Source organism: Hipposideros armiger, unplaced genomic scaffold (genome assembly GCF_001890085.2).
Source record: "Hipposideros armiger isolate ML-2016 unplaced genomic scaffold, ASM189008v1 scaffold_646, whole genome shotgun sequence".
In the NCBI taxonomy this organism is placed as follows: Eukaryota; Metazoa; Chordata; class Mammalia; order Chiroptera; family Hipposideridae; genus Hipposideros; species Hipposideros armiger.
The window spans coordinates 283,532-341,564 of record NW_017731996.1 but is presented as its reverse complement, the minus strand read 5'-3'; the positions used below and the strand labels follow the sequence as shown (position 1 = coordinate 341,564).

Genomic DNA, 58,033 nt, shown 5'->3' with positions numbered 1-58,033 from the left:
TATAGTTCAAGAGTGCAAGCTCTGAGCAACAGCAGTTCGATTCCTGGCTTGAGCTGAGCTGCTGCTGAGATGCCAACAGGTGGCAGGATGGCTCACTAAAAAAAAAAAAAAAAAGAAAAAAAAATTGGTAGACTAGATTAAGAAACTGTAGTACATTTATACAACGGAGTATTACTCCGCTATAAAGAATGAAATCGTACCATTTGCAATGATATGGATGGACCCAGAGACTATTATATTAAGTGAAATAAGTCAGTCGGAGAAAGACAAATACCATATGACCTCACTTATATGTGAAATCTAAAAACTGAATGAACGAGCAAAGTAAACAGAAATAGTCTGAGATATAGAGGAAAAACTGATGGTTGCTAGTTGGGAGGGAGGTGGGGATGAGGGAGAAGGGCAAGGGATTAGACAGCATAAATATGTAACTACAATATTGCCACAGGGATATGAAAGACAGTTCATATAATTAATAATGTTGTAAATATTTTGTAGGGTGTCAGATGGTCACATTTCTTGTTAGGGAGACCACTGCATGGATAGGGTAGAGGCTGGATCACTGCACTGTACACCTGAAGCTGATGTTGTATATTGTATGTCAATTATAAGTGTATATATATCATGGGACGTGGAGTATAGTGTGGGAATGGAGTCGAGGGAATTGTATTAGATATGCATGATACGGGGTGGGGGAGTGGGGTGGCAGATTGGGGGATGGGGATTGTCACTTTGAGGGGCAAAAAGTGTTAACTATTGCACTGTTATACAGTTGAAACTAATTAAAAATGTTTATTTCACACACACAAAAAAGTAGAATTATAATCCCTGCCCCACTGGACTGTTTGAGAGTTAAATACCTCTTTACAGTAGTAAGTATTCAGTAAATTAGTTATGATCATGAGTAGACTGTTAGGCACTATGCTAGATGTTGGAGATAAAAGATGTATGACATGCCATGTGCCATCAAGGTGCTCATGCTCTAGGTGGGAAAAGTATTAAAAAATCAAATAACTCTAATATTGTACTATTGTAAAAATATGTGCACAGGAATGGACGCTTGAAACAAAATAGTATGTGTGTGGGGTTTTTTTTTTTTTTATTGTGACAGCTCTTTATTCACTGGTATTGCATCTCAAATAGCTTTTGGAAAAATTATGTCAAAAGTAGTGAAATGACTGCTTCTTTACCATGTATCTTGTGTATTTTGTGGGCCTTAGCAAGACAACTAGATGCACCTCCCTGGCCCTACCAAGTCTCGGGACTGTGAGAGGAGGAAGGACACGTTGGGATCTAGGCTCAGAGGGACACTGTCTACTGGCCAGCACAGGTTAACCAAGCTACTATTGGGTCTTTGTTGCAGGGATCATGTACTGCAAGTCGTATGCATAGGCAGTGGCCTGCCTCATCACCTTGGTTGGGTATGACATGCTCAGATGTGAAATTTAGATAGTTTGGCTCCTGTGTAGAGGAAGGATTGGAGAGAGTAAATCATAAGCAAGACCAATAAGGAGGCTATGATAATCTAGGCAAACTCTACATGGCAGAGCAATGCAGGTAGAACTGGAGTGCGGCAGTGTAGAATGGAGCATTGTTGTGCCTAGAACCATGAGCTCCTTTTTGCCATGGTTTGGAAGATTACACACTTGAATCATCTTTTATCTTCATCTTAATCATTTAGGGGATTCTAAGGAACCCTACTTGACTCAGGCACCATTTTACAGAGGAGAAAAAAGACTCAAGGAGCAAGGCCATTACTGCACTATTACAGGGGCACTGGTCACATTGTAGTCTATGAAAATGGCACCCCCTGGACCACAAGTATGAATGGTAGTCCCTGGAATTGTGCATTGCAGCAACCCTGCTGTAAACAGAGATTACAACCCTGCTGTAATCTCCATTACATGCAGATCAGGTAATGGAACTCATCTCTATCTAAAAACCTGTGCTTTTTCTACTATACCATCCTGTGTCTTAGGACATTTTACTTATGGATATATAGCATACTTAGGGGTAAACACTGAATTAAAACAAAGAAACCAATCAAACATATCCCAATATGGGTTTTCACAAGAACCTGGTAAGCTTATTAGAATTAATTTAATGGAATCCCATAAACACTACTTACTTAAATCAAGGTGCTTGATGTATTCTTAAACCATTACTTAGTAAGGAAAATAAGGATAAAAAAATAAGGTCCCAGCTATTTACTTTGGGCTTTGCCAAAACAGATAAAAATAAGAATCTTTACAAAAAGTACAACTACTAACCACAAAAATTAAGACCATTTCGTTTTAAAGGATCAATTTTTTGCAGACATTTCTTGAATTATCCCCAAAACTTAAGGTGAATTTCCCCAGAAAATGCTTCTATAGTTATCTTGGCAATAAATACCTAACCTTAGTAAAAAGTACTTATTTAGTAACTACCTCATATATTTTTAAAAAGCTATATAATTCATATTTACGCCAAGAACACTACAATTTACCAGTTTCACCCATACTCTTACCTATGCCTACTCACTCTGAAGGCAGGAACATTTCTTTGGGTTCAATCAAGATCTCAATATGCTCTGTCCATGAAAGTGGAAGGATGAAAATACTTAAAAAAAAAAAAATATTGACTTATTGCACATAAGAGAGGCCAGCCATTAAGAGTTGGAGCAACAGGATAAAAGGAAATACTGACCAGAGCTCCTCTGGGTACAAGTAGTTAAAATGTGATCAAAAGGAGAAAAGAGGAAGAAGCATATACCACAAAAAAGCTTTATGGGTGTTGATAAAAACTGACATCTCTGAAAAGATGATAAAATCACCTCCTTGAGAATTTTCAGAAATGAGATTTATAGAACTACAGGAGCAGGAGAAATAAGATTTAGAAACATCTCATTTGACTAATGATGAATTTCAGAGTAATTAGGTGACCTGCCCAGGATCACAATTAGCAATTGCCAGAGTCTGGACTAGTACTACAGTCTCCTGTCTTCCAGATATGTGCTCTTTTTCTCATTTGCTATATTACCTATCTCTTGTATGTCCTTAACCACTTGATGCCCCCTAACCCTCTCTGCCCCACAAGGTGCCCCTTGGGGACAATCAGAGGAACTTAATTCTGGACTATATAGACCATTTAAATCTACTATCTAACAGTGGATGAAACAGTAATTCAAATGAGCAGGCAAAATTCATTTGGGGGTGGGGAGTAGAGGGGAAATACAAAAGGAAATTCTGTAGACAACAATAAGAGAAGCACAAGAGGAAATATCCTCTTTTGTTATTTTATTACTGTTATTTTATTTTGTAGTTAAGTCCATATATTATATAAAACATAACAGGATAATGAACAAATTTATAAAATAAATTGAGGTGTCTGGATGAAAAAAAACACAAGAGCTTTGCCTTTGTGTCTGTAGATCCCTTGATATGTTGTTGGTCTTGCACTTTAGATATCATATAAAGATACCTAGCTTGAAAAAAAAGTTCATATGCTGCAAGGTTAAGCCATAGTTAATGATGGGCCAGGAAACGCTAGATTTTCTAAATCTTATCCTTAAATATTGGCTATAACAAATGCTGATATAGCAAAATGCAAGCTTTTATCATCAGACAGCAAGAGGGAAACTTGAATGAATGAATACAACTTACCTCCAAGTCCTCTGAGAGGAGGTAAAAAATAAATACTGTGTTTTACCAGTGTTCCGCCCAAAGCATTATTCTAAGCATGCAGGAGGATGCTGTGAGCAGTTATAATAGCAAGATCCAATCTAGAGGTAGGTTCAAGGCCAAGAATAGGAGAGTGTTTGAAGAAATCCTCCTGGGGCCAATAACATGTCATAGAATGCCCATTTGTGCTGGGGGATAAGTCTGTGGTCTATTTTTTTCTGATTCAAAAAGGATATTCCCAATTTCAACCTTGCTGAAAAAGAGGCATTTTTGCACCTGCTATTAAGAACAGCTAGGATACAGGATAAGGCTGGCATAAAATTATTTAGTAAGCACATGCTAGCTATTCCAGTTTGAAATCTACCAAACTGTAAAATCAAGGGGGAAATAAAAAGTTGAAGATGGAGTTGTTATTCCTCAGGATGAGGGAACAAAGTCTTACAAAAAGACGGATTAGGCACTCACTTAACTCTATATGGAGAGCATCGTTCTGAGGCTAGGGGGAAGGTGAGGAGGAGCATTACCAAAAGCTGACCAAGCCAACCGGAAACCAAAAGGAGAGGAAAAATGGCATTTAGGAAGAAAGCTAGTAGAAGAAATTCTTCTGGGTCTGACTAGGTAAGTGAATCTAAGGCAACTGCACCAAAGATATGCTACCCATTTACGCCAGCATGAAGCTGGTGAAAATATCTCAAAAAGACATTTTAAACCCAGAGCATTGTATGAAAAATACATTAGCCAAGCAAATTAAAACAAAATGAGGATAAACTCTCAGATTTGAAATCCCAGATAGTCACTTTTCATTAATTCTGTGCATTCTTAGAAAAAAATAAAAAGTAACAAATGTAAAGATTTGTTTTATTTCTATTGGGGGAAGGAGGAGGATAAATAGAACTGTTTTCCAATTTGCTCTCCACTGTATACACACATACCCACACACATACATAAACATACACACACCAAAAATACCCCAAACAAAAAAACAAAAGAAAAAGTCAAGAATCAAAAATCAAAACACCCTCAAACTGCACCAATACTTCGTATTTTGACCAAAAGAATAGATCCGGGGAGGAAGTGCAAAATGCAAAATCAAATGACCAAAAAATGCTGAACAAACAGCATTATTAATATACAAAATATTTATATTACTGAACTAGTAACAGTTGATGTTCTCCGTGTCTGTAAAACTTTGGAACCACATAGCTGATCTGTTAAATCTAGTCCATGCCAGCTTCCAAAAACCAGAAGAGATTTTAGTTAGCTTCATTTTTTGATGCCTCATCAAAATTTTCTACGAGATCTGAAAAAAAGGTACATGAGTTAAAGATATACATGAAGTAAATAAATCCTTGTATTTTATTTTAACCCCAATAAAACCAAAATTATTGCTACTAGAATTAGCCTCAAAATATATAGGACAAGGGGCAGAAAAGAATTGGTGGTGTTTCATTACTAATGCTTCATTTATCTGCTTAAAACAGTAATCCTAAGGAAAAGTTAAATTTTTTGGTCTATGCAAACTACTGAGTGAACAGCATTTTCATATGTCAATAAAAATTCCCACAGATATGTCATAACAATAGCTAAAATCATAACAAATTTATAATCACAGTGATTCCAAGTTAATACATGCAGGCAGCAGAGCTTTGTGTGACTATTTTTAATTCTACATTCTAAATGGGAGGGCTTTTATTCTTTTTTGTTAGACCATAGCCACATCATTCGAATCAACTGAAATTCACAAGCTCATTATCAACCTAAAACTGTAAGTCATTATGCAACAAATTAAATGAGATAAGCAGAATGCTAAAAATCGTAAAACAAAAGAAATGTCACTTACCTGGAACATCATCATCTTCCTCATCAATATCTTCTGGTTTTGGTGCTTTGCTGTCCAATACTACAAAAAGTTTGTTTTAAATTAGTCATTGAGAACAAAGACATCTACAGACACTTATACTGTTTATCCTTTTCTCCTGTCTAAATCTTATATAGTTGTTCAGAAAAGGCTAAGTATTGTCTAATCTAATGCCATAAAATCACTTAAACTTTAACTTCATTAGATATATACTAAATACAGCTGGCAATTTCAATGGGCAGTGATGGTAAAATTTATATGCAAAATGGAGTAATTCAGATTAGTCTGAATAAAAAGACATTACAGTTAATTTATTCTCCAAATTCCATATTCTCCAAATTAGAAAATCAATATTCAAGATTTTTTCCATCTCTTTTGGTGTAAGAGAGTATCTATCTATGTAGTATGAGCACTGAAATAATAGGCTCTTTGATTTTTAGGGGTGACAAGACACACTGGAAACCAGAACTATCTTGGAAATTCAGAACATATGGTTGCTGCATCTATAGTACAATCAACAATGTTAAACAAAAATATAGTTCTGTGATAACACTGTGTTCTTGTCATTAATCAGGAGTATCAAATTGATTGTTTATAAAATGTGGCCTGCAGATCCTGGCACTTTCCTTTTAGGTAATTACTCTCAACGTTCTATATTACCAAAATGTACCCAACTATTCCTATGCCATATTGCATAATTATTAAAGAAACAAACCCCAAAATTGATGAAGCACATAAGTAACATTATAAAAATAAAATATATATACAGGCAAATCCTCCCAATATAAAAGAGGACATGTTTTAAATGATGAGTTTCTTTAAAGTGGGGAGAAAAGAGGTACTAAATTGAAATACCTACCTTGCCGAGGGAACTGTTCAGCTAACTTCCTAAGACTTGTTAAGCTGTCCGCACCAAGTTGACTTAATATTCCAGGAAGCATCTCTGTGATTGGTTTGGCTTCTGCATGACCAGTAATTGCAAAGGTGTTAGCAGAAAGGGAAGCTTGGACTTTGGGATTGTTGAAATGAATAACTGTCCCATCATCTTTAATCATGTTTACCTGTATGATCATGAAAGAAAAATGTACTTCACATATTAGGTACAACTAAAAGTATCTTTTAAAAAAACAATTTAGCCAATTATGCTTTTTTACTTGGTAATTATGTAATCCCAAGGTAGTATCTAAGCAGTGCATATGAATGGATAAAAACCCTAGCAACAAAGTTAACATAGTGTAAATGGCACAAATTACTAGGATGGTCAAAGAATCTAGATTTTAAATTCAAAGACTTCTATGAAAAAGAAGTTCATGTCCACATTTAAAAATACTATAACAATCAGCCAACAACTGGCTTCTTAATGAAATACCCATTATCTTACTCAATTTACACTATTAAACTAAACTGATACAGATACCATTTGGTGGGACAGCCTCTCACTTAGGGGACAGGTTGTAACGGCAAAAATAACCACTGAAAATCCATAAAGAACACTCAGAAATTTAATCAATCAGGTGTTATACTACTTTGTACATTTAGTAAATTTACAAAAATTTCATGTTCTCATCATGTCATTTTTTGTAGAGGATTTTGTGAGTTCCTCTAATTCTTATGTATTGCTTCTCAACAACCTTCAGTAACCCTTGTAAATGTCAAAGAAGTTCTCCCACCCACTTGCCTGGCCACTTGAGCAAGCTTTATTAATTACTGGGAAACCATTAAAACCATCCTCATATTCCTTCTCTAGCTTTCACCAATATGAATTGACTGTTTCAGATTTGATTTAATCCATTGTCTGAGACTTACTGAAAAGAAAGGTTGAACATGAGCTATTTAAAAGTTATTTTTCTCTCACTTTCTTTCTGTGTTTTAGTAGAGCTGAATTTGCATAACTTAAATGTGTAAATAATATAATTCCACTATGTAGTTGACTCTACTGGGTAAGTTACCTTGGTGGTAACATGCTTATTGTATAAAAAGGTTAGGAGATTTAACACTTGGCTACTTTAGAAGCATTTCATGATCCATCCAAAAACTGCCCTTGTCACAATCAAGCAGAGATGCTGAGTGTTCTCCATAGTCAGTGGAAGTGGGCTTTTCTTCCTCAGAGGTGATCACCACCACTGACAGCACCAGAAAGGAAGGGGAAGAAAGGGGCTTCTAAATTTCAGGCAAGACCTGGAACACAGAGAAAATAAAGGCAAATCCCCTAGAAAACTGTAACTAAACCCCACAAATAATTTCCCAATTTTTTTTCTGACTAAAATCAGTATTTCAATTCTATACTCTTCCCTATTGTACTTACAGTTCCATTATGTATATTAGACATATACATAGTAAGCATTCCATGCAGCTGTTCTGAGCAAAGACCGTGAGTTAAAAATACTTTAATACTTTATATTAACTTTAAAAAAAGAAATTATATAGCTCTGAAGATAATTATAGCTTAGTTAGAAAAGTTTAATATTAAAGTGGCTAAAAATCTGGGAGAGGAATGGCTTGAAAAGGAGGTGGCATAATGGAGATGAAATGGAATGTTGCTCTGGATCTAAACTAGAATCACATACTTTAGTTTGGGAAAAGAATAAACATATGATAGGATTATATTTTCTAAATCAATACCAAATCATTTAATTTATTAATAAAGGGTTTTTATAATACTTCCAGGTATGAAAGAGTCTCAAATATTGGAGTTTTTAAAATTTACAGCCTAAAATCACAGATTTGAAATCAATATTGTTCTAAAACAGGCCATACATTTGTTGGACTTAAAGGTCTTCTAGTTCAAATCTGTTGTTAAAGAAATAAATACTAAAGATCAGCTCTTGGTTAAGCAACATACCAAAGGCCAAGTATGTGCAAACCCAGCACTTGAACCTGGGTTTCCCAACATTCTGTTTGGTTTCCTTCCTGCGATGTCATTTGCATTCTTAAAACATTTATTTGTCTATAAAAATTCAATTCTGTGGCCCCACAAAAGCTTGCAAGAGAATTATTTATCTCAGAATATAGGCTAAATTGAGAATGCAAAAGGAAACAGCACAGATATATGGATAATATATATCTTCCTGGCTACAGAATAAATAAGAGGCTAACATGGGGCCAAAAAGAATAAACAAATTTTATCAATTTTCCTTCTGTTCAAGCTTCTTTTCTAATAGCTATATTTACATCCTGATGTAGGTCTTTGTAGTTTAAAATGTGTTGTTTGAGTTTAGTGTGAAAAGCAAGATGAATTCCATCTCAGACTGTGAAACAGAAATAAATTTATTAATGGTTGTTTTAAATGGGGTTGTATAAAAGATTTAGCTTCATGAATAAAAAGGTCCAGAAAGGGGTGGAGAGTTTAATTTTAGAATAGGGAGAATGAAATACTAGAAGTTCAAAAGGCCAGAATATTTTATTTCTAACATTCCTTTCTCTCTACTGAGCAATGACATGGTTATATAAGGCTTCAAGACACAAGCTATTAGAAACTATCAAAGGAGGAATTGTTGGGCTGATCAGTTAAGACGCTTCCCTTTTAGAGGCAAAAGAAGGCATAAGGAAATTGTTAAATTCACAAAGTAAATTGTATGCATTTCATATGGAGAATTCACTTCTTCCAGTGATTTTACTGATGTTTGGTTTAAATAAGACATATAATCTATATATGGTATAAAAACAAGGAGCAGACAAGTAAACAAAGACTACTAAACTAGCTACTATACCAGCACTCAGGTCCCTTTTTCAATCAAACAGCTAGCTCCTTTATGTCAAATGTTTTTTCCACTTAACAGGTACTTAAAAGTAAAGTATGCTACTTGAGCAGTGGAGGGGACATTTTTGAGACCCCAATCCAAAATACCAGATGCCCTTGCTCTTATTTTTTCCTCTAAAAATACTGATATGTCTTATAATTACCAGAAAGTATTTTGTCCTTTCATGCCTAGTGCATTTACATATGCAGTTTGTTCTATTTAGAAGAACCTTTTCCTGCTTCCCCACCTTGCAAATTCCCATTTATCCAACCAAGTCCTGATCAGATGCTTGTTCTCTGTGAAAATTTAAGGTGGTTTACGCAATTTCTGCACTTCATGGGTATTACAATTAAATTAAATTGAATTGTTGTAGTGTAATTGTGTTTTCAAGTCTGATCTTACTAGAAGGTGAGCTTGAGATCGGAAACAATGCCTTACCAGACACAGTAAGCTCCCAAGTGTCCATAATAGTCGCTCAAATTTGCTGAATGAATGGACACCTCCTATACAATTCATTCTAAAATCATGGATACTGTCAGACCTCAGCTCCCAAATGCAAGGTTTAGAAATAGCATCAGTAATATTGCCAATGAAGATGCCCAGAATCTTCTGGGCTATGTCTTTCGCCTGACTTTTCCTATTGTTCAGATGTTTCAGAATCAGCCTGACTGTCCTACAGAATTTAGAGCCATTTTAAGTCATTCCTGGCAACGGCTGGGTGACATCATTATGCTGCTATCAAAACTTTAAAAATCCCTGCCTTCGCTGGCCTCTGAGTAGGGCACACATAAATCACAGCAGCCTTCTATCTCATAAATCTGATGCTTGTTTTATTCCTACACAGCAGTAAGTTTTTATGGCTCTAGGAGGCTCACAAAGTTATACTTGACTCCATAGCTTTTGCTGATAACTGCCCTCTAAGTTCAGAGAAGAGGTTTAAATTTTTCTGCAATGTGATTTCTTGTATCTATTTTAAGTCTCCACTAGGCCAGGTAGCTGCTGTTCTGAGAATTGAGAGTTGTCTTAAAATCAAGTTTTATTGCCACTCCTTCCGACATATAGTGGCACTTAAATATTTATCAGAAAATTCATTTTTATTGCCATCCTCCTATATATTAATAGGGTGAAATATTAGACATTTAAAATATAAGGCACATAAGTATCTGGGATTTTGTGAGGCTAAGGGATGTCGTCATATTTTGAGGATTATGGGTTTTGTACACACTCCCATAAGTCAGTACCTTTCTCATTCAATCCTTCTAAGCTCAGTACCTGCTTATTTCTAAAGGCTAGTATGAAGTATAACCTATTATTGTTGATATAAGCTAAAGCTAACAGCTGTCATAACACTATATGATATGCTGGCATCATTTTCTCTTATGCTCTGGTGGCAAGAGTCTAATGAAATGAATTCTCTACAACTGTGCTGTAGATAGTGTAAAATGGCATACCCTTTTTGAAAAGCAATTTAGCAATATGAAGAGTTCTAAAAATGTTCATGCATGCTCTTTCAGCCAATAATTGTATTTCCAAAAATCTATCTGAAGGAAATCAGAGATGAAGGTTAACTATTTATATACATGAAAGTCCAATATGTATTCTTTTATTATCAAAGCATTACAATGTATAATAAAGTAATGTTAAATTATGGTATATCCAGATATTGGAACATATGTAGACATCTAGACTGATGATTAAGAAGAGTATTTTAATGATATGAAACAATTTTTACAATATAATGCTATCTGGAAAAAAAAGATTCCAAGTTGTACATCTAACTAGTCTCAGATATGTATGTATAAAAATATATGTATACAAAAATGGGAAATACAAGAGTAAGAGTTATTTCTGTGTAATGGAATAATGATTGAATGTTAATATTCTTATTTTCTATATACCTGTAATTTTCTACAATGACAACATACATTTATATTGGGGAGGAAGCTATTTTAAAAACAAACGATGTTCATCAACAGATGAATGGATTAAATGTGGTACTATCCATACAATGGAATATTATTCACCTATAAAAGGAGTAAAGTTCTGACACATGCTATAACATGGATGAACCTTGAAAACATTATGCTAAGTATAGGAAGCAGACACCAAAGGGCAAATATTGTATTCCAGTTTTATGAAATATCTACAGTAAGCAAATCCACAGAGACAGAAAGTAGGTCAGACGTTATCAGGGGCTGCGGGAGAGGGAAACAGGGTGTTATTGCTTAATGGGTATGGAGTTTCTGTTTGGGATAATGAAAAATTCTGGAAATAGGTAATAGGTACAACATTGTGATTGTAATTAATGCCGCTGAATTGTACACTTAAAATGGTTAAAATTGAAAATTTTATGTTATATATATTTTTCCACAATAAAAATATAATTAAAAAATTAAACAAAAAAGCAGGAAATTCAAAGACAAAGTGAGGCTGCTTTGGAATGATAAGGTGAGTGGGCCATGGTGTTTCCCTTTTACTCCCCTGCACTCAGAGGTGTGTCTATCCATCGGCACTTGAGGCTCTAGCTGGAGGAAGAAGGAATGAGGTAAGGGTCAACCAGTAACTTTAGGTCCTCCTTCTGTACAAGTGGTTCAGGCAAAATTAAGAACAAGGAAGAGGAAAACATAAACAGTAAAACTTATGTATACAATTAGAAAATTTACATTCCCAGTCCTAAGCTCTCTCCTGAGCTCCAGCTCCCCATGGCTAATTTGTTGCAGAATAATCGCTCCTAGAGTAATCAGTATCTCAAACAATAGGCCCAAGACATCTCATCATGGGAGTCTGCAAGCTATAAACAAACAAAAAAAAAAACATGGTTCCTGCTGTCAAGATTCATTATCATCTACTGAAAACAGACTATTTGGTTAATAAGTAGCCATTATACCTCACAATATGAAGTAATAATAAACATATAGAAGAGCAATTTAACCTAAGGGCAGCGGGAAGGAAGTACAGAGAAAGGGTTGATTAATTATGACTGGAAAGATAGGCAAGATTTCAGAGGCAAAATTACACCCTAGTTAAGATAGAATCTGTCCTCTGAATGTAATAGTACAACTCTATGAAGCAACTAGGCCATCTGAACCAGAGATTCAGATTTTTGGTGACATTTTTTATCAAATTAAATCTTATAAAATCAATTGTTTCTGAAAAATGGAACAGCTCCTATTGTTGATAGATTCATGTTGTCAGGGGAAGAAGGGTGACAGCAGTCACTATATCCAACTAGATTACCAAATAAGTACATCCAAATATCTTCAAATGTCACAGAACATAAGACATTTCCAGAAGTTTAGTTCTGGGTTATATTCTTGAAGTTCACCTGGGAATTCCTTTCTAAAACTTGATTTTATATGAAATAGTCTCTGACACTCCCCTGCCCCTTACTTTTTTTCAGCTTTGGATTTATCTGTCTTTGGGAACATGTAAAAGAAATCTATACATGATTATAACTATTGCAGCAAATCAACAAATGAATACATGCAAGACCGGAGAAGTTTGTCTCAGTGGAAACAGTCCTTTGGTTTTTTAAGTTTCTGAAAAGGACATAAATTAAGCTTTGGAAGGGGGAAAAAAAACCCATCAAGACTGACAGCCTAGAAAGTAAGATTTAGAACTTTACTTGGCAAAGTGCATTCAACATGATTTGAAACCCACCACTGATCTTCCTGCTCCTCACCCACCAAACTGAGGACTTTCTACTTTTTTGATGTTTTGAAGGTCTTAAGTACAGAAAACATAGTAATATTACTTTTGACAATAGTGTCTTCTTTTCAAAAAATTTTTACCTGCTCTTCTTAAACTGTCAAAAAACAAAAAGACAGTATATTCTTCAGAGTTCAGCACTGTGAAACAAGTTTAAAACATCCCAAATAAAAAATAAAAAAATTGTAATTAATGTTTTGTCTATTCTAAAACATACATATTTTTTCATACCTTAGTGTTTCTGAAAACTGTATGTTTTCACGTATACATTTAATGCAATAACTCCTTTTCCCCTCCTAATAGCTGTTTTTAAACCAAGTGTGTGTCATCATTTTCTTCAGAAAAAAATTGAAAAACAATTTATTTTAAATATAGTAACAGACAACATAATGTTTGAGGCAAGCCGATTATATACACCATGTCAGATATTCGTAAACAAAATTATTTCAGATCTGCAAAGCATTATACAAAGTATATATATCTTGGTTCTCAAAAATCCATTTTAGAACAGGAAAGAAGGAAAAAGTAAAAATCCTCCCATCTTAAGTTCAAATATTAGAAATTTAATAGCTGTTACCTTGCATTGTTAATTATCTTTATACATATTTTCTCTGTACAACTATTGGGTTGTCGGAAAAGTCATGATGCATTTTTGCAACGAAAAACATAGAAAAATACGTCATGACTTTTCCGACAACCCAACAGTTTGTGGGGGCTGGAAGACAGCATAGCATATACATGGGGCTCACAATGACAGTGTGTACATATCTATTATGTACCAGTAACTTTCTGTGTGATGTTTTGGAGCTATGACTCCTCACAAAGTTAGACTTGTACTGGCAATACCAACAAAAAGGAATTCACGATTCAGTTTAATAAATGTTATAATAAAAGTAAATGCAGGGCATTATGAGGCACATAGGAAAGGCACCTAACCTTTCTTTGTACAAATGCGTATGTGTGCTACCACAAAGGCTTCTGAGAGGAAATACCACCCGCATTAACATCTGAAAACAGAAAAACAGCAATGTCCTTGGAAACACTAATGGGGATTTCTTTTATCTATAATGGTGTATATAATGAATTCTGCATGATAGGTGCTCACTAATACAGGATATAAGGCAGGTACTTTCCCTTTCTTTGGTGAGGTGTACCACAGATAGTAATGATGTAATTAAATCTAACTTATGGCAGTGAAAATGTAAACATTGATAACTATCAGAAATGAAATCATTAGGTAGAAGTGGATCTAGATGGTTAACAGATCACAAATAGTTGATGTAATTTTTCTTGAGTGTATTTTGAAATAACATCAATCTTTGACTTCATATTTGAGGAAAGTTGTATCATCAAAATATAATAAAATGATTAAAAAAATTTAACCAAAAATTTTGGAAAGAGGACTAGTAAGAAAGCTAATCCATGGAAAGCTATTGCTAGAACTTCTTGGCTGAGGCAGAAATTAGAGACTTTGTAGAGCAGAATGGTGCCCTTATGGGAAAAAAAGTCCACCTTATTTGATGAAAGCATGGGGTTTTTTTTACTCCTATATCAGAAAAAATATCTTACATTAAAATTCAAGATGAGTTCCATCATTTTGCCATATATGCAAATACTTTGAGTCTGAAAAGTATGATGAATTCCTTAACTGTCTACTAAAATTATCTTTTGGACAATCATCCAATTTTATACAATGAGCAAATTTAACAGCTGCAGTCCATCACAGACATCTGAGTGACAATACCAGATTACGTTAAATTGATATTTTACATTTGAAAAGTGTGGATAATGATTTGTGAATGTGCTATTTGTCCACATAATTTAACAATTTACAAAGTGATCATACCTCTTCAATACCAGCTATATTATTCACAGCCAGTTTTTTTAGAGAACTCTGAAGTTTTTTGTCATCAGCTGTAGCTGTTCTGTGTACCACCTTCTTCTTTCTGCGAGCTGTACCCTGAAAAATAACCAAACAGAAGGGTTAGCATGCCTTGCATCTGGCAACTGCAATCACATGTCTTCCAATCCACAGCACCCGAACTAAAACCCACATAAGAAATTGCTGACTTAATAGTAATGATTAATAATACTGCTCAGAGTTGTGTCTGTCAGCCTAATCCAGATTTTTGAAGGTCAGTTCTAGCCAGTTCTTATTCTTTCCAATATCCAGCCTTTATCATTTCAACACATTATATTTCAAAATTTTTCTAATAAAAAATAATTTATAACTTCAAGACAATTTAGTTTATAACAACTTTCAAACATTATAAGGAATGCTTTTTTTAACAGTACCTACTATCCCCTGACAATAAAGTCTAAAGATATTCTGAGACTGTAGATTATGACATAATTAAGAATCAAAAGCCTACTATATGAGTGTTCTAGAGTCCTAGAATCCAGGAATGAGAAAGATCAAGTTCTTACTTTAAGAAGCATACATTATAGTGGGAGAGAAAAGCCAATAAATATATAAATAAGATCATTTCAAATGGGATAAGGGTATTAAGAAAAAAATAATACACTGGTAAGAGTGTTGGGTGGGAGCTAAGCACTACTTTATTAGAATGTTCAAGGGAAGGCCCCTCTGAAGAGGTGACATATGAACTGAGACCCATGAGAAGATCTAGGGAAGAGTGATCCAAACAGAATGAAACAAGAGTGAACCTGTTGTGTCTAGAGAAAGAATGCAGGCCAGCATGGCTAGAGAAGAATGAGTGAACAATGGGAAAGGAGGAAGAAAATGAAATCAGAAAGATAAGCAAGAGCTAGGTCATGTAGCCCAGAATGCCATAGGCAGGAGTTGGACTTTATTCCAATTGCAATATTGGAAGATTTTAAACATAGAGATGACTTGATCTGATTTATGATTTTAAAATATGACTGAGGTTGCTGTGGAAAATCAACTTTTGGGTTGTCAGAAAAGTCATGATGCATTTTTGCAAAGAAAAACAGAAAAAAATACGTCATGACTTTTCCAACAACCCAATATAATGACATCAATCAATCAGGAAGCTACTATAGCAGTTCTGATAAAAGATGAGGGTTGTGGCAGTGGAGATGGGGAGAGCTCAATATGTCAGAAGAACTAATAGGACTTGCTGTTGGATTAGATGTAGAAAAAGAGAATCTATATAGAATGATGCTTAGCACTTTGGCCTGAGCAAATAGGTTGAATACTGTACTATACACTGAGATAGAAAAAGCTCATTTCTAAATGGATACTTCGAAACTCTAAATAAATTTTTCCCATTGAAAAACTATTTAAAAGAATGGATAAAATTCCTGGGCCAGTGTACAAAAATGAAACCTAAAGCAGAGCTGCAACACTAACAAAAGCAGCCCAAGTCATGAGGGCTAACGCTTTTTGAGATCCAGCAGGAGTAAGGGAAAAGGAATGGAGGTTTCAATCTCTGGGTGGCTCCTGCAGTAGCATTCAGCCTTACTGAAGGTAGACAGGGGCTTCAGTCTCAGCAACTCTGGTGGGAGTGGAAGAGAGCTCTATGAGTAGCAGCGGAGGTTGTGATGAAACCCAGTTGCTGAAGATGGACTAGAATTACATAGATGCTCATTTATTTGTGAAGCGTTCCTGATTCAGGATAGCTCAATTGCTTACTGGACACCTCAACTCAAATGATCCTCAGACACTTTAAATTCAACATGGCCTAAAAACTTATCAGTCTGCCAAACTACTCTTCTTATATTTCCTATGTTTTATAGCTGATGGTACCACCATATATCCAGTCTCTAAAGCCAGAAATATGGGGGTCATCCCAGACTCTTGCATCTTCCCTTCAACCCCCATATTCTATCAGCCATATCAATTCTAACCCCTAAATTTTACATATTACAGCAGTAGCCTCTCAATTGTTCTTTTATGCAAATTTCTATTTCATTCCATTTCCACATTGTCAGCAGTTACCTTTCTAAAATGACTGTTATTTCCTTCTTAAAATCCTTCAATAGTTGTCCCTTGACTATAGGATAAAATCCTAAACTCCTAGAATGGTATCTAAGGCTATGTATGATTCAACCTCAAATTACCTGGTAGTTTCATTTCCAACCATTCTTTATCCATTATATAGTCAACTTTAACTGGTTCTTTTTTTTTTTTTTTTTAGCTGAGCCATCCTGCCACCTGTTGGCAGCTCAGCAGCAGCGTAGCTCGGGCCAGGCATCAAACCACTGTTGCTCAGAGCTCGCACTCTTGAGTGAGCTCTTAACTAATTGAGCCACTTGGCTGGCCCCTCAACTCTAGCTATACCAAACGAAAGCAAGCCATTCCATTAAAGCACCATGTTATCATAGCATCCTTTGTGTTTTTGCATGTCTGAGAATGACAATCCCTTTTCAGCCTACCCACTTACCCTCTCACATGTCTACTTCGTGATAAATTCTTATTCTTCAAATCTTAGCTCAGTGAGGACTTCCTTGTCTCTCCTAGGCAAGAGCACCTTGTACTTTATTTTAGCATTTATTCTTCTATAGTGTAATTGTGAGCATGTCTTTCTCCAAGTTATGTCAAGAGCAGGAAACCTTATCTTCTGTGTGCTTGGCACATAGTAGGTGCTCAATAAACTAGTTAAATGAATGAATGTGCTAACTGCCTAGAGATATATATATGATGTTCTGCATCAAGCTCTTCCAGGTGTATTCCATGGTCCCTAGTTTTTACATTGGTATATTACACTATACTTGATTTGGTCACATGAATGTGTTAATATGACTCTAAAGTCATAAAACAGTATCACTATGAAAGGAGAAAGCACTAGTCACTATTTCCCTTTACCCTCTCCTGTCCCCATCACTAGGAGCTGTGGTTATCAACGAAGTAAAGGACACAGTGGGGCTTATACATAGTATCTGTCCTACCTACTCCTGCCCACGTCTGAGGTAAGCACTGTTCTTGCTTTTCCTTTTACAAAGGAAAAGATTGTACTGGGCAGAGATAAAGGGAGAATATTCTCCTTGAATCTGGGGCCAGAGCTAAAGGGAATCAAAGATTTTTGATGCTCAAAACTAGCTTTTCCTTAGGCTTCAAAGAGTACATGGAATAAGAATGCTTATGTTCATATAGGCAGGAATTTGGGAGGAAAACCTAGCAATAAACAAAACCTATCATCAGCTTGAGCCTCTCCAGTTAAGCCACTTAGAAACCTAACTGTAGCAGTAAGTGTATCCTGTCAAGATTTGGTAACCTTAATATCTGGGATGCCCCACACGTGAGACTAACTAACATAATAATAGTTATCATTTATTAAGTAGCTACTCTGTGCCAGAGACCATGTTAGGTGTTTTATAAATATTACTCTAATCTATAGAAGCATCTTATGTACTAGTATTTCTATTTTGCAGATGTGAAAATGGAAGCTTTACAAGGCTAGGTAGCTTGTTCATGTCATATAACTACCAGGTGTTCAGAGGATTCAAACAAAGGTGGCTATTTCTACTTCACCATCAGAGAGAGTATTCTAGTTATCTATTTTAGACTTAGACAGTTATTTTCAAATTGGAATGTGGTTTGATCTTGATTATTGAAAAGATTTTAGATTTTCAATGACCACAAATCCAAAATAATAATCTCTAGTAATAATACATTCTCCTATCAGTTTGTTTTTATGCCACACTCACCTTGCCCCCTATCCGGACCTGAGCCTGAAGTTTGGCTAACTTTTCTTGATTCATGCTGTTGGTAAATCTAGGGGGGGAAAAATAGATTTGTTAAAGTCACTGTTTTACCAAAATAAAATAACTGTTTATGCAACAGTACCTTCTGGTTCACTGAGCTTACAATATTCATCACCACCATGACCATATTAATACATCTACATTCTTAATAAATATTAAACTTTTTTTAGCTTCATAAACCAGATATTAAAAGAACTGAAATTAAACAATACCACGAGGGAGTGGAATATAAAAATAGAAAACAGAATGAGATTCAAAGTTACCTATCTGAAGATCCCTCCTTAAAGGCATGATTTGGTACTTTGGCGTTCAGTAAAACCTAACCAATTATAAAATCTCTGTAGGCAAGCCAGTTTTTCCCTCAAAGATTTTAACAGCAGAGAGCTGTTACCAAATGTTATTAGCACAACCTTTAAGTAGACTTTTTTCTCCCAAACACATTCTGTATTCCTTGTAAAACATAAATAGAAGACAAAAAAAAGAAGCTGGACAAAGAAGAAATTCAACAATAGGCTGTCTAGCTATCAAGATATGAGGTAGTGGTGTCCTCTATTCAAGGTCAGATGGTATGTTAATAATAGGGAAAGAGAACCCGATTTTCAGATGTTCAGTGCTCTTGCAACACGTTCCAGAGTTCATTCAATACCTTGCACTGATGTAGTATGTCATACTTGTCAAGATATTCTTGCATACAGGGTAAAATGCCTACATGCACATTTGGACAAAAACACATCTCTGACACATTAGTACAAAATTTTGGGGGGAGGAGGGGATGAGGAGACTTAAATATAAGCTTTTTAAGGCTAATGTTGATTTTGAAAGTTCTAAGAACATTATATAGTCGTGAATCCTAGTCTGGTCAGTGATATTCGTACTAAGGAAAGAAGTTCCTAAGTTTATAATGGATCATAACATTCCACATTATATAAACACATAAAAGCCAATGTTAAAGTCTTGTTTTACCTGTTCTGTGGCTCAAAAGATCATTACTGAGATGTGAGAGATGGAATGAAGGACAAGGCTGTTATCAGATATTTTTTGGCCAATTCTCTAACCTCTTTATAATCATCCAGATGAAAAAGTTTTCTTCATTTGAGAGATGAAAGAGAATCAAAGATTATATAACTACACATTCTGTAGTCTGACATTGTACTTAGGCACTAACCTGTATATGACTCTGCTTTAAGGCCAAATAAAGTCCAGTTCTCAAATAACACTTAGAATTTATGATTCCTTAACCTTTGCTCAGCATTGTATCACAATGCTCTGAAGCAGCTAAAACACTCTTTTATAGGAGAAAGTGTGACTAAGAGTACAAAACCAGAAGTCTTAGGTGTGTACCTATGTCAATTTGCATAGACTTAAAATTTGCTGATGTAAATCCCAATCTCTATACTCAATATCCACAGAAAAGGACCAATATTCATTTTTCTCAAAGGAATTGACCATGAAAGTGTAGTGAACTAACAAAGAGCTTAAGGAATGTTTTACAAAAAGGGGGCTAACTGAAAATATTAGAACTAGACACAAGGTAAACTTTTGGAACTCTTCTGCACTTCGAAGTGACAATCCCCTAGAAGAGATAGAAGAGAGAAGTCAAGATAAAGACTCCTGACTTGTTTGAAACAAAAGCAACAAAACTAACTCATTATTATGAATGCGTAGATAAAAGAACAGATTCCATTCGAGGTCATCAGGACAACAGAGAACTTGTTCCCAAGGAGTAATCTCAGAGAAAAAGCATTTTAGCAAGGTTGGAAGCTCAAGGGGATAGGGGAGAAAAAGCATGGTTCATTGTCTACTAGCAGGTTGTGATGAGTGGAATTCAAGTAGGAAAGAGGATTGGACTCTGTGAGAAGACAGGTCAAGCTCAGAATCTGGACTGAACCTTGAAGACACCCGGTGTAATTACCTATTCCTCAATCAACCTGTACTTTATTGTGTTGTATGTGAGGCCATCTCAAATACCTGCAGGGTATTAATACAGCAGCAAGGTATAAATTAATAAACACAATTCACCTCCCTCCCAATTTAATAGATTTGCCAACGAGGGCCCAGAGGAAGTCACTTCCTAGGCCCAAAAGGGAGAAGTAACCTCCTAAGGCCATATGACTTGGGGATCCTAGACTCTTTTAGCCCTTTCCTCAAGGACTCCAGAGAAAGGGTGTAAATAATGAGGTTATAATTAGTATTGATTGTGTGCCTAAGTTCCGAGCATTATGGTAGGCACTTATTACATGCATGTTTACACAGAGATAAAATAATTTCAATTTTTAGGCCCTCCTTTTTTATTATGTGGGGTTTCTCTAAGAGAGGCATAGGCTTTAGAATCAGAAGGATCAAGCTTCTACCACTTAGGGTTTCCGGAAAAGTATTTTACTTCTCTAAGCTTGTGTTGCTTCTGCATTAGAAAAGGTGTAACATCACACACCACATAGGGTTGTTTTAAGGGTTAAAGGTTAAGTTATCAAACACAGGGTACGGCTCACAGTAGACACTCAAAAACTGGTAACTATTGTTACCACTCCAAAGGGGACATCTATGGTCGAGTGAGAGAAGCTGAAACCACCGTTCACTAGCTGTGGAACATTGTTCCTGTCGGTCAATCATCAATTTCCTAACAGCCTACTAAGCATCAAGCAGTGTGATGGGGCTATACGGATGGGCAAGGCAAAGTCTGAGCGGGAGGCCAACTTGTAAACAAATACTGCCATTACCAGGTGAAGAGCGCTGCAACGTAATTCGGTCCCGAGCACGAGGGGGCCAGGGGCTGCTAACCTCAGTTTCCCTATCTGTAGGGAAGGATCCAATGAGATGACAACAGAGAGGCTGTATAAAGCTTCAACGCTCACAGCACTGTTGTTGTGAATAATGAAGAGTATCAGAACAGAGGCAGGGGACCACCCGCCTCCTGGGACTGGATCTGGGTGGCAACAGCTTGGGCCCGCTCGCCCCCACAAGGGGCGGTGGTGCTGGGGACCTTCCCTCAGGTGCCGACCCCCAGCTGCGCCGCCGGTAACCCAGAGGCCAGGCTAGCCGCCTCCGCCCCCACTTGGCACTCCGCGGCGGAAGTGGCAGCCCGAGCGGTTGGCGGGTGTCGGAAGAAGAGGGCGGGGGGGGATACCGTGCGCAGCGGCCTGTGGCCGTGGAGTGGCGGGACCGCCGGGGGTCTCACCTGAAGCAGGGAGGGTCCTCCGACACCAGCACGCGGCAAGAGCAAGATGGCTGCCTCAGTCAAGACAGAGAAAGACGACGGCGGCGGCGGGAGCGGGGTCCACGTGACACAGTCGGGCCTCAGCAGAGCAGCCTATCCCGGGAGAGCATTGGCGAACTACAAATCCCAGTGTGCTCTGTGCCTCCCAATAGAAAGGCGGCAGGTGCAGGTGGCCGCGTGGCATTCTGGAGCTTGCAGTCTCCGAAGGGTTCAATTGTGTCTGAGCCTACAACACGTAGGGAGCCTAATAAAAGGGCAGTGTGTATTTTTGTTTGGGCGTGTACTTTGTCAGACGTCTTTCCCTAGGCATTAAGTAAACACTATCGGACTCCACTAGGGCGACACAATTAGTCTCCACTCAGGGAGAGAGATAAGAAATTTTGACCTGTTATGCATTAGAGAGGAAAACTCAGGAGAAACACTCAACCGACAAAGTTTAATAACTAAAACAAATAGATTCAACCGGAAGAAGCTTTGCGCTTGAAATGCCCGCAGTGACTTAATGTCCTGGATCCCTGAAGAGCTAGGTCATTTTTGCAATAAGAGATACCAAATTTGGTTTTCTCGGAACTTGCATCAGGTAGTTGCATAATCCCTGGGTGGAAGAACTGCAGTTGCAAGGAAAAATAAGGTGCAGTGCTTTTCCAGCAGGAAGAGGCATTTTTGCAAAGCACAGAGACGATGCATTGCAGAACAGGTTTGCCAGGTCTCTTCCAGACCCAAGCAGGAACCTAAGAATGAAATCCAGTTGTAGTCTTTTATATTTTGCGGCGGGGAACGTGGGACCCGAGGCCAATGGGCAACCCGCCACTGTTTGGAACGGCTGACTTCACCGATCAATAATTTGCGCTGTGAATATTAAGTGCAGCGGTTCTGGGGGGCGGGGCTAGTCTGCTGGTGGACGCGACCAGCAACGGTTCTGCAGAGTCTCCTCCCCACCCCCCACGATCACCACCCACCTTTTCCCCTCTCGGTCCTCCGGACTGAACATCCAGAATCTGGGGGAAGCAACTTAAGCTCGAGAGCAACACCCGTACCCTTCTACGTGAACTGCACCTTTAAACCCACTCGGTCCCAAACCGGACCCCTGAGGCACCACCCACATCCGTCTAACATCACTTCCTTCAGGGTTAGGAAAAAAAAAAAAATCTGGAAACGCGAGGAGTTGGGTTGGTTGACCGCACTTGGGAGACAGCGGGGACCTTCTGCTAGGACTCCGGCCCTGCTGCGTCTGATCAGCCCCGTGGTCCCGCGCATTTACCACCATGGAGCTGCGGCCTCGTCTCGGGGCCACCTGTTTGCTGGGCTTCAGTTTCCTGCTCCTGGCCACCTCTTCTGATGGACATACTGGGCTTGGAAAGGGTCAGACCGCGTTCTTATCTTAATCTTTACTCATCCTGGGTCCCAGCCGAGTATAACTCTCTTCTAGTCTTAACAAGAGTCTCCTGTCGTTCTGTCTCGTAGGCCACGCCAGATTCATTTTAACCCTCTCCAACCGCTCCTGGAGTTCGAAGATTTCTTGGGTTAGGGAGTAACGGGTCTGGGGAATGTTGTGATGGGGAAATTGTACTTGAGGCCTCCCTAAATTCTTGGGTTGGAGTAAGGAATGGTTCTTAAATTAGGAAAAGCATGTTTAAGAGCCCAGCATAGTGCTTAGCGCTCGGTAGATCCTCAGGAAGGTCACTTTCCTGCTAGGAGAAATAGGTCCTTTGGGGACCTGCCTATACGGAGACCCTTGCCGAGTCTGAAGATTCTCCACCTCACCTCTTCCCTGGAGAGCTAGGTTACCGCCTCCTCCTTGCCCTAAGGGGAACAGAACCTGCATTCCAGAGAGGAGTGACTGGTGCATAAGGAAGGGGTAGATGAGGGTAGAAGACCTGATGTTAAGAGGGGTCACCAACAATTGTCCTTCCTGTGGTTCAGTCAGTATGTTTGAAGAAAATGAATTTTTTTTCAGGACTGAGAGGACAGTGTTTATGAATAGAGTGTAGGAGATGTTACCGCTCCCCCAACCCCACCCCGACTCCCTCCCATTACCCACCTCTTCATTAGAACTCAGGGTTTATGCTTTTCTAAGTGGATGAGTAATAGCATGGATTCCCCTCCCCTTCTATTTTTTTTTGTACTGACCTTTCTGTATGGAATGACTGTGCTGCAGTCTTACTCTTTTAAATTCTGTTTTCTCTTATTCTCCCTATGTGTACATTTATTGGTGGGCGATGAGATTGGGTAGACATTCAATGTGCCTGAATACAGTAAACTCCTTCATTCAGTCAATCATTTTTTACCACCATTCCAGGCACTGTCTTGGGCAGTGGGGATATAGAGGTACACAGAACAGACAGGGCTCCTGGTCTCATGAGCTTTTGTTCAAGTCAGAGAGACAGAGAGTAGACCCATGAACAAATGAATAAGACATTTCAGCTAGGGATAAGTGTGGGGAAGATAATGAAACTGAGATGGAGTAGAAAGGCTGGAAAGGATGAGGGAGCTGGCATTACTTGAGCTAGGAAGGTCAGGGAACACTTCTTCGAGAAGGTAGTAATGTGGGTTTCCATCTCAATGATGAAACTGTACGGTAAATTCTCCTGGGCCAGAATTTTTAAATACTGGCAATCCCATTTAAAAAAAGATTATTGTATATTTAGCATAAAATTGTAAGTTTCAAGGGAGACAGAAGAGTATAGTGTTAGGAGTGTAGGTTTAGATCTGAGTTTTAATTTATTCTGCCACGAACCAGCTAAGAGGCCTAGGGCAAGTTATTTAACTTCTCAAAGCTTAGTTCCTCATTTGTAACAATGGGCATAATAACTACCTCAGACATCAACAAATAATTTACTCCGTTTCAGTTATTGTGTTAGGTGTAAGCAATCCCTTGGAGTCGTGTAGTCAGTATCTTTATTCCTTGTTAGACATTAAGCTCTGTGTGGTTATTCTAATTAGCATTGCTGCATAATAAACCACCCCAAAATTTAGTGACATAAAGAAATCATTTTATAATCCTCATGGTTCTGTAGGTCAGGAATTCAAACAAAGCACAGTGGGGAAGGTATGTTACTTGTTTCCGTGATGTCTGGGGTCTCAGTCGAGCTGATTACTTCTCCATGTGGTCTTTCTTCATGGACTAGTGTGGCCTTCCTTACAGGAAGACAGCTAGATTTAAAGAGTGAGTGCACCATAAGAACAAGGTGGAAATGCATAGCATTTTTATCATCTAGCTTTACAAATCACATAGCATCCCTTTCACTGTACTTTGTATGGGCATGTTCAATGGGGAGGGACATTCACTCCCCCCCACCCCTCCCGCAAGGGGGAATGGTTGAGTTCACATTGTAAGAAGAACATGTGGAATGAGATAAGTATTGTTGCAACCATCTTTGGGAAATGTATTCTGCCTCAGGAAGCCAGGACCATTTTTGTCTTATTCATGCTTAGGAATATTTGTTGAAGGAATGGTACTCAATGATCATTGTGGTCCTTGTCTTTTTTCAGCTTATAGTCTGAAGACGCAAGTAAAGTAAGCAGGCAATTGTGTGACACTGTGATATGTACTGTGAGCAGGGAAACACCAGATAACTAGGAGCACATAGGTGGGCAACTTGAGGCGGGGGGCTGTGTTGTGATGATTAAATGAAAAACAAAAGGCACTTAATATTATGTCACAAATTTGGAAAGTATTTAGTTAATGTTTATTATTATGTCCCTCCAAAGAATATTTAATTGTTCCTGAAAGGAATTAATAATATTTCAAACTGTCATTTCTTTTTTTTATCTCTTGGGTATGGATTCTTGGGAAATAGATTATAGACCACTCAGCCCACCTCCCAAAAAAGTGCTGCCCGAAGCAGTGGTTCCTGAAAATCTTGATGGGTAAGATTTCTTCCCAGATGTGTAAGTAGCTCTGGCTCTTTCCAGGAGATGGTTTGCAGACAGGAGAGACTGAATGACTCTACTGTTTTCATTAAGAAGAGGAAGTACAGGGGTGGAGTGTGAGCACTGGTTGGGAATTAGGAGGCCTGGGTTTTAACCCTGGTCAGACCATGTAGACAGCTATGGTCTTCCCTGGGGACTATTTCTTAAATGTGAGAGTTGGACTAGAAATGATGCCTAGAGTCCTTCCAGCTCTAACATTTTGGAGTTCTAAAATAATTTTGTTATTCTCCATGTGCTAAAGAATTTGGAATATATCACCTATGGGGAGAAGTGTAATAAGTAACTTTTATTGTATGCTTGGTATATGCCAGCACAGTTATGTGCATTTTTCACATGTTGGCTGATTTAATCCTCATAATAGCCTTCTGAGATGGATAATATTATCATCCCCATTTCACAGATAAGAACCTAGAATGGGGCACAGGAGTCACACAGCTAGCAAGTGGGCTAGCTGGGCTACAAATCTCAGAGCCAGTGCTCTTAACCAGTACACCACTCCTGCCTCGGAGTGCAGAAACTCCTTTGAGAACTTAAAGGAGAAATAAGAAAGCTGTCCGTAGGGGCAGTTCATGTGTTCCCCTGCCTGAAACAGAAATGGATGATTGTCAAGTCTCCGGAATAAAACTTTGACACTGATACATATGGAATGTCTGCCTTCCACACTGTGCTGTTCACATTCACAACAACTCTGTGCAATAGATATTTTTGTTAGGCATGTTTTGTATTTGTGAAAACAATGAGTGGCTAAACTAGAATTCCAACCCAGGCCTGTTTGACTGCAGACAGACTTTATTTAGCCACCATGTTATTCTACCTCTCAGGTACAGTGTTACCTGTTTTAGAGGCTTGGCTGCCAGCTCTGACACTTGAACTTTTGTTTCATCAGCTGGGAGGGGGAGTGGATAATACTACTTTTCTGATGTTTTTAGTTTACACTGATGAAAACAATTTTAGGATGAAGGGCTTGGGAATTCTGATGTAAATGCTGTGTTTAGAAATGGTCACTTTCCCTTTTTTTCCTTTTTTAATTAATGTTTTAGAGAAGGAGCTGCTGACGTGGGAGCCTTTAGCTCACTTTGCAGATAACTGGCATAAATTAAGTGGCTGTGCAGGTGACACTTCAGGAAATTGGACTCCCTTCAGATGTTCCACAGTGGCATGGGTGTGAGTGTGGGTGGTGTCCAGGAGTAGGTGATTTTAGTAACAAAGATAAACTCTGTACCCTTTCAAGTTATTTTGGAAGGGAAACAAAAGGACTCAGGTTTTCCAGGTCTGGAGACAATGTTTTCATTCCGCTTTGGTGAAGCCACATTCCTTCATTCATTTATTCATTTTAATCTTTGCTAGGGAGGCAGGCAGTAAAGCATTGTAAGTGGTTAAACTACAGATTCTGGAACTCCACCACCTAGGTCCTAATCCCAGGTCTGCCATTTCCTGGCAGTGTAATCTTGGGCAAGCTATTTAACTTCAGCTTCTGTATTTGTAAAATGGCAATAATTAGCGTTTCTACTTCATAAGTTTATTGTGAGGATTAAATAAATTAATATGTGTAAAAACTACCTGGCATGTACTAAATGCCATATGAATGTTAGTCACTATTAATATTGCTATTGTTATCATTATGTTATTGTAATTATCACATAAAGTAAGCACTCAAAAAGTAATGGTGGTGATTATTCCTATTATGAAAAATTCCAGTGTACTTTTTAATATGTTTTGAAAGAAATTTTGTACTCATAGTGAATTGTTCCAAATTACACCTCTGGACTTACTCTTAGGAATAATGCAATGGGGCAGCTTGGGAAGTGTTGGGGTACTGTGAAAGCATGTTAATTAGGAATCAGGAGACCTAAATTTCAGTTGTGGCTTCCTTTGTGGTCTTGGGTAAGCTCTGCCCTTTTCTAGGCCTTTGTAATATGAGACTAGTTGATCTCTAAGTTTGTTCTGTCCAATACAGTAGCACTAGCCACATGTCACTCTTAAATTTTAAATTAATTAAAATTAAATACAATTAAAAATTTAGCTCCTCAGTTGCATTAGCTGCATTTCAAGTACTCAGGAGCCACCTGGGGCTTGTGGCTACCGTACTGAACAGTGCAGCTATAGAACATTTCCGTCATTGCAGAAAGTTCTGTTGAATAATGCTGCCCGAGAGGGTCTCTCTGAGTAATAACCTGCTGTGGTTTGTCAGCTTTGTTAGCTAGTTCCTTAGTAGCCCAGGTTTATGGAGAAATTTTATTTTACCTGTTATTAATCTAGCTTCCCTGGCTTTCTTTTGGCTGACATTTGCCTGGTATATATTTTTTCAATCATTTTATTTTCAACTTTTATTAAGTCCTTCTGTTTAGGTGCTCTTGTAAACATCTAGTTAGGGGTTTTTTTTAACCAAAATTTGACCATTTTTGTCTTTTAACTCAACTGGCAAGTGCAATCCCTTTAAGTTTATCGTGATAATTGACAGAGCTGGTCTTATTTATCTCATCCAATTTCCAGTGCTACTGTTTTTTCTATGCTTTTTCTTCCCCTCTTTTTGTGCCCTTTCTTTGGGGGTTGAGTATTTGCTTGTTCTTTTTTTTTTTAATATTATATTAGTTTCATGAGTAGTATTTGCTTGTTCTTATTTTATCTCCTTTATTAGTTTGGAAGTTGGCACTCTAGCTTTCTTTTTAATGGTTACTCACAAAATTTTACTTGCATAGAAGGTCTGACAATTAAGTTTGTGAACTTGTTGCAACAATGTTGCTAACCTTTTTTGATATCAGAGGGATTGTTTATTATGAATTTGTACCAGCTTGACAAACAGTTAACCAAGTTTACAATTTGGAGGTGCTGAAATGGCTGCGTGAAATAGTTAGGCGACCTGAACTTTTTGCCAATTCATGGCTCTTGCATCATGACAGTGCACCAGATCACACGGCACTGTCTGTGAGGGAGTTTTTAGCCAGTAGACAAATAACTGTATTGGAACACCCTCCCTACTCACCTGATCTGGCCCCCAATGATTTCTTTCTTTACCCGAAGATAAAGGAAATATTGAAAGAAAGACATTTTGATGACATTCAGGACATCAAGGGAAATCGACGATAGCTCTGATTTTTCCATTCCAGAAAAAGAGTTCCAAAATTGCTTTGAAGGGTGAACTAGGTGCTAGCATTGGTGCATAGCTTCCCAAGAGGAGTACTTCGAAAGTGACCATAGTGATATTCAGCAATGAAGTTTGTAGCACTTTTTCTAGGTTGAGTTCACGAATTTAATTGTCATACCTCGTACTTAACAAAATCTAACATTAATATCTTAACCTCTCAAGGTTAAGAGGGCCCTAGAACATTTTAACTTCAGCTACTTCCTTCTTACTTTTAAGCAGTTATTTTCCAGCACTTTAGTTCTTTCTTTTTTTTTTCAACTCTACAAATTGAACATTAAAATTTTTTATACAGATAATATTTAGATTTATCTACATGTTTACAAGTTTATTTGCTCACTGTTTCTTGTATCTAGGCTGTCTTCTGGAATTACTGCCTTCCTTTATCCTTTTAATTTCTCTGGTTCTTTTCTCCTAGAGGAATATTTTATATTTCCTCTTATCTCTTCAAGCCTTCAGTACTTTCTCCACAATACTTGCTCTCAGCTGGTGACTGTGCTTCCTATTTAACGGGAGACAGAATCAGAAGAGGCCTTTCAAAAATTGTCACCACTACACTTACCCGCCTTCTAGCACCAGTGTCCATATATTCTTCCTTTCCTTTATTGGATCACCTATCTGTGCTCCTAGCGATTCTCATCCCTCTACTTGAGAACTAAATCCATCTTCTTTCACCTACTGAAGATATTTTTTATTCTCCTCTCTCATCTTGTATCATCAGTTTTTCTACCATTACTATATGAGTATAATTTTTATCAGCTTTCAATATCATATACTCTCCATGTTGAATTAAACTCAACTCACTGCTCACTCTAGCAATTTCCCCTTGTACAGCAAAATTCTTTGAAAGAGTTGTATGTACTAGTTCTCTGATTCTTCCCCGGACTGTCTTGATCTTGTGCTAATGCTTTCATCCTCACTCCCCTACTCTGTTGATACTGGTCTTGTGAAGGTCAGCATTGTTCTCTAGTTGCTAAATCCAGCAGTCGTTTCTGATTTGACAGGAATATTGGAGTCAGTTGACCATCCTTCCTTCTTGAAGCGTTTTGGATACACTTGGATTCTAGGACTCCATGCACTGCTGGTTTTCTGGCATTTCTTTCTCGTGGTCTTGGTTGGTTTTCTTTATCAATCCTAACCTGGGAGAGCTACAGGGTCTTGGACTCCCTGTCCATCTATACTCACTCCCTTGCTAATCTTATTCAGTCCCAGGCTTTAAATAACTTCCATATGCTGATAACTTTCCTATGAATTCCAGGTTCAGATATTCAGTTGCTTATTTAGCATCTCTACTTGGATGTTTAGTAAGCATCTCCACATGAACATAACCAAATCCAAACTCTTAATGTTCCTTTCCAAAACTCACTCCACCTGCTCTCTTTCCTATCTCTGTTAATGGCAGCTCCATTCTTCCAGTTGCCCAGCCAAAATCCGTAAGAGTCATCCTTAACTTTTCTCACCTTATATCCATACAAAATCCTTTTGACTTTGCCTTCAAAATACATCCAGAATTTGAAAGTACCTTACTCCCTGTAGCACCACAGCTAGTCCAAACCACCATCACTGCTTGCTTGGATTATTGCAGTAACCGCTTTACTAGTCCCTTTTGCTTTTACTTTTCTCACTTGTATTAGTTTGGTAGGGCTGCAAAGTACCACAAACTGAGTGGCTTACATAGAAATTTATTGTCTCACAATTCTGGAGGCTAGAAGTCCAAAATCAGTGTATCGGCAGGATTGGTTCCTTTAGAAGGCTGAGGGAAGGCTCTGTGCCAGACCTCTTTCCTTGTAGATGGCTGTGTTCTCCTTGTGTATATATCTGTGCCCACATTTCCCCATTTTATATGCAGACCAGTCATATTGGGTTAGGGCCCTCCCTGGTGACCTCACTGCCTCTGAAAATACCCTATAACTAAATAAGGTCACAATCTGAAGTACTGGGGATCAGGACTCCAATAAATATTTTTTGGGGAGAGACAGTTCAACCCATAACACTCCCTGTAGTCTGTTTTCAGTACAGAAATCAGAGTAATCCTGTTAAAACATAAATCACATCATATTACTACTCTGCTCAAAATCTTTTAAGAACTTATAATAAAAGCCAGAGTCGTTACAGTGACCTACCAGCCCCTGCATTGTTTGCCCCCTCTTTGCTTTTTGTCCTTACCCGCTTTTACCTTGAAGGACAACATTGTGCGGTGGTGTGGTGCTTAAAAGCAAGGAGTCTGGACCCTGACTGCCTAGGTTCAGATTCCAGCTCTGATACTCAGTAGCAATGTGAACTTGGTAAAGTTACTTAAACTTTGTGCGTCAGCGTTCTCATCTGTAAAATGAAGTGAATAAGAGTACCTACCTCTAAGGATGTTATGAGGATAAATATTTTAAAGTATTTAGAGTAGTGCCTGGCATATTAAATTAATAGCAAATGCTTGTAGCAATTCTCCAGGCCCAGATACTGTTCTAAGCTCTTTAATGTATTCATTTATTTCTTATAGCAACTCTACAAGGTAGCTGCTATTGTTATCCTTATTTACAGCTGAGGAAACTCAGGTTAAGTAACTTGCTCAAAGTCACACAGCTAGTAAGTTGCAGAACTAGGATTCAAACTCAAGGAGTCTAGGTCCAGAGTCCATGCTCTTAACCACTACACAATGCTGCTCAATTAAAATTTATTTATTGATATAATGAGTGATGAATACCTGATGGTGAGAAAATATCTCAGTTTAGGTGCTATAGCCTGAAAATCTTTGTAAGTCCTGCTACAAGAGTTTGACCTTTCTTTTTAGAGCATTGGTAAGCTTCTGGAAGGTTTTTACCCAGCAGGGATGTGATTTTAAAATATCACTCTGGCTGAAGTGTGGGGAATAATAAGAATAGCTTTAAATACATTATCTCATTTAATCCTTATACCAACACTTGGAGGTAGGTATTATTATCTTGATTTTATCGATGAAGAAATTGGGACTTTGAAAGCCTACTTCAATTATGAAATTTACATATTTCATAGGACGTGGACTCACACACCCATGTCTTTCTGTCTCTAAAACTGTATTGCTGTATTGTCTCCAGCTAGTATGATTTGTTATGACCTGCTTTATGTTTACTCTGTGGAAAATTCTCATTCACTCTTATAGTATTATTTGCATACTCTGTGTTTACAAAGCACTTCATAGCCATTATTTAATTTAATCTCCTTAAAACTATGACTAGGCAGTGTTATCTCCATTTTACAGGTCTGAAAAGTGAGGCTTGAGGTCTGGGACTATCCATAGTCCCATATACCCAGAAAGTGGTGAAACCATGCTCTTGACAGAGGAGAGCCTTCTTTATGGTGAACATGCCATACTTCTTTCTTGGGTTTTTGCCCTTTGTTCATGTGTGAATGTTTATAAAGCTCTTTCCTTCCAGGTTTTGGAGATCACATTCATTGGAGGACATTAGAAGATGGGAAGAGAGAAGCAGCTGCCAGGTATAAGATATGGTTTTAGGTTATTGATGATGGTAAAACGCTTTCTAGACATCAGCTTAGCATTAATTTCAGGTGAAGGTCATGCCAAGGCAGAGCAAGAACTGCATAGTTGCCTGATTTATTAAGTGCTTTCTATGCACAAGACATTGAATTATGTGAATTGACTTATTTAATTTTTACAATAACTCTTTTGAGGTGGTACTGTTGTTACATTCATTTTACAACAAGAAAACTAAGGCACAGAGCAGTTAAGTAACTTGCCCAAGATCATACAGCTAATAAGTGGTGAAGCCAAGATTCCGATGTAAGCACTCTGGTTTCAGAGCCTGTACTCAACCAGTAAACCATACTGCCTAATAGTCTGACATTAAATAGTCTCAGGTCCAAGTGGGTTTAGTTTTTGCATGGACAACTGGTACAAAGGGAGAGGAAAAGGTAGAGAAGAGGATGGGAGGCTAAACACTGAGCTCAGTGCTTTACATGCATTAATTTATTTAATCCTCACAACCTATGAGGTTGGTTCAGTGTGTGAAATAAGAACTGTTATTATTTTACAGGAGAGGAATTTGAGATATGGAATGGTTAAATAACTTGACAATGGTGTACACAGCTTGGAAGTGGCAGAGCCAAGACTTGAATGTTTTCTACTATACTGTACTAGAGAGACACAAAAACCCAATATATATGCACCTACTTTATACATACACGCACTTGCACAGAAACACTCACACTTCTGCACCTACCAAACTGTAGTGCTTGCTTATGCTAGAGCAGATCCTGTAGCTTCATAGCTGAGTCTCCGCATGCAGGAATAAGGTTGCCAGATTTAGCAAATACAAGTAAAGGATGCCCAGTTAAATTTGAATGTCAGGTAAACAAGCAATTTAAAATATGCCCATGCAATATTTGAAACATACTTATATTAAAAAACTTTTTTTTGTTATTTATCTGAAATTCAAATTTAACTGTTTTATCTGGTAACCTTACCCAGGAGAAAAATTCCTATTTTTCAAGTTCTGGAACAAATGACTATTCCTAGATAAAGTCTTCAGAGATTTTTCTGGGCAGTTTGTTTTTTCTTTTCTGTGCTTTTACAACCCAATCTACATCTACCCATTGTAGTATATGCTATTCTGCTTGGAGGGGCCTAACTTCCCATTCAGACCCTTGATCTCGTTTGGGGCAACTGTTTTATTGTCATCTCTAAATCCCCAAACATGGAGATGTTGAATGATTGAAATGGTAGTTGAATAAACAGATACTGGGAGTCATTGCCTGTGAGGAATGAAGGGGAACTAGCATTTGTGAATTGTCTGCTATATGCTTAATATAGTGGCGATTGCGCTATTTAATGTTCATTAAGGCCCCATTATAAATGGATGGGCAGAGTCTTTTGCCGCAGGGAGATCACATTCTCCTGAGGCCTATAACATTTGACATAAATAACCGATGCCATTCTAGTTCCCATCTTCTTTCTGAGAGAGCAGGACTTGGGTCTTGTTGCCATAGAGCTCCTTTTTCCATAGCAACAGGAGGTCCTTTAAGAGTCAAGGAAGGCCGGAAGTGCAGTTTGCATTTCCGTTTGCGTCGGAGACGCCGGCAACCCGGAAGTTTACGTGCGTGGTTGCACATGGCCGCGCCCTGGAAAGATGCCGCTGGTGGTGTTTTGCGGACTGCCGGGCAGTGGCAAGAGCCGACGCGCGGAGGAGCTTCGCGAGGCGCTGGCAGCCGAAGGCCGCGCGGTGTACGTAGTGGACGACGCGGCTGTGCTGGGCGCGGAGGACGCGACTGTGTACAGTGATTCAGCCCGTGAGAAGGCATTGCGTGGAGCCCTGCGAGCCGCGGTGGAGCGGCGCCTTAGTCGTCACGATGTGGTCATCCTCGACTCGCTCAACTACATCAAGGGCTTCCGCTACGAGCTCTACTGCCTGGCGCGGGCGGCACGCACCCCTCTCTGCCTGGTCTATTGCGTACGGCCCGGCGATCTGAACCGGGGACCTCGGGTGGACACGGAGGAGAACCGGAGCCTGAACGTCAGTGTGAGTTGGCAGCCGCGCGCGGAGGAGGGAGGAAGACCTCTGGCAGCAGGCACCCGTGTCCTCGGGGAACCGCAAGCAGCGGACTCTGTAGTAAATGGGAGAGCCCAGGCAGACGTACCTAAGGAACTGGAGCGATTGGAAACCAAGGCTCCAGATCTTCCAGCTCTCGTGACTCCGGAATTCGAAAAATCTGCAAAACATGTGTCCAGTGCCTTTTACCCTCCCGAACTTCTGGAAGCCCTAACGCTGCGCTTCGAGGCTCCCGACTCTCGGAACCGCTGGGACCGGCCCCTGTTCATTTTGGTGGGCTTAGAGGAGCCGTTGCCTCTGGCAGAGATCCGGGCTGCCCTGTTTGAAAACCGGGCTCCTCCACCCCATCAGTCTACACAGTCCCAGCCTCTTGCCTCTGGCAGCTTTCTGCACCAGTTAGATCATGTCACTAGCCAAGTGCTGGCGGGACTGATGGAAGCGCAGAAGAGTGCAGTCCCTGGAGACGTGCTCAAGCTTCCTGGCATCACGGAGCACCTTCGGTTTACCCGGCCCTTGACCATGGCAGAACTGAGTCGCCTCCGACGCCAGTTTATTTCCTACACCAAAATGCATCCCAACAATGAGAACCTGCCTCAGCTGGCCAACATGTTTCTGCAGTATCTGAGCCAGAGCCTGCACTGACCAGAGTGGGTAGGGGGGAAAGCCATTGCTCCTTATCTAACCTCCACTGCACTGTTTCTCTCTGCGAAGAATAACCTGAGTGTCTGCTGAGCATATTGATGTGTGGTAGTAGAGCTACGTGTGACTGATTCACTCACGCTTTCCTGAATGCCTGTGTGCCAGACCTTGGTTTGGAAGATCTTGGCAAATTTCTCCAGAAGACAGAGCTCAGGTGGACAGGGCTTGCTTAGATTGGATTCTACTTGGGATATCACATAATATTGATTTCCCCCAATCTGAACTGTGGGAGAGCAGAATGGATGGATGGATTGTTTAAAATAGTTGTGAAGAGAAGCTGAAGACGGCACAGTTCTGCATCTGCACTGGCCTTCTTACATACCACAAATAGTTTTTTTGAGTACTGTTCCTAAACTGTTTGCTTGTTTCTATCCTGGGGTCTGGGGTCACAGATCAATCCACTGGTTTCTGTCTTTGGGAAGCTTTGCTTCTAATGGAAGTGAAAAATATAATCACTAGATTATCTTATCTAATAAAATTATTAGATCTTTCAGAAGAGTTGGCTGGAATCTCTTTCAATTAATGTAACTTAATGTCCTTCATGTAATTTACTTAATGTAACATTTTAGATACACATGTACTACTGTTTTGCCTTTGAAATAGTACTTCAGTAGTGCTTAGTGAGAAGAATAGATGTCTGTAACTTGTGCTTCATTCTGTATATCAAGGAAAATGTCACTTTAAGCTTGTCTTTCATTCTTTTCATTAATTTCATTAAACAAATGGTAGTTACCTACCTTACCAGGGCTTGCGATTTTCAAAGATAAATTAGGTATGATCTTTACCCTTGAGAAGTTAATAGTTTGGTAAACAAATAATTACAGGATGTAAGGGGCTGGTGATTAGAGGATCATCACAGAATACTTTGGGAGCCCAGAGGAGGAAAGGACTAACTAGCTGTTGAGAGAAGGTGGTTTTGCAAAGGCTTCACAGAGGAATTAATATGTGAACTGTCACTCTAGAACAAGGGTCAGCAAAGGGCCACATATCTTAGGCTTTGTGGACCACAGGGTCTCTGTTGTAGCTTATCAGCTCTGCCATTGTAGCACAAAAGCAGCCATAGACAATAAGTATAAAAAAGAGTGAATGTGTTTTAGTAGAACTATATACACTGAAATGTGAATTATATTTAATTTTAACATACACAAGGCACTATTCTTTAGACTTTTTTTCATCCATTTAAAAATGTGGAAAAAAAAATTTGTATTTCACAGCCCTACAGAAGTAGGCAGTGGGCTGGCTGGATTAGGTCTGCCGATTGTAATTTGCTGACCTCTGTTCTAGAAGGCTGAATAGGAGTTTGCTTGGAAGAAAGGAGGGAGCAAGACATTCTAAACTACCCTGTAAGTGCATGAAGCTGCTAAAAGGATGGGCTGCCTTGGTTGGTGATGTATTTCTTGCTCATCAGGCAATCTGGACCACTTTTTGTTTCTGATACATGAGAGAGGATTCCTGCATGAAATGGAGATTTGGACTAGGAAATCTCTAAAGTCGTTTTCCAACCTTCATTCTCTAATTCTGAGTTGGTTGTTGGTTGAGTTGGGTATAAACCCATGAATTCTGGATTGCCATTCTCGAAGTAGACAATATTCAGAACAGTAGTTTTGGAGTCAGGCTTATGAATTAGTAAGTGGCAGAACCTGGATTTTCTGTGGCCAAATATTTAATCTCTTGAGAGTCTCAGTTTTCTCATTTTTATTAGAAGACCATTAATATTTACCTTAGGATTGTTGTGAGGATTTAAATGCAGTGATGCATATAAAGCACATAGCACAATGTTGTATAATAAATGTTTAGCACATGTTGGCTATTAGTATATTTACCTAGATCCCACTTCTCACCTAAGCCTGCTTTGCTCATTTGGTTTATAAGCTTTTACAAGTATTAGAGGCAGAAGTCCATCCCCAATTAGTAGTAAGCCTGTGATAAGATAGCTTCATCTGACACTTATTAAATTAATTAGTTTATGTATATTTAGAATAGTGCCTGGTGCATAGTAATTGCTATATAAGTGTGTTTGCTATCAATATTATTGTATGTGCCAGGTGTAGGGGATATAGAGACAGCTAAGAGTTCCTTCTTTTAGGAAGCTCCAAGTCTAATGGGAGGAGATGGGTAAGTAATAGATGTAGTTCAGTGTAATAAATGCATTGTTATACAGAGTTATGCTGGTATGGTGATATGGGAATCGGATTATGGTGCTTACCTAGTTGGCAAGTTGGCATTTGAGCCTTGAAAGCTTAAAGAGCATCTGGCTAAGACTGGTTCAGGTGGATTATATTTCTCATTATTTAAAAAAGAAAAAAGCTTTTTCCTCCGTGATTATAAAAATTACATTTAATCATAGAAAAATTGGAAATACAGAAAACGTATAGCAAAATACATAATCCCATTATCCAGTGATAACTGCTATTTTGATACATTTTCTTTGGGCTCTTTTCTCTATACATATTTGTATAATTAAAACCAAACTACAGATAATATTCTTATATTCTAGTTTTTAATTTAACATTATACCAATGAAAATTTGTAACATTTTCAATGGTTATCATAACATTTAGAAATACTGTAATTTGATATTTTCTTCTCCAGCCTTTTCTCCCTAGCATTAAAGCCCAAATTTGCAAAATTTACAGCAATATCAAAACTTACCAATCATTTTGTTGTAATCTGTTATTGAGTAGGTTGTATTAAAATTTTCCCACTTGAAATCATACTACATGAACGTCTTTGTACACTTGTCTTCATAAAGTGATCATTTTATGAGGATAGATTTCGAGTGGAGTTACTAGATTATAATTGTCTTGTTTTGTTTTTAAGTGGATTGCCCCTGATGGTGATTATTCATAAGTCCTGGTGTGGAGCTTGCAAAGGTAAGTACAAATGATCAAACCTCAGATGTGTTCTCAAATATTAACATTTAAAAAATATGAGCAGTGACTTTGGCCCAGCACTGCTGATTGCTTCAAAGGAATACCAAAGAAGTATATGACATAGATTTCCTGCCCCCAGAAATTTGCAGTTGCATTTTCAAGGGGATGGAGGGTGAGGCAATTAAGTAGAGTATGGGATTAAGTGCTACAATAGTCATGTGGGTAGTAAATATTTAGAGGAAGCTGAAGGTGACAGAGACATGAGAAGTGGCTAGAGAAGTCTGGAGGAGGTGAGAACGAAATTAGAACCCAAGGTTATTTTACTTTGTAGCATGTATTCTTTCTGCTATATCAGCCTGCCACTTCCCAGTCCGATTTTTTTCCTTTTGTTTGGTATATTACACTTAATAAAATCCTAGTTGGAAAAGGAATATAAAATTAGTGTAAGTAATTCATGTAATAATATATATACATCAGTGGTATTGTTACTATGTTGTCTGTTCTTTGATAGAAGTTATTAAAATGTGTAAAAAAGCAAATAGTAATATTTTTTTTCATTTGTATGCCATTATCCATATTTTATAAATGAGGTAAAAGCTTCAGAGAAATGAAGTTGACTAACTCAAGGTCACATAAGTAAAGTAAGTGGCAGAAGTAGGACCAGAATTCAGGTGTCATGATTTCTAGTTCTAACGATTAAAAAAGAAAAAAAGGGTTCTGTGAATCAACTCAGTAAATCAGGGCTTGGATATAACAATGATGTTTCTTCTAATCCAAAATCTTTTTTTTCCCCCTAGCTTTAAAGCCCAAATTTGCAGAATCTACAGAAATTTCAGAACTTTCCCATAATTTTGTTATGGTAAATCTTGAGGTAAGACTTCCAGAGTTTCACCTTTCTATGATTTTCAGTCTTTACTCTTTTAGAATTACCATCATTAATGGTGTAAAGTCTTATTCAGCAGAGTTGGCTGTATTGATGTGTTTTTCTCTTGACCTTTAGTACTAAGGCTTGCATCAGATATGGTAGAAAGCCATCCAGCTTCCACTTGTGGGAGGAACTAGGGCAGAAGGGCTTGGATAAGGTGGCTAAATTTTAAGGTCCCATCATTCTTAGTCTGTGATTATGACATGTTTTTACATCTTTGTGTAGTTGAACTAAAGGTATAGTCACACATACAGCCCACAACTCCCTGCAAAATGTAATTCAGTTGAAAACTTACTCTGTGCTGGGCTTATATGTACAACATCCCTATTTCTTCATTAGATATCCTTTATGTACTTCACATAGACCAGAGGTCTTGGAATCCCAAATCAGAATATCAGATCTTAGAGTTAAGAGGGATTTTTAGGCCGTTGGTGCTATCCCCATTTTATAGAAAGAGCATCTTCGGCCTGAAGGAGTAAGTGATTTAGTCAAGATCATAGAGACTGATAAGGAATAAGAATAGGTACAGTGGCCTCCCTGTGCTGCCTTTTAGGCTGCACTCGTCAAATGTGAGATGCTTGGATGCTCTATGATGATACCCCTAACCCTAAATTTCTGTAAAATTACGTTTACTTAAACATAGTACTGGAAATTTTCAGAAAACATTAACAGTTAATGTTGAGTCAGCTAAGGGATGGCTTATATTAGCTGTTGAATAGTTGAATGCTGATATGCCTCACTCAAGGCAAAGTTATATTAAATGAAGAAATGACCCATTTAACTTCTGAAATGGAGACTGCACCATAAATGACAAAATTGCTATTGATTCCTATGCATATGAACTCCTGACCACTCTCTGTGGTAAGTTAGAATCACCTCTTAAAGGAAACAAATGTCTTCAGTGAGCATTCTCCAACTTTGGAGAATTTCTTAAAGAGAAAACTAATTATGTGGTCATATCTCCTGGAAGGAGTATAACTCCACAGTTGTAGCTAAAACATCAGTCTCATTAATTCATGCTTTCAAGAAATACTGCGTGCAAGTCAGTGATGTAGGTATTGGGAATCAGCAAAGAACAAAATAGACAAAATCCCCTGCCCTCATTGACATTGCATATGGGGGCTTGAATATGGAGAGGCAGATAATTAAGTAAAACAGATCAGTGGTGGTAAATGCTATGGCTAAAAATGAAGGGTGGAGGGGATAGTCTGCAAAGATGGTTAGAAAAGAAGGTGACATTGAGCAAAGATTTGAAGCAGAAAAGGGAGTGAGTGTGTGGATAATGGAAGAGTTCCAGGCAGAGAGTAAAAATGTGTACAAGAGCCTGAGTCAGGAGCGTGCCTGGCTTGTTGAATGACAGCAATGGCAAGCAGGTTAGTGTGGTTGCAATGGTCTAAACAAGGGGTAGGAGATGGAGTTAGAGAGGTGTCCAGGTGGCAGATCATGGAGGGCCTTTTAGGCCACTGCAAGGACTTGGGGTTTTATGCTCAGCAAGAGAGGAAGCCACTGAAAGGTTTTGAGGAGAGAGGAGACATGATCTGACTTAAGGTTTACACTTCATAGGATGAAGAGGAACCTAAGGATGAAGAATTCAGCCCTGATGGGGGTTATATTCCACGAATCCTTTTCCTGGGTAAGGCGGAAGATCTTAATTTGGCGCTCCGTGATGTGGAAGGAGAGAGAAATGAATCGAGGCACTGAGTCCACCTAGTGAAACTCTGCTAGGATGGCTAAAAACAAAGGCAAACAAAAACCAGTTTCAAGAGAGAGTGAGGGGAGCTCTGAATGCTGGAACTTCAAGTCTGAAGGAAAGCTTTTCCCATTAATTAACTGCTTTTGTGAACAGTGACAGAGGATTGATCATCCATTTATTCACTCAGCAGTCATTTGTGCATCAGCCATAAGTCAAGCACTGCAGGGACAGAGATAAGCCACATTTCCACTATAGTACAGCTGAGGCAATGGAATACTATAACCAGACAAATGTCTTTCTGCATTTTTATAAAAGATATTTCACGACCACCTAATCTTAACATTCTGCTAACTTCTGTGGGGGTTGCAAATGAAAGTACAGGATCCCATCATCATCAAACAGAAAAGGAACATGTCAGGAAGAGGCAATAGCCTATGCCAGGGCATGGGGGGAGGGTGGCGGTTGGGTTCAGGGAACAACAAAGGGTTCAGTATGACTGCAGCATAAAACAAGGGGGTGGGTGGTGAGATCATGGGCTGCAGAGATGGGCAGCCCTCGTTTCCCAGAAGGCCTAGTGTACCGTACAGTGTTTGAAGCACATCTCCATTGTAATTATTGCAACCCCTGTGCCATTTTGTCTTCAACAGATCCCAGTGGCAAGGTGCGTCCTGAAATTATCAATGAGAATGGAAACCCCAGCTACAAGTATTTCTACATCAGTGCTGAACAAGGTATGGTTCTGTTGAGAGGGGAAGGAGGTATGCTGCTAGATTTAGCTATGATGAATTACATACAAGGTCAATGATGGGAAACTCAATTCACCATGTTAGCTGAGCATCTCCTGCATGACTAGCTTTTGGCCAATCCTGTGTGACATATAGGAGAAAGATAAGACTGAGCCCCTTCCCTAGCTGCTTACAATCCAGTTGGGAGCCAACTGACCCACAGGAAACTGAAGAACTGAGGCTCCCAGAGATAGTCATGTGCCCATAGTCACAGAGCCGAGATTTCAGTCCAGAACTTAGTTTTTATTCACTGTGCTGGTGCTGCTACTCTTGTAAGAATTCAAAGGAGGGGCATGCTAACAATTAGCTAATCGAGCCTAAAGGGTTTCAAAGATAGTAAACCTTCACTGAACCTAGAAGGATAAGAATTTGTCTCTATGGACAGATAGGAGGACATCTGAAGCTACGGAAGCAGGGACGGGGAATGGGGTGTGGGTGTGGGGGGTGGTTGTTGTAGCCCAACATGGAGAGTCCTGAAGGCTTGCTAGAGGAGATGATGACTGATTGAGTCCTGAAGAATGAGACTAGCCAGCAGAAAAATGCAAAAGGGTGTTCCAGGCAGAGAGAACAGCATCAGCACAAGCGGTGAAGGAAGGTTGAAATTATAAGTCAGTCATGCCATTTTGTTCTCTAATCCTTGAGCACAATCATTCTAGAGGCGGGTTGCAACTCATGCCATGTACTGTCACTGTTTTCCTTTGGAAATTCCCCCTGCCATCTATAAAAGGGGGTTGTTTGCCTTGTGTCCCCCATTGCCATGCTGCCAGATTATTGATCACATTATGTTTTGACTCCTTGAGACTCTATTTCTCAGAATAGGGAGAGGAAGGAGATCTGGAAAGGTTATCCTCTCCTTCTCGTCTTCTTACCCATGTGCAGATTACTGGAGTTTGGTATTACAGGGAAATTTTCCACATGGAGGACAGCTGGACTTTAGGTCCCCAACTCTTGGCCCTTGAGCTTCACCTTCACTTTAGAATTTTGTCCCTGTTACCACCGCCATCTCCATGCTGGCATCATCTTTCAGCACATTAGTCCAAATGTGGGCACAAGACCTTTGCCTGAATCCCCCATGCCTCAGCTGACATGAAACTGGAACCTATAAACCTTTTTGACTAAAGGCTTAGGCAAAACAAAGGAAATAACACGCTATCACCTGGCTGGTGTGAGGTGGTATAGGGAGCCTGTACCCAAATAGCCGCCCTCCTTGAAGTTTAATTGCACAAGAGGAATGCTCTGAAATAGACAAGAAGTCACATGTCTCATCTACCTAGGGCCTTCTTTCCAGGTTTCTCTTTTGCCTGAGAACTTGGCTTCTTCCATGTATATTTGATATTAGGAGTGACCACCTTCCTCAGTGAAGACCATCTCCCCTTCTAGCACATACACACACTCACATATCAGTGTAACCTGTAACCTTTACAGGAAATTAAATAAATACAGCATTCATCCAAAAATTATAATGGAGATGGTAGGAAGGTATTTTCTATTCCCTTAGTGTCAAGTGAACAGGTATAATCTAATCCTGGAGGTTAAGCAAAGTTACTGCTAACATTTTTGTAGGACTTCATGGTTTACAAAGCACTTTTAATATTCATTGTCATTTAATTTTACAATCTTGTGTGAAGTAAGTAGCATTATCTCATTTTATAGATAAGGAAACAATACAAAGAGATAAAATGACTTTTCAGGGCTAAAATCCAGAACTAGATCTTGAGTCCAGATCCCGTGCTCCTCTGCTATGTCTCCTAAAACATAAAAATCTATATTGGTTGTCAAATGTCAAATATTAAAGATCTACTTTTCCCCCCCAACCTTTATTTCACAGTTGTTCAGGGGATGAAGGAAGCTCAGGAAAGGCTGACAGGTGATGCCTACAAACAGAAACATCTAGAAGATGAGTTGTAACAGCAACCTATCTCTTCCCTCCAAGTTAGTGTTCTGGGAGAAAAGCAGCAGGGAGGGAATATTGAGGAACTGCTCAGAACAATTAAACCAACCAGGTAACCTTGCTCCTGCCTCCACGGGAAGGAACTCGCACTGTGGAAGAATTCTGCTCAGCGAAGCTGGACTCCATGTTTGTGGATCAAGCAAAGTGTGGCGGTCTTCCTTCTCTTGTCCCCCTTCACCTAAATGTCTGTTGTTGAATGTAGACAATGATACTTTTTGACACAAAACTTGAGCCATTTGGAGGTGTACTCCTCACTTAAGTGTTTAAATCTTTACATTTCCTCTCACGTGACTGGCCTTGGTGGTGAAAGGAGACCAGGAGCATCTTTTCTACGTCAAAATTGCTGAAATCACTTCTCATTTAAAACAACAAATCCTTAATGTGTATCAGTCATTCTGCCCCCACCAAGGAGACCAGCCTGTTTTTATTCTCTTTTTCTTCTGCGAATAATCTTGGGCTTCTTCCATGAATCCCTGCAACTTCCTTCCTCTCCTCCTGCTTGGGCCTCCCTGTTTGCAGGCATGCGTGTGCAGGAATGGCTGTGTGCTTAGACCCAGCCCCAGCTGGAAGCATGCTTTTCCTGTTACTGTTGGAGAAACTCAAACCTTCAAGCCCGAGGCGGAGCCATTTTTGTCAAGTTGTCAACTGTATTTTTGTACTGGGGTTAACAAACATAAAATATTAATTGTTCTATTAAACTTTAATAAAATTTTAAAAGGAAATGTGCTATGGTGGTCTTTTTGTTATTGAAGAATGGAAGGAGGGACGGAGGTCAGGAAGAAAACTAACCTTGAAGGCTTAATGTAGGACTCCAGTTTCCACATTCAAATGAATGGGTCAGAGTTTATCTCTTCTACTTTTTAAATAGCTGCATCCCCTCCATCCTCACTTTCACTGTTTTAGCGCAGAGCAGGCTTTTTGTATTTCCTAGACTATTGTGACAGCCTCTTGTCTGCAACCAGTATTCTCTCCAATCCATCCTCCTTGCTTTCCAAAACAAATGTGACTGTGTCATCCCCCTGCTTAAAGCCTTTCCTGCCACCTTCAAGATAACGTTAGGAAACATATGGGCCTCAGTATATGCCATGCCCTCTTGTAAGTGCTCTGTGTGTGTCATTCTACTTCATTTGCCTTTAGTCCTAACAGCCCTGTGAGAAAGGTACATTATAATCTCCGCTTACCAAGGGGAGAATTTGAAGTATATGATGACACCAAGGCACAGGATGGAGTCATGATCTTTATTTACCACGGCCTTTGAGAAGCTGCCTATTTCATCATGATTTGTTCCCATTCATCTCCTTGCATTTTGTGCTGTGGTGACACCCAGTTGCTTCAAGTTCCCCTCACAACGTGCTCCTTGATGCTTTTGTGCCTTTGCTTGGCTTGCTTCCTCTGCCTAAAACATCTTTTTACTCATCCTTTCCATTTGGAGCCATCTCTTGCGAAGTTGTTCCTGACCTTTCTCAGAAGAATAAAATGCGCCTCTCCTAATACACCTATCTTGGTTCCACCCCGCATTATATTGTAGTTAACCTATTTGTACATCTGTGACTGTAACCAAATGGCCGTTCTCCTCTAGGGCAGAGGCTATTGCTCTGTTCTGTGTACCAAGGTCCCAAAACAATGTACTGTCAAGTGAATAGTGGTAGGCTCCTACCTACCACTATGGTAGGTTCCTTTCATCCATTCTCTATATTCCGTCAGTTGTCCTATGGGATAGGTATTATTAACCTTATTTTATGGAAAAGGAGACTTTGGAGATGGAAGTGGCTTGCCCTCAGTTTCTAGATTAAATACGGATTCTAACCATCCCTACTTTACTCCAAACTCATGCTTTTCCCACCACACATTATATTACCTCCTTTATGTTTAAGGTGTAACTCAGAACAGGAGTTTTCAGTCTGGAGTACATAAAGACTTTACAGGGCCGGCCGAGTNAGGTAGGTAATATCATGTCATAGATAAGGACACTGAGGCTCTGAGTTTAAGTGACTTGCCCAAGTCCATACATTGAGTTACTGGGAAAGCTGGGACCAGGAGCCAGCCTTTTTGTTATGCTAAAGCTGCCACTCCAAAATCCGTTCTAATTCCAGAAATCTAAGAGTGTAAACAGCTGCATCAGAAAAATGAAGACCAATAATATCACATTTACATTGATAGTCTGGCACATAGGAAATGCCTGATAAATGTTTATCGAAAGGAGTAACATGCCCTAAAGATTTACTATAGGTCTAGTGTTGACAGGTTGTAAGGATGGATACAACTCAGCTTGTTCCAGAAAGGGAGGCAAACAGTTAATTATAAAACAAGCTCAAATATTGGAGCCCAGATCAGGGAGAGTGCAGCTGAACAAGATTTGACTGCAGAAGTAAATTAAAAAGGCCAGTGTAATAATATTTATTGAGTACCTCCCATGGGCCAGGAAACCATGCCAGATTATTTACATATGGTGACTGCTCATTCTATTGGGTTGTCGGAAAAGTCATAACGCATTTTTGCCACGAAAAACAGAAAAAATACGTCATGACTTGTCCGACAGCCCAACTTTTGTACCACAGCTCTGTGAAGTAGGTGATATTTTCTCTACTGTAAGGTAAAAACGCGGTGGCTTAGAGAGGCAATATGACTTGCCCAAGAATTCAGCTGAGGCATAGAGCAGGGATTTTGAACTTTCCCATAACACTGCGTGGTACTAGGTCTAGTCGCAGTTGTTAGCTATGAGGCTTGGGAAAATCCTCTTCATTTCTGGCTCTCAGTTGCCTTCTTGATCAAATGGGAATAATAATTTCTGTCCTTTCAATTTTATCTCCCAGGTTTATTTAGAGGATAAAAAAAGATGAAGGACATGAAATTGAGGTAATGCTCAAATCTGTATTTCAGTAAAGTTACTGTTTGACCAACAGTTCCATTTCTAGGATCTCTCCTAAGGAAATAAGTAGGAAAGTGAATAAATATTTATGTCAAGAAATGGTCACTGTTGTTTAATATGTAACAAGGAAGAATAAAAAAACAAGTGTATAACAAAAAATTGGTCATATGACCCATAGGATGGACACATCCTATAGGCTGGACTATAATGTAGTCAATTGAAATGATATTTATGAAGCATTTTAAAGTCTCAGTAAAATATTTATGACCTAATGTTAAGTGAAAAGGAGCAAGATATAAAACTAATGAAAGTATGATCTTAGCTATTAAAATATACATAGATGATATAGACTAGAATGTATAGTACTTATTTANCCCACATATGAGGGCCAGTGACACTGCCCTCCACAGCTAAGATGCTGAACAACAGCTCAACCTGGAGCTGGGCTGCCGTGAGTCGCCGGTGATGGCAGGTGGGTTGCCATGGGCTACTGTGTATAGCCACCAGCTGCGGTGAGCGGCTGTCCAGAAGCCGGCGACTGATCTTCCTTGCCCGGGAAGAGCGCAATGATGGTGCCAACTTGGGCCAGTGAAGCAACGTCCTCAACTAGACTGAAGAACAAAAGGACAACAGCTTGTCTGTTCCCCTTCCCCCAATTCCCCAATAAAAATCTTTAAAAAAAAAAGACTTTACAAGAGATACATGAGCATAGACACTTTAGTGAATTGATATCCAGATCTTCATTTTCACACTCCTCAAAAATTAAACAATTACTATATGATCCACCAATTCCACTTCAGAGTGGAAAGAATTGAATGTAGATATTTGCACACTCATGTTTATAGCATTATTTTTCACAACAGCTAAAAGGTGGAAACTACTCAAGTGCTGGATGATGGATGAATGGATAAACAAAACGTGGTGTAGACATACAATGGAATGTGAGCTTCCTTTCAGCCTCTATACTCAGGCTGATTTCAGCACTTTGGTTTCTCGTCAGTCCTGAGAGAATGTAGTTCCCACTTGGAGCACAAGGGGGAGTAAGACAACCTTTGCGAAGGGTCACAGGACTGACTTACCAGGCTTCCTTCACAAGCTTTATGAGAAAGGCAAAATAGGAAATGCTTTTCCAAAATTAGAAAGGCAAACCTGACTTATAGATTCCAAGTGAGCGGTAACTGTTCTTCAGTTCCCTGGACATGTATTTGAGGCGTGAAACCGTTGGCAAGCATGATGAACTTAGTTATAAGAGAGATCAGATCCCTTATAGTAGCTGTTTTTTAATATCCTATTACGTAACATGTCTTTCACACACATTACCACATTTAGTTTAACTCTCGAATAGCCAGTGAAATAATTCTCATTCTCATTTTACAGATAAGCAAACCTGTGTGATCAAGAGAAATTCAGTCATAACTAGCAAATGGTGAAAGTTGTATTTGAACTCAAATACAAAGCTTATGCCCTTTTGATTATCCCACACTGGTTTACCTTACAAAGGCTTGGAGTTTATATTAATTCAATTCCCTTGTTTAATAGGGATAGTCGAGAAAGGAAACTGGTCAGTGGTGAGTGATTACTGATGAGACCAAGGGGAGGACTTTGTGACCAGGGTGAGCTCGTGGACATGAGGACCCCTGATCACAGACTATAGTTATGCCCATGCCACTGCTGTGTCAACACCTTGCAAGACGGGGAGGCTTTAGAATTGGCCATTTAAACCATGTTCTCACCCTGGAAGAATCACCTGTCCTCTCAGTCCCTTCGTGCCTCATCTTTAAAATGGGCTGACTCCTTCTCCTCCATCAGGCCTCAACTCAAATGTCACTTCCTTGGAATGGCTTGCCCTGTTTAATCATTCTAAAATAGCTCCTTCCCCTAGTCACTGTCTATCCCATCATCTTGTTAAAATATTTTCTTAAATGTGCTCATAACTAACTGAAATTATATATTTTGTTCACTTATTTGTCTCCCCTCCTAGGATTCATAGCCTCCATGTGACCAGGGATTCTGTTTAGTTCATGTTTGTGCACGCTTGTACCTAGAACACTGCTAAGTGTTGGCACACTAAGTGATCAACAAATCTTTGTGGAATGAATGAGTGATACAATGATGAAGAGCTAGGACCAGAGGGTGAGAGTTTAGCAAAGAAGAGGATTTTCCTAACAATAAGAGTTGCCCAAAGACAAAGCAGCCTGCCCTGGAGGAGATAGTCTCCCTGTCTTTGGAAGGGAGCATGCGAAGACTATCTAGGGGGCTCCCAAGTTGGATTGGTGAAGGAGGGCTGGTTTGAGGTCCTTTGGGCTCCTCAGTAGAATCTTAATTAAGTTTTGATCTAAAACCCTGATAACAGGGTGCTGTCTAGTCATTGTGTTAAATTATAGACTGGGTATTTTCTCTATCTAATAGCTAGGGAAAGAGAGGCTCGGAAAGTGAGGGAGGCAGAGACAAGGGGATTGACAATGCTAGATTCTGCTTCTGGGCTCTGTGGGAGACACCTGCCTGAGATACTAATGGACTGACTTAAATTCGAATAAAATAAATGAAGACAATTATGGCTAATCATTTCCAACTCAGTTGCTGCTTTTACCACTGGGCTCTTGTTTCCTTCTGGACCTCACTTTCCCCACGGGTGTAGGGAATGGTTACCACCCAAGTCAAAACTCTCCTAGTTGCCTCGATTTCCTTTCTCCCCATGTATAGCCAATCAGCCACCAAATCTTCTCCTTTTCATTCCTTTTTTTTTTAAGTTTGCAGCAGAGGACAGTTTATTAGAATAGAAAGTAACAGCTCTCAAAACAAGAGGGGGTCCCGACTGGGGTGCCCCTCCGTTTCATTCCTTTAATGTCCCACTGCATCTCCCACCTCAGGTCTCATAATCTCTTTTGAAGTCACTGTACCAGCCTTCTCTCTGGACTCCCTGTCCCCTGTATCTTGGAACCTCCAATCCATCTCCCATTGTGCAGGCTGAGATCTTTCTAAAGCATGAATTTGGCCAAGGCTTCCCCCTGGATACAGCCCTGTAAGAGTTCCATGTTGCCCTGACCATCCTTAGCACGGCCCCCAGGCCCTGGGTGACCTCTGGCACTGACTTACCCTCCCACCTCACTCACCACCTATACTGTGCCCATCACGTCTATGCTTCTAGAGACTGATAGCCCCTGAAGTTCCCTGAAGATTTCACATCATTTCACACTTTTGGGCCTTTGCTCATGCTGGTCCATCTGGGTTGTTTCTCCACGAGTTTAGCTCCTACTTATCCTAAAAGGCTAAGCTCAAGTCTCATCTCTGCTTCCCAGAACCTGTATCCCAGCCTAACTCTCAGCTTCCTCCCTGCTGATGTGTTCTACAGTGAGTAAATAGCCATGCCAAATTCATTAATGTTGCTGATTCAGATAAAATAAACGAAGACTTTCCCTACTTTCAGTAGCTAAGAAAGCATGGGCTAGTTATTTCTTCCTCACATCCAAGATGGTATGAATCAGTCTCCACTTTATAGGTTTATTGTGAAAGTTAAATGAGACGATGGAGGTGATAAGTCCTTTGTAAATATTTCTATACCTATTTATTCAGCAAATATCTTCTGACTCCTTCTAAGAATGATTCAGGAGGCACCGCGTTGGTAGTAGTGTGGCCCTTGGCTCTTACGGAGCTCAGACTAATGGATCTTATAGCCTGCTGTCCTGCAACAGACAGTGAGCTTTTTTGGGTAGGGGACCATTTATTATTCACCCTGGTGTATAGTAGGTACTCAGGAGATATTTGTTGTGTGGATGAGTGAATAAGTGAAAGAATGAATGAATTAATGAATGAGTGGCATTCCAAGTAGAGAGAGAAACATGCTAATCAATGGAGATGTTATGGAACAGGTGACATTCAGGAAATGGCAAGTACTTTAATGTTAGAGCTCAGGGCATGATGGGAGAGTATCCAGTAATGAGGCTAGAAGGTGGGTGAAACCAGACCACAAGGGGCCCCATGTGCCTATTAAACAGATGGACTTTGGAGTAGGGCACTGGGAGGGATTTTACTCGTAAACTGTGTTTAGGAGAAGTCCTCTGCAGCAGTGTAGAGTATGGATTACAGGGGGAAGACTGGAGGCTACCACGGGGGTAGGATAGTAAGGAGACTGTAGTGTAGATGGAGAAGAAGGGATGGAATAGAGTTCTCAGAAGGTAGAATGGATTGGCAGGGTGGGCAAGGGAGAGGGAGGGGTGGTGTGTGGCACCTGTGCTCTGACTATTCACAAGTTGAATGCTTCCCTTGTGTATTTCAGTGTGCCCTGGTGATAGGGCAGTGTCCTCAGTGTGCATTTTAACCAGTTTCACCTCATAAAACTGATGCAGGTGGGGAGAGAATGGACCTGAACATTCATTTATTTTATAAATGAAGAAACTGAAACACAGAGAAGGAGGGAATGACTAGTACATGAAATGGCATTTGAGATACTCATAATTTTTTTTTCTCATTATCCAAATCTGTTCCATTCCTGTGGTAGATTGGCTAAAGGCCATAGGTTCCTCACTACCCTGTATCCATGCCCCTTTGTGGTGCAACTTTGCTCTTCCTCCCAGTCAGAGGTGGAGTTTATTTCTCTGCGCCTTTGAATCTGGGCTGTATTCGTGACTTGATTTGGCCAGTAGAATAAAGCGTATGTGATGTTATGCAATTTCTGAGGCTAGGCCTGAAGAGATTGTATCTTCTGCATTTACTGCCTTGGAACACTGCCCCAAAACCACTGTGTAAGCTGGTCTAGCCTACTGGTGACTTAGGATGTGGAGAAGAGCCATGGCAACCATCCCTCAGCCAGCACCACCTGCCAGACCCATGAGTGAGGCCATCTTAGACCTTTCAGTCCAGCTGACCTTCCAACTGAATGCTGCTTACAAGTGACACCAGGTAAAATCAACAGATGTATCCATTCAGCCACCATCAGAATTGTGAGAAATAATAAATTATTGCTGCTTTAAGCCACTGAATTTTGGGGAGTGGTTTATTATGCAGCAATAGAGAACTGAAGCAACTTCAGCACTCCCCTTATCAGTAAATGGCTTCACTGTCCACCTGGTTGCTTATGCCAATTCCCTTCCCATCATATCTCACAATCTGTCACCAAGTCTAGGGAATTTTCGCTCCTAAATGCATATGAAATCCCTCTAGTTTGCGCTTTCCCCACTGCTATGATGTGAGTTCTGGTTCCCTTCATCTCTCTCCTGAATTATTATAGCAATCTCTGTGTTCCTTATCTCCTGTCTCCCTGATCCCTACACTTCCCATCCAATCTGTCATACCCACCACAGTCAGAGCTATCTGTCTTACATGCATATGCATCCAGTCACTCCATTGCTTAAAACCTTTTGCTTGCCAGGAAATTCCCAAATCTCTAACCTGATTTATGAGGCCTTAGACCATCTGGCCCTGCCTCTGTTTCCAGTTTGTCTTCCACCACCCCTCTCATTGAACCCTATGTTTCTAGAGCTGCTTCACAGCTTCTGGGGACCTTCTGGCATCTGCTCTAGCTCCCCCATTGCATGAGGCAACCCACTGAAGGGGTCTGATGAAAATATTCAACCTGTCAACCCTTCTAAGTTCCTAGGTTGGCCGTGAGGGACTCACACTGGGGTACAGGTTTGAACCTTATGAAGATTTGGACATTCCAAATGACATCCACACTTATGCTAATACCTTTTCTATGTGACTGATTTTCATTCAATGAAAAGCATCAATTTTTTTTTAATTTCATGTAAAAACCAGGAGCTAAAGAAGGCTGATTACTCTGGCAACTAAAAGGGTTTAAGGAAATTTTGTCTGTTGGACTCTTAATCATAATGGTGTTCCCTGAGCAACCATAATTCTGGGGTCTAATAAAAAGAGCACTGGACTTGGAGTTAGACAGATGTGGTATCTGGCTCTGCTGTTTACCTGATGTCTGACCTGGGCAAATCATTTAAATTTTATGACTTCTATTTCCTCATTTATAAAAAGGGAATGGAAGTCCATACTTTGCTTGATTGTACTGGACTAGGTGAGATAAAATATGTGAATGAGCCCAGCACATTTTAGGGTTTTAATGATATAATAGTTAATTAATCTGATCCAAGGCAAAAGGTAGAATTTTGTCTTTCTTTTTATTCTTACTACTTGGGCATTTGGATCTGGAAGGGAAGAAAATCCAATATAATTTGATTTGTTTTGTTCTTCTCTCTGGTGGTCGCCTGCTAGTCAATAGGGAGGTAGCTATTGGGGGCATAAATCATACAGCCCAAATGTCAGATGTGACTTCTCTTCCTCTTTCAGATCTAAATACAATGGGCTTGAACCTCAATTTTCACATTTTGTTNTTTTTAAACTCAGTTTAGGAGCTGCCTCCTACAGGAGACTGTTTGACCACCATGCTTCCAGGTTGGGTTAGATGCTTCTTGTGGGCTTCCTCAGCCAAAGCTTCCCTCTGTCTTATCATTTATCTACTGCTTTTTACTCTGCATTTCTGTGCTTTTATACTCTAATCTGTGGCCACTCAGAGGTCAGACACCATGTCTGATTCGTGTTTGTATTCCCCATGCCCAGCACTGGGTTTGACCAAGAGCAAGGCGCTCAGTAAATATTTGCCGAAGGAATGAATGGGAGGAACGGGGTTCCACCCCACTCCTGAGACAACATTGGGGCAGGTGCAGTGATGGGGTGATTCTGAGGAGTGTGTGTTTCCTCAGTGAGTATGTGAATAGTGGAGTGACCATTAAAAGGTTGGTGACTCAGGGTGACACTGGAAGTGTGTTCCTGAATGACCATAGGTCTCTCCTGCAGATGGCTTCAGTGACCGATGGCAAAGCTGGAGTCAAAGATGCCTCTGACCAGAATTTTGACTACATGTTCAAACTTCTCATCATCGGCAATAGCAGTGTTGGCAAAACCTCCTTCCTCTTCCGCTACGCCGACGACACTTTCACCCCAGCCTTCGTCAGCACTGTGGGCATCGACTTCAAGGTGAAGACAGTCTACCGCCATGACAAGCGAGTAAAGCTACAGATCTGGGTGAGTCTTGGGCATCTTGGGCAGGATTATCCTGAGAAGTGACTAGTCTGCTGGGAGAAGGACTGGGAGGTGGGGCAAGTTTGGAACTTTTGGGTCTTATGGCATCAGGCACCAATGCTATTACTGGTCTGGTGCCTGGACTGCCCCTTGCTGGTTTATACTCTCCTCTGGGGGCTCGGTTGCTTCTACTGCTTAACTGTCCCAAGAGACTGTATCCTGCCTGGCCTGTATGATGGCGTGACTGAGAATCTGGGCTTTGGAGTGAAAGACCTAGATTTAAATTCTTGTTCTGCCACTAACTAGTTATGGAACCTTGACTATATTACTTAACGTTTCTGGGCCACCTTTCCTCTTTGGGATTTATAATAGCATCTATATCATAGGGCTGTGAGGTGCTTAGCATGGTTCCTGGGACATAGTGAATGCACAATAAATGTTAGCTACTGTATCCATAATTTATCATTGCGTAATAAATCACTTCAGAACTTGATGGCCTAAAACAACAACAATAATAATTCATTACCACACAGTTTCTGTGGCTCGAACATTTGGGAGTGAGTGGCTTAGTTTCTGTGGCCTTTTATGAGGTTGCAGCCAGATGTCACCTTGGGTTGCAGTTATCTGAAGGCTTGAGTGGGGCTGGAGGGCCCCCTTAAGGTGGCTTTGTACTGGCTGTTACTGGCTGTTAGCAGAAGGCCTTAGTTCCTTCCCATGTGGCTCTTTCCATAAAACTGCTTAGGTGTCTTTATGGCATGGCAGCTGGCTTCCCCCACGGGGAGCGATCCAAAAAACCAAAGAGGAAGTGGCAATGTCTCTTATTAGCCTTAGAGGATTCTATTGGTCACTGATTCAGTGTAGGAGGAAACAACACAAGGGTATGAATCTTGGGAGGTGATGGTCATTGAGGACCATCTTGGAAGCTGGCCACCATAGCTACTATTATTGGTATTTACCAGTTGTACTAATAAGACATACAGATATTTGAGATAACACAGCAACCTGTAGATCATATACTTTTTAATAACGAATTAGCACTGAGATTGGAAATTTTGAAAATTTGTGATTTAAAGTATTCAAAACATGTATTATTGATTATCTGTCCATCCAAATTGTTAAATGTACATTACTACATCATGGGTATATCTTATTGGTATAGTCTATATACGTTACTTTTCTTTTTATAAATTATTTCTATATATTAGTATTATCTCACAATTAACCCCATGGGGGAGATATTATTTTAATACACTCCTATTTTACAAAAGAAAAACTCCAGACTCAGGGAGTAATTAACTTGCCCTAGGTTGACCACACAGCTATAAAGTACGATTCGAGCTCAGATTTTCTGATTCTAAATTATGCTGTCTGTATAATTATGCTCTCTGTAGAACAGTGCATTAGGCCTTATAGAGCCCCTATTTCCGTGTATGATAATGTAAAGTATTAATTTACATAGAGATAAAAGTTTATTTTATTCATTTAATCTCTATTAACAGCATTGAGGAATCACAAATCATTAGAAATGTGAGAAGCTATATCACTTAGTTTATTGGTTCTAGAAGTGTGATCTCTAGATGAACAGCATTTGGCATCACCTAGGAATTTGTCAGAAATGCAAATTCTCAGGCCCCTCCTCAAACCCACTGAACCTGAAACTCTGGGGTATGGCCCCACAATCTGTGTTATAACAAGGTGGTTTTGAGGCAAGCTAAAATGGAGGAACCACTGATGAGAATCAATAATCATTTATTAAGTACCTATTATGTGCGGAGTGCTTCCACTTATGTTATCTGACATCTTTCTTGCAGCCAATGCATAGAGAAAGGTGAGAGCGTGGGGTATTTGGGGCGTGGTGAACAATACAGTTTAACCGGAGCAAAGCTGTGAAAGAGCAGAGAGGGGGTGCTCAGTGGGAAGTTTTCTGGAGAGGCTATCAGGTGGCAGCTTGAGGGTCAGGGAGACCTTGCACAGCAATACAGAAGGTTCTTGCCATGGGCCAGAGCGTACATGGTTGGTGATTCCTTGGAAGCTGAATAAACTATTAGATTCCATTTTTTATGTGTGAAGATAAACTAAATGTTTACTAATATTTACTATATGGATGGATACAGATGTCTTCATTTGATCTCCATATCAGATGGTCACATATCCTACATGTGAAAAATCTTCAGGTTGGAGGAGACATTCTGCCCTTCTAAAGGGTTGGCAGCGTTGCTCCCTTGTTCCTTCATTAATTTTCAGCCCACTGTGAGCTTTTGCAGTTTTCCTATGCCTGGTTAAGTGGATTTATTGATTATACTACCTAATTTTAACTAAATGAACCCTCACAATGGATATGTAACTTTAAAATAGTCCTGCAAAGAAGCCTTTAGTTGAAGACTATACTAAATATAGTGAGCACAAGTGAGCACAGAAAATGGCTGAACTAATGTTTCTCTGACTCCTAGCACAAGTTCATTGTCAGCCTTGTTTTGAGGTAAAATCAATGATGATCTAATTAGATCTGATGCAGTCAATCACATTGCTTTTGCTAGAAAAAAATATTAGCAAAGGATTTCTGTGTGTGTGTGTACATAATGTGCTTTTCTGTACCAAAAAAGTTATCTGTACNGTTCCCCCTTCTCCTTCCACACTTACATATCCACACTCCTCAAAGCCATGAGTAGGACAAAGGACCGTCTGTGAATTAGGGTCTTTCCTTCTTGGAAAGCAGTTGTGGTTAAAAATAGCATTTTTTTCTGTTATAATAACCACAGTGTTTCCTATTTACTGAGTGCCTACTATGTGCCTTGTACTCTGTCAAGTGCTTCCCAGTTGCTATCTCATTTTCTTATTTGATCTTCACAATGACCCTGGGAGGTAGCTCTCATTATTGCTATTTCTACAAATGGGGAGAGGTACATGTGTCAGAAAAATCAGGTAATTTACAGAAGATCACACAACAAGCAAGTGGTGGAACAGGATTGAAAACCACCAGCTCTGTCTGGCCCCAAGTCTGTGCTCTTTCTACTTTACTACATGGCCTTTCAGGGGAAGGAGAAGGAGAAAGAAATCAAAAGACCGGAGGCTATATAACCGCAATACCATCTGTTCTCTTATTGTTTTGCAACTTTAAAAGGGTGGTTTTATATGTTATCTCACTATTCCTGTGATGAATGGATAATCATTATCATCACACCCATTTTGAAATGAGAAAACTAGGTTCTTGTGAGAGAAAGGGAGTGAGGGACCAGGCAGCATAGGATATTTGATTTTAAGATCACAGAGGCACTAGTTCTGGGTGATTAAGAAGTTCAGAATGTGACCATGAGAGCCAGTGGCCAAGGTGATGTGAAGAGGAGACCAAGGACTGAGGGATCAGGAAGTCACATGGCTACTGGAGTCACCAGGAGGATGGCAGGACAGGGGCTAATGAGGATGACCATAAGCCAGGGACTGAACTCTTCAATACATAAGGAGCAATTGGGGGTCAATGATGTCCTTGATGAGAAGAGATAGAAGGTGGTATGACTGGAGAGCAAAGGAGAAGGCGTTTTTGTACAAGGGTGGAAGTGGCAATGCTGACCCTGCCTTATGGTTTTATGGTGTGTGGGGAATGGCAAAGTGAGAAGCTTTCTTAAAGAGGGCTACAACACGAGTCCTTGAGGAGGGTCAAGTTTCAGTAAAGGCAAAGAAGTAACCTGAGTACTCTCTGAAGAAGCAAAGGGTATAGAAGAGTTTGTTGACAAAGGAATGGGATTTAGAAGGTACAGTGGAAAGGGCTGCCAGGAAAAGGACTGTGGGAAGGTGAGTGAAATGGAGGTGTTGAAGAAGCTCAGAAGAGTATAAGGATGAGCCTGACAGATAAGTCAGACAACCAGAGGGGCTATCAGTGGGGTGGTTCCCGGAATCAGAGAGACAAATTGTAGATAGGGTCATAATGTAACTTGGGGGTAAAAATCATTTTGGTATCTGACACAGAAGTCTAAGATTTGGGGTAGGGGAAGAATGTGGGAAAGAACAGTGATTCTAAACCAAAGCTGGCAGCTGGCTCCTGTGACCTGAGGAAGGCTTGAAGTCCAGGTCAGGATGGAAGGATGCAGTGCTAATTACCTCCTATGCGTGCCTTCACTGGCAGAGCTGGGACTTCCTAATGACCAAGCAAGAGCGTTTTCTCACTCTGGGCTACTGCTGGTAATGGTGAGCCACTGAAAGTTTTTTTGTTTGTTTCTTTGTTTGTTTGTTTTAACGTGGTCGATGGTAACATGGTGCCATTTAAAACGATCGCTCAGGCTGCCGGTGTAGAGGATAGATTGAAGAGTGGAGGCAGGGCGACCCATTAGGAGGCTGTTGCATTAGTTCAGGCAAGAAGTGATGAGGCCTGAACCAGGCTGAGAGCAGTAGAGAGGAGAGAAAGGGAAAGGATAGGGCATGTTGAGGAGGTGTTATCACCAGACTGATGGGATGTAGGGCGCGAAGGAGTGTATAGGGTAGAGGACAATGCCTAGGTTTCTGGCCCCATTTCCTCTTATAGCCAGCCGTCCAGATTCTGTATCGCTCCTGTGGTTTTTGTGAGGATGAAGCGATATAACGGACAAGAAAGTGCTTTGGAAATGGCAAAATTCTGGTACCCATCATCATCTACATTATCACCAAAGCTCTCTGATCACCCTAGTAAGTTCGAGGCGTGAGAATTAAAATAAATCATGATAGTCACTCAGATGTTGGGGAGCACAGGGTCCCCC

At 39.7% G+C, this 58,033-nt stretch overlaps 4 protein-coding genes across 7 annotated transcripts in view; 3 read left to right on the top strand and 1 right to left on the bottom strand.

Moving 5' to 3' along the window:
• Nucleotides 1-4,502: 4,502 nt before the first annotated feature.
• Nucleotides 4,503-21,954, bottom strand: BTF3L4 (basic transcription factor 3 like 4). Of its 4 annotated transcripts, none has more exons than XM_019625957.1 (7): nt 21,832-21,954; nt 21,374-21,512; nt 18,600-18,666; nt 14,815-14,928; nt 6,380-6,581; nt 5,503-5,562; nt 4,503-4,962 (listed from the first exon to the last, which is right to left on the bottom strand). In XM_019625957.1, the coding sequence occupies exons 3-7, from the start codon at nt 18,651-18,653 to the stop codon at nt 4,916-4,918; spliced, it is 477 nt and encodes a 158-aa protein (XP_019481502.1). In that variant the 5' UTR covers nt 18,654-18,666; nt 21,374-21,512; nt 21,832-21,954; the 3' UTR covers nt 4,503-4,915. The 4 variants fall into 4 exon arrangements, with proteins under 4 accessions (XP_019481502.1, XP_019481501.1, XP_019481500.1 ...); XM_019625956.1 differs by lacking the exon at nt 21,374-21,512 and adding an exon at nt 19,620-19,742; XM_019625955.1 differs by lacking the exon at nt 21,374-21,512 and having other exon boundaries at nt 21,832-21,950.
• A 1,038-nt stretch (nt 21,955-22,992) lies between these two features.
• Nucleotides 22,993-44,130, top strand: TXNDC12 (thioredoxin domain containing 12). The gene is made up of 7 exons (XM_019625954.1): nt 22,993-23,232; nt 32,353-32,413; nt 38,002-38,054; nt 38,852-38,925; nt 40,543-40,612; nt 41,320-41,403; nt 43,286-44,130. Exons 1-7 carry the CDS (start codon nt 23,136-23,138, stop codon nt 43,363-43,365), a joined length of 519 nt encoding a protein of 172 aa, XP_019481499.1. The 5' UTR covers nt 22,993-23,135; the 3' UTR covers nt 43,366-44,130.
• Nucleotides 33,365-35,677, top strand: KTI12 (KTI12 chromatin associated homolog). Its single transcript, XM_019625952.1, has one exon. It carries the CDS (start codon nt 34,063-34,065, stop codon nt 35,122-35,124), a length of 1,062 nt encoding a protein of 353 aa, XP_019481497.1. The 5' UTR covers nt 33,365-34,062; the 3' UTR covers nt 35,125-35,677.
• Nucleotides 44,131-53,075: 8,945 nt separating the features above from the next.
• The window catches only part of RAB3B (RAB3B, member RAS oncogene family), a 76,756-nt gene continuing 71,798 nt past the window's right edge, over nt 53,076-58,033 (top strand). Inside the window, exon 1 of the mRNA XM_019625924.1 lies at nt 53,076-53,309. Within this exon, the coding sequence (XP_019481469.1) occupies nt 53,082-53,309 (228 nt within the window). The 5' untranslated portion in view covers nt 53,076-53,081. The remainder of the gene's footprint in view (nt 53,310-58,033) is intronic.

Excerpts from the sequence above, each read along its gene's own strand:
- BTF3L4 (XM_019625957.1), bottom strand. The coding sequence starts at position 18,653 with ATGAATCAAGAAAAGTTAGCCAAACTTCAGGCTCAGGTCCGGATAGGG. Across the intron at positions 6,582-14,814 it reads ATATAGCTGGTATTGAAGAG|GTAAACATGATTAAAGATGA; the intron begins GTATGATCACTT and ends ATGATCATACAG. Across the intron at positions 4,963-5,502 it reads GGAAGATGATGATGTTCCAG|ATCTCGTAGAAAATTTTGAT; the intron begins GTAAGTGACATT and ends CCTTTTTTTCAG.
- TXNDC12 (XM_019625954.1), top strand. The coding sequence starts at position 23,136 with ATGGAGCTGCGGCCTCGTCTCGGGGCCACCTGTTTGCTGGGCTTCAGT. Across the intron at positions 23,233-32,352 it reads ACATACTGGGCTTGGAAAGG|GTTTTGGAGATCACATTCAT; the intron begins GTCAGACCGCGT and ends CTTTCCTTCCAG. Across the intron at positions 38,055-38,851 it reads CTGGTGTGGAGCTTGCAAAG|CTTTAAAGCCCAAATTTGCA; the intron begins GTAAGTACAAAT and ends TTTTCCCCCTAG.
- KTI12 (XM_019625952.1), top strand. The coding sequence starts at position 34,063 with ATGCCGCTGGTGGTGTTTTGCGGACTGCCGGGCAGTGGCAAGAGCCGA.